The sequence below is a fragment of the Cyprinodon tularosa genome, unplaced genomic scaffold (genome assembly GCF_016077235.1).
Source record: "Cyprinodon tularosa strain WSP-4 unplaced genomic scaffold, ASM1607723v1 ctg21, whole genome shotgun sequence".
NCBI lineage: Eukaryota > Metazoa > Chordata > Actinopteri > Cyprinodontiformes > Cyprinodontidae > Cyprinodon > Cyprinodon tularosa.
Genome location: NW_024038778.1, coordinates 2521576 through 2593664, shown reverse-complemented (window position 1 = coordinate 2593664; position 72089 = coordinate 2521576). Strand labels below are relative to the sequence as shown.

General features: G+C 39.5%; 2 protein-coding genes and 1 long non-coding RNA gene across 5 annotated transcripts; 1 reads left to right on the top strand and 2 right to left on the bottom strand.

Annotated features, from left to right (window-relative positions):
* Positions 1–2304: 2304 nt before the first annotated feature.
* On the bottom strand, positions 2305–10577 carry LOC119783642. 2 transcript variants are annotated; one of them, XR_005280834.1, is made up of 3 exons: positions 10521–10577; positions 10252–10352; positions 2305–2514 (listed from the first exon to the last, which is right to left on the bottom strand). It is a non-coding gene; the product is annotated as an uncharacterized LOC119783642 (long non-coding RNA). The 2 variants fall into 2 exon arrangements; XR_005280833.1 differs by lacking the exon at positions 2305–2514 and adding an exon at positions 9286–9603.
* Positions 10578–23667: 13090 nt separating this feature from the next.
* On the top strand, positions 23668–36843 carry LOC119783681 (beta-1,3-N-acetylglucosaminyltransferase lunatic fringe-like). The gene is made up of 8 exons (XM_038285311.1): positions 23668–24189; positions 30487–30535; positions 31629–31731; positions 31817–31970; positions 33545–33630; positions 33718–33877; positions 33967–34052; positions 36148–36843. The coding sequence occupies exons 1-8, from the start codon at positions 23854–23856 to the stop codon at positions 36206–36208; spliced, it is 1035 nt and encodes a 344-aa protein (XP_038141239.1). The 5' UTR covers positions 23668–23853; the 3' UTR covers positions 36209–36843.
* Positions 36844–39413: 2570 nt separating this feature from the next.
* Positions 39414–71630, bottom strand: ttyh3b (tweety family member 3b). Of its 2 annotated transcripts, XM_038285310.1 has the most exons (16): positions 71178–71630; positions 68826–68936; positions 68523–68708; positions 58279–58475; positions 54523–54634; positions 54208–54428; positions 53620–53715; positions 53398–53470; positions 53207–53282; positions 52527–52582; positions 52316–52408; positions 52128–52220; positions 51909–52045; positions 47504–47674; positions 45759–45834; positions 39414–42643 (listed from the first exon to the last, which is right to left on the bottom strand). In XM_038285310.1, the coding sequence occupies exons 3-16, from the start codon at positions 68646–68648 to the stop codon at positions 42509–42511; spliced, it is 1662 nt and encodes a 553-aa protein (XP_038141238.1). In that variant the 5' UTR covers positions 68649–68708; positions 68826–68936; positions 71178–71630; the 3' UTR covers positions 39414–42508. The 2 variants fall into 2 exon arrangements, with proteins under 2 accessions (XP_038141238.1, XP_038141237.1); XM_038285309.1 differs by lacking the exon at positions 68826–68936.
* Between the last annotated feature and the right edge of the window lie 459 nt (positions 71631–72089).

Below are 72089 nucleotides of genomic sequence, written 5' to 3'. Positions count from 1 at the left end.
ACACACCTAAAATTAAGTGCAACTATCTGCATTCAAAATGTAGCTAATCTATTTTTATTGTACTTCTAAAAAGAGCATCTTATAAAGAAAACAACATTCAGGACATTGAAAACACCATCAAAGGAGTAAAGAACAGCTGAAACTCTACCAAGACTATTTAACTAAACACTAGGCCAGTCAATTGTTCAATTAGGGTTATAGAAGGCTCATTGTGGCTCTTGAGAAGCTGCAGAGAACCATAGCACAATTGAAAGAATCTTTCAACAGGATCACAATGTAATTTGCATTTCATGAATTTGATAATTATATAATAAAAATAGGAATGAACCTCAGAGAAAAAAAAACAGGTGAATTCTGCTTTGCAAGAGCAACATTCGTTTTACCCAAGAGCAAAAAGAATATTGACACTTACATGCAAAAACACTATGTACTTCTGTATCAATCTACACTTTTGCATAGATAAGGGCATTTCTTCTCTCAGCTAAGAATGTTTGCAAAAAATTTAAATTGATGTTCACAGAAACACATTCATTTTGTAAAGAAAACATCTCAGTTTCCAAAAGTGTAAAGCTGGTAAAAAACATATCCCTTAAGACTTGCAGTTAATTCTGGGCACCTTGCCTGTTCTACTTTTATAATCATGTATGCTAGTATTTATAACTCTGCTTTATCCATCCCATGCAACAAGATGGACATTAAGAGTTTGTTTTCAATATGAATGTGGGTAAAACAGAATTCTCTTTGCTAAAAACTAGTGAAAAACTGAAGCAGCTTTAGTTATGGGGTCAGTTCATCTGAGGAAAAGGGCCATTGCTGCACAAGTCTCATTTTCTAAATGCATTCTCTCTGATTCTTACTGTACATTCATCCAAAGAAATAAACCCACAAATTACTATTTAACAGATTTATATAAAATCTCTGGCATGTTTTTGGGAGGTTCTGCTTGAATATGTGTGTTCATGCACGGAATCTGTTTACATGTGAAAACCAGTGAGGAGCAATCAAAGCTGAAGTGAGAGTGGAAATCTTTCTGTGTGTCCCATGGGTTGCCTGCTTATCAGTGTCAGTGGAAAGTGTTGTACTGTGAGGGCAGCTGATTTCGTGCCACGTGAGTCTGCAAGTGTGTGTGAGAAATAGATTTCTTTCTCACGCTATGTGGGGACATATTGGTGATGACAAACAATCCCCACTTTTTTTTTTTCTTTTGCTTTTTTGGAGATGGCATACGGACAAACACACCTTCTTACAATCTTCAATGAGAAAAAGTCTAAAGCTACACTCAAAATATGCATTTCATCCTCAGACAATAATAGATTATTGTTGAAGATGTAACATCCCTTTAATTTATTTTTTATCAGCTCAGGCTGAAAAATGTATGAAAAGCTTAATTCAGTAAAAGTTAAAACACCAACCATCACTCATACCGATTTAAAAAGCTGCAGTGATTTACAGTGGTGCCAATGTTGCAGAAACTCTCCTGTTTTGCGGTGGTTGAAGACCAAAGCAATAACAGGACAGTGATTGGTGCCTTGCAGATCGATGAATTTTAATGACACTAGAGCACAAATGCATGTCAAACTTTCCCGATTTTGTTTTTTTTTATTATATTAAAAATCCCCAATGTACTACTTGATGTTCATCACAACAAAATTGTAATAAAAAGAAAAGTTTATAATAGTTTTTGCCTGTAACTTAAAAGTATGTGAAAGAGTTCAGTTGGAATGGTTGTTAAGCACTGCTTCCATATACATCATTTATTTATTCATTAAGAAAATGGTTAAAATGTGACTGGCTCTGGTGTCAGCCTGAGGAGGAACACCTAAATTGAAGGCTATCATGTCCCCCGGTGTGATGTGATAAGAACGCTGTCCTTATATTTAGTTTCAGAGGTGTCAGCAGCTAGCATCATGCCAGATTAATGCTCTGCCATTTTCAAAGGATTATCATCCATCCACACCTCTCACGCTCTATGCTCAAACATATTCTTATTTGGAAATGTGTCTCTATGTGGGAAAACAATGCATAAAGACACTGTGTTTAGAGTTAAGTGTGAATCTCCCTCGGATTCTCACTTGCCAAAACTTGTTAATGAAGGAATGATTTTGTGATTAGTTCTTACAGAGACAGATTTTTACATTACATTAATGTGTTGTTTTGTTTCAGAACAGATATAAAAAGCTTGTTTGGTTCACAGTGTTTGACAAGGGCAGAACTCTGTCAATATGATTGCAACCATTTATTTGGTTCCCTTTTCTTTATATCTTGAACATTTATAAAAAGCTGCTGGGACTTTGTAATGGTGTGTTGCAGAGCGGCTCTCCCCCACTTGAATTCTTTTCTCTGCTTTAGGTGCATACAGTCTGTGATCATCTTTTTTTTTTCACAATTTAAATTTTTCTTACAATTGACAAATCATATTCTTTAATAAGACACAGGAAGGGCGACCACCCATCTTTAAACTCTTCCAGTTGTCGTCTATGATGACTTTGGTTTTATTTCTGCCAGTGAGGTAATCTGTGGGGTAGGGAGCACGGTAGTTATCAGCACTTATACAATTAGTTTGAGAAATGTATATAAAGAACAAATTTGCATAACCTTAATATACCAGTTTTTAAATAGTGCAAATCCTTGTAAAGATGAATAATATGGCAACAACTGTTTTGGAAGCTTAACATGTTCCTTAAAAATGTCCAACTTTTTTTTATCATCAAAAATCTTTAGTATCATTCTACTTGGTACCACCTACATTGTACAATACTATACTAAGTCAATCCATGATTAAAACATTTTAAAAAATCTTATCCATCCAAACACCAATTTTAATGTCATTGGATTGGAACACTTAAAAATCTCCAGTTTTCCTTTTTACTGGAGGGCAGCAATTAGTCACTCTTAAAAACTTGGATATGATAAACGTCACTGAAGAATGACCTTTTCCTGTTTTAATTTTTTTAAAGTCAGTACCTTCGCAATGACTATGTTTTCCTCTAATATAAATACAGAATAATTCGCTGTTGAGAGATATTTGTCTCAAAACTCTTCATCATGGATTAAACAACAGAACACACCTTTCATGTGAGGCAAATGCATGTTGATCTTCAAAAGTCAGGAAATGGCTGCAATATTTTTATTCTTTACTGAATGATTTACAGGCTTTCAACAGATTTCCACAGGGTTTCCTAAAACTGTCAAATGGTAAAAGGCCTGTATGTATATAGAGCTTTTTCAAGTCAGGAGACTTGACCAAAATCTCCTTTACACTACATTCAGTTCCACACTGATGGCAGCAAACTACATTGTAGCCACAGCTGCCCTGGGGCTCACTGACAGAAGCAAGGCTGCCATACACTGGTGATTTACCGAAGGACACAACGAAACTGAAAGCCTGAGCCAGGGCTCGAAACATCAACACTTCGATTTCAGGGCAAACTCCTACATCCATTAACTGTCAAGAACACTTTATTCTAGAACAGAAAAACTTGTTTAAATCTTAAACTCTGCTTAAACTTTTCTTTGTCTTGTTTGAAACAGGATTTGAAAATCTATTGCATAGCTTTTATTTACATCACTGACCAGACTGTTTTTAGCTTGGTCAGAAATACTGATCTAAACAATGAAAGATTATTAAAGGGGAATTCTGTGCAGAAAAAGACAGATGCAGGATGACCCGACTCCATACCCGACTTGCATCCCAGCTGCCATAGGCTTGAATTACATTTGGTTTGCAGATCATTTTGTTTTATGTGATGCCTTTGTTTTTACACACTGACTTATGGTATTTCTGGCAGGCAGAGTTTAGAGGATTACATTTTTAACGCATGATGTGCTACAGATGAAGATCATTCAAATTTTCATGCAGCCATATCTACACACAATCAGAGGTGGATCAGCACGAGACTCCAGCATTGTAAAACAGAAACATTTTTTACTGCAGTTTAAAAAACTCTCTTTGCCGGCTCTCACTGAGTCTATTAAAAACAAATAATCCTTAAAGGTTTAAAAAACTGCTGCAGTGTTATGATAATGAAACAATTTAACCTCAGGGGAAAATTTTATTGCATTTAATTTAGTTATATGTGAGAACCGATTAATCTTAATTGCTATAAATTTAAAACTATTCGACAGGAAATGTGTGCAATGTTTATAGAGGAAGTGGTCCCACCAGGCCACAGCCATTAAAACAATATACACTTGTGGTCTCAGCACATGGACACAGTTAAAGCTGAGAAAATTATTTTACATGCAGAATTAGATACAATCTGTTTCAACTATGACTTTCAGTTTTACAGCTTTGCAGTTTTAGATACTAACATAGCTGGGGGGTGGAGCAGTAGGATGGGGCTCCCTCACATTAGCCATGGTTTAGTGCTGGTTTGAGAGTCTTAATGTGGGGCTAAGACTGTTGAATGAGTGTCTGTGTGGAGGTCAATGGGTGAGTGGAATGGGGTCAGGGGAGATGGTATGGATTTCAGAGGACAGGAAGGATGGGGCAGGGTGTGAATTACCAGGGGAGAGTGAACATAATCAGCTGGTAGACTCCAGAGGTCAGAAACACACCAGAGAGGGCACAGACTGCTTAAGGTTTGGAGAATTTTCAATAAACCAAATCAAAATAACCTTAATTTAGTTAGTTACACAAACCAAAAGGAAACTGATCAAGATGTTTTAGTTCCCTAAGGATGTCCCTGATATTAAGGAAAATTAATTTTAAGAAATGAATGCATATGATAGCTTTAGACAATATATTTAAATTAACTTGTGCCAGTTTCATGTTCAGGCTCGACAAAATTGTGAGTTAGTGTTTGATAACTACAAAGCTGCACATGTTTATTCATACCATTTAATTGTTTCTTACAGTAGATGTAGTTCCTTTATTATTTTAAATTAGATCAGTTTGTTATGAAAAATCGATGCAAAGCAATGCATAATTATGAAATGAGAGGTGATATTTTGATTGTAAACAAAAGTTTGAAAACGTGTTCAACTCCTTTTTATGAGATATCTCTAAATATCCAGGTCAACAAGCTGCTGTCAGATGTCAACAATTCATTAAATTGAGTCCTGTCATTTAATTAACTGCATTTAATCTTAAGCCATAAGAAGTCCTGTTTGGAGTTTAACACAATCCATTTGGGAGACAGCAAATATGTTGAAGTTGCTCTGGTCTGCAGAAAGAAAACTTTGCATATCAGCCGCAACAATAATCCTGAGCCACGCCCCAATGTCTATTGGTAATAATGTGTATATTGATAATAATTTAATGTAGCTCCATGAAGCAAACAATATTATTATTTTTTTACAGACTCAATAGTTCTGTTTATTAACAGTTTTGCTCATGTTGAATTGAGGCGACTGCAGCCTAGTTTTTAAAATCTAACTTACTTTACATTGTTTTGGTGGGTTTTGTCTTCTGTGTGTGCGTAGATATTTTTTATAATGTGTAAAGGTTATAAATGTTTTTAATCTACTCCAAGCGAAACACCCTTTCAATTTATCCATCTTCCCTGCATTATTTTTCTTTTTTATTTCTGTTTCTTAGCCTCAGTGTGATACTCAAACACCCACATTGTCAACTGAGTTCTGGCTTTGATCTGAGAGATAATGTAGAATTAATCCTGGGAAGATTTGGGACGCCTGTGGTGCAGACGTGGGAGAGGTGATGACTCTCTCTGTCATGTGTCTCTAAGAGTCATAAGTATCTCTTACTATTACTACACCATGAGTCAAAAAATAAGATGCTTGAGCTTATCTCTTCTACTAACTATGTCCTTCTGTTGTTAGATCTTTGCGAATTCCCAGTCTCTGAAAGCATGCTTTTACTAGTCCAGACATACAAAAAACTGAAAGATTTCCCCTACTTACTGTCTTTTTTTGATTAACACAGAATCGTTTGTGTCTTTGTCGGGACAGTGTGTATATCAGGAGATCATAGGAGCCATTTCTGTTTAAAAAAAAAAAAAAAAAAAATCTTTAAAGGGCAATGCTTAAAATTTAAAGCCTAATAACACAACAATTATAGATTCATAAAACCATAGTTTTAGTGGTTGCATGAAATGTCTACAGTTATACAAATGAGTGATCTTTTTTTTGTTTTACATAAACAAGAAGTACATCTTTTTTTCTAATATGATCTTATGTATTTTATTTTGAAAACCATAAAATAAGCATCATGGTGTTCTTTTTGACAATTGTTGCATTAAACACTTTTCTAATGTGATATTTTGCAATTGCTTCTTCCTCTGTTGGAAGACAGTTAGACGCCACAGAATTTCCTAATTGGAGCACAGTTTCAGCTTCTTAGCTTTTCCTTCACTCACCACAAAACTTTCCTTTCTATCGTCTCTGTTGTTCTGAGGTCATATGAACGCACAAATTCTTGCAAATTCAGAGGAATTGCTGTTAACTTAATTAGTTTACAGGTTTTTTTTTATCACTGCGAGTTCATCCCCTCAAACTAAACACCAAGGTTTGCTTTTCACTTCACTGAAAAAAAAAAACATTTGTTTGTTCATTTCTCTTAAAAGATGTGGCATTCAAGATCTACTTTTTTTTTCTTTTTGCCATGATCATAATTAACACCTGGACACCTGGTCATTTCTGTTTTTATGCTGACCCATTATGTGGTGCTCACTAACCCTTTTCTGACATATATCAGAGATATCATTCCTTATTGCTTTTTTCATGCACATGTACGCTGTGGAGGCCGTAGGTTCCCCTCTCCTGGTGCACATGATGCTTTCATTTATGTTGAATGCCATTGTAATAGACTAGTTTTCAAGTAGATCTTCTAGTTTCTTTTGCATTAATGTAAAAGTTAAAAAGACTTTAAACATGCAAGTTCCAAAGAGCATAAGAGGAGTGTTACATTGCTTAGATTAGCATGATTATAATGCAAATAAAGCAGACTTAAAGGGTTTATAACCTAGTTGGATTTATTTGGTGTAGTACGTTTTCACTTACATTTTATCTCACATATGACACCAACTTTAGCATTGAGCTTTTGTTACATTGCTTTCAAACCAAACTTTTGGAACGATGGTCCAGTTTCTCACGTGAATCCATCCCAGACAGCGAAACTGGGCAGAAAACCTTATCCTGGAATAGTTACAGAGGTTTCTCAGGAAGGTTTATCCAGACCCTGCATCAGCTTGTTTGCAGTATGAATATATGCCAGGCCAGTATACCAAAAGCAAAAAGTTGTTTATAGCATGTCTTTTAAAGCAGGTGGTGCAGAAAAGTGGGGTGCTCTATTTCTAGGTGATCAGTGTGATCCTGTCCTCTAAACAAGCTGTTAGTATTTTCTGCATGAAACAAACCTGGCACAATTAGCTGTAATTTTTTTTACTTCTATCGATTCCTGGAAAAGACCTGTATTACAAATGTGTCTTTTTATGATATTGTTGGCCACAGCTAAGCCATAGAGCCTGCACAGTACAGCTGTACTAAGACCAGAGCAGATCAGAACACATGCAAGTCTTTTTTTAATCAGATCTGCTTGTTTTTTTTTCTCCAAGCACATCCAACAAGAGATTTTCTATAAAACATGCAGAGTCATAAATTCCAGTTTAATTAAATCATAGAAACTGTCATGATGGGTTCAGAAAAGCCCAATATGCAGAACACAACGTAGACTGATGAAAAGTTTAACAAGGTTTATTTAAAGCACAAGCACATGGAATATAACACTGGAACTGGTTCAGGCCGGGGGGCAGGTTCACTGGAGTCTGTAAGGATGACAGTTCAGTTAGCTCTGGGACTGAAGAGTTTGAGTTTGAGAGTTTCTGAAGAATACCTTGATGGGTCCGGGTTTAACTTTGAGAGAGGAACTGTTGGGTTCCTCTCTCAACAGAGACTGTTTAGTTCAGCAGAGTCCAATAACCGCTTCAGCGTCTTACTTCTGACTTGAGGGCAGACCTTGGTTTGAGTTTCCAGCTCTTAGCCAAGAGCTGCAGGGGAATCCAGAGAAGAGTCTTCAGGTTTGGCTCAGAGGGCAGGCTCGGCAGGTTAAGCTCATCCAGAGCTTCCAAGGGAAACAGGATTCCTGAAAGCAGAGACAAGGAGGTGTTAGAATCTTATCTCAGCAGAGATCACTAAGATTCTCAGGTGATTGCTAGGCTCAGGTGCTAACCAAACTGGATCAACACTGCGGCGTTGAGGCAAGGTCTGAAGGCAGGTTATATACAGGAGGATCCTCTGATGACGAGATGCACCTCAGGTGTGTTGGAGGCTCAGCTCAGGAGGATCCACGGCACACTCTGCTGGAGACAGGTGGTACAGCTCCAGATCCCAACAGAAACCACCTTACACATATAAAAAAATAATTTACTTTAGCATAAAACCTTTATATATATTTCTTTGATTAAAAAGGGTTTCAGATTAAAATAATGGAACATCCACGGGCTAGAGTAAACTAAGGGATTGTGATTTGATAATCCCACACTCAGTCTTAAGTGGATTCTTTTCTAGGATGAATTGATACTGTTACTGACTGAAGTAGAATGAATTTTGGCTTATTTTTACCAATATACAAATGTGCACCTAAATGCATAGAAGTTATTGAATAGTTATTCAAATACCCTCCGGCCTATAATAATTTAACCTGTGAGCACTCGCCCAGATGGCTGTGTTAGGACAATAGATAATTGATTGATTTAAGTTTGATCATTTTTAAGCAGTAAAATCTGCACACTCATAACTTCCATTTTACTTATAATTCATAGATTAAGATTTACATTGGTGAACTCCTAACTAAATTAGCCTAAATGAACTGAACTAAATTGCTACTATATACACATAGAAAAAAAAGAGACAACTGGAAATGGTTGAAAACCATTACCAATATACTGAAGCAATGATGTCAGTTTATTATGGATGGTATGTTCTCTGTGAGTGTTGTTGGCCTTTATGGGGTCTTTATTTCCAGTCTTTCCTGAAAAATGTGCAGAAATGAACCATCTGTTGTTTCTTTGGGCAGAAATTGGACTGTACTTAGGTTTCAATCAAAGTTTGAAGAATGTCCTTCCCTGTCAGCAGTGTCTCCCCTGTTTTGTTATTGTTTTAAGTGGGCCACAGGGTGAAGACAAGTGTCTACCCTCTGCATCCCGGTGTGGGCCCCAGAATAAAGAGAATTTCCCTCTTGGAAGAGACGTTTTTAAACAAAAAGACTTCCAGGGGGGTCTCAGGATGTCCTAACAGGCTCCTCCTTGGAAATGTCCTGAAAGGGGAATCAGCTACAGCCTGAAAAACAAAGGTTTTACCAATCCAACACATTTGTGCAATCCAAATTCAAGTGGAATGTTTTCTATGATGATTGATATAGTTTAGGCATAGTCTTACTGTTTTCACTTTTACATTACCTCGCTGTATTAAATTTAACATAACAAGCAGAACATAATAAGCAGATTCAGTTCAATTCAGATTCAAAAATAAGACAAATGAAATCTTGCAGTAACTTATAGTTTGTTTGTTTTTTTTTCTCCATCGGGTTCTTATAAGGTGCTGATGTAGGCAGGAAGGATCTTTCATAGCTGTCTTTCCTCGGGTCTGGAGAAGCCTCTGACTGAAGGCACTTTCAGAGTCCTGGTGCTGTAGGCAGCATCAGCACTTAAACAAAAGAACAACATAAAACTCAAAAAGACTAGATTTATGTTTAAATCAAAAGCCAAAAAAGTTAGCTCCCTGAAGTATAATTTGGTCCCATTTCCAGTGCAGATCGGACAGAGACGAGTGATGAAACAGAAGGATTTTAAGGCATTTATTTTCTCAGGAAATACCTTATTAACCTTTAACACATATTTTTATACACTTACTATTTTGGTGGAGGGAAAAACGTCATTTAGGTCTTGTTAACAAAATAAAATCAAGTGTGACCCAGATGTATATCTAGATGCACATACGCAAATGAGTCGTGCTTACGGGACAGATAAGGTTGTGACAAGCGGCACCAGCTGACAAGAAGCTACAACTTCGCCTGCAAGTATATACCCTAAGAAAAGGAAAAAAGACATCATTAAACGAACAGCGAGAGCATTACAAGCATAACTTCTTCTGGGTTCTGATGGCTCCTAATGCATACAACATTTTCATTAGAAACTGTTTTTAGCTAAAACCAAAATAGCACCTAGGTAGGCAATAGATGTTGCTTCACCAAATCAGTTCAGAAAGTTCTGCCGAATGTCCCTCTTTTCCCCAAACTGAATAACTGTGTGTAGAACTAAACCAATAATTTTCAATTTTATCAATCTTGCTCACCAGGTTACAGACCAAGTTCTACTCCAGAAATGTATGTTCTAGGAACCCCAAAGGAGGTGGAAGTCTCCAGCTCCAGAGTGGTCCTCTCACACAATGTAGAGCTAGATAACACAGAAAAATGTACAATGGTCATCCAAAATCTGTCAGGAATTAATCCAGAAGGCAAAACAGAAGATAGAAAAGGCCCAACTCATAAAGGTCAAGGGGAACGCCTTTTTTTTTTTACATTGGGCCCTTAATTTTACGTTATTACATCATATTCTACTCACCCATATGAGTTTTGTGTCATTTGGAGCTGTTCTGAAGATATTCCGTTAGGTAATATCCAAGTAACGTCTTCCTATGGGCAACGACTTGAAGGCAAATATCACATATCAATGGTCATCAGTCATAGCATCTTGATTCATATGTCGTAGCTAATATATGCAATGGTTGAAATAAGAATAATTTACTTTACCATTGAGTTATGTCCCAGTGTTCACTGTGCGTTGAGCTTACAGAACTGGCAGCGTTGTGAGGCAAGAGCTCAAACATTTACGGCTATAAGCCTTCTACACCAAACAAAGGTTCTGCCTTCCTGGCGTCCTCTTCCACAACATCTTCATCCCCGCTTCCCTCTTCTAAATAAAAAATGTATGATGGAGGAGACTCAGCCACAAATATACACTCATGTTGGATACGTGTGATCTCTTTGATAGTACTCACATGGTCTGAGTTAATCAGCTTTTCATAAGCAGTCACCAGATCATTCCATAAAGTTTTGTTCCTCTTAAAAATCACTTTTCTTTTCAGTTAAGGATTTTTTTTTTTTGCCTGCAGCAGTGAGACATAGTTCAACCCCAAGCCAGAATTATCCTAGAATATTATGAAACCCAAAATACTCCAAACACCATCCTTTCACCAATTCTAAACTTTCTTCATACATTCTTCTATATATTAATTTTCTTGAACCCAACTTAAATATAAGTCAATTCATATGTTCATTAGTAATTTCTTTGTTTTTTTATTTTTATTCTGTTCAAAAGAATGAGGGAACCTTTAACCAACACAATTAATTAAAATTAAACTATCCAGTCAGGTAACCCTGATAGTGAATGAGTTATTGTTTGCTCCTGTGCAAATAGGACAAACAAATGGAAACATCAACAAAATAGACTGTACTGAACAAATTTCATCAAAAGAAATTAATCAGCCCGACCCATGCTTTTCATTTAAATACTAAACCTGAAAGATTGCCTCACCAATTCACTGGAAGAATTTATAACTAGTTAACATGAATAAAGAAGACTGTATTTACCCATGCTTAAAAGAGTCTAAATAATTTGAGAGGTGAACCCTTTGTGAAATGATATCTGAATCATATTCTTTTTCATCTAAGTTATACTGGTCATGGAAAAATCATACAGCAAAACAATTCATTCCTAATAAACGGTGGTGTTGTTTTTCAGTTGTTAGTGAACATAAATATGTTGCTGGTTAGTGTATTTTTGTGTATATCTAACCCTAGTCATTATTCACCTAATGGTAATTCTAATTAGATTAAGTGTTCACCCTGGGATTATTTATCTCTCTTCAAAGGGGACTTGGACTCCCATAGTTTGGCTGTGGATAAATGCATTCACCACATCAAGAACTTTAATCACTGACACACATCACTAGTTTTCTGAAGATATTAACTCCATGATGTCAGTCGGTTGGGCTGAAACTAGAGAAAATATTTTAACAAGAAGCACATGACTTTACAATCCTGGTTAAGAGGACAAGGCCTCTCATTTTAGCTGCATACGCTCGCTTCCACAGTAAGCAGAGTTTCCCCCCAGCACACTTCTCTGGAAGTTGTCAACAGCTTTTACACTGGAAGGAAATCTCTCTTGTCTGTGAGTGTATTTATGTAGCAAAGGGAAGACAAGGGCTAACTGTAAAAACTTCCATATTTTATGAGCCTTTAAAAGCAACAGAGGATGACAACAAGCAGAACACATGAAATACAAGCAGTGAACATGAAACTTCTGGCATGACAACCAAGTCATCTGGATTTGTTCTGCTGAGCACTTTGACACTAAAACAGCAGAGAATCAGTCATTTGATAAAGTGCAGGCACTACATGGGGTAATATGAATCTTAATGAATATAAATTGGATGGAAAGAGAAACTGATATATAAATAAGAGGGAAAAAGATCTGCAAGAAAATATGCAGAAACATTAGGTTGTAATCTATTTGGCACCAGTGCTTCATTTGGGGAAATGGATCATTTATAGCAAACTATAAAGAAAGATTAATGTTAAAAAGTGTTTCAACCTTTTATTAGATCGAGGGACCATGTTGGACACAACAGCTAGTGGTAGCCTGTATGCCATATTTAACTTAACAATTTTTCTCACCATCTGTAAATAAAGCAGGAAGCTATACAGTTTGAATAAAGTTTCCAGTACATCCATTTAGCTCAGCTCCCTCCTGTGTTTTTTTAATGCTCTAAACTATTGACATTGATTTTTCTAAAAGCAACACAATATAGGAGACAGCAAAACAGCTTTCAGAGGCATAATTAGGTTCTGCAGCATGAAGATGATCCAAAGAACAGCAGGCCCTCCTTTGAATCATTCATAAAAAAGGAAAATAATGGTTTCAGAGTGACCTAAAGCCTGGACATAAATCTGATGAAAAAGCCATGGCAAGAATCCCAAAGACTGTTTCTCCTCCAAAACTCAACAATGTGACTGATTTAACAATCTTGCAAACAAGAAGTGGCCAAACTTCCGTCACAGAGATGTTAAGGCTTATTGCTTCTTATCACAAATACTTAATGGTAGTTTTTCAAGTGGAAACAAAAAGCTATTGGACTTAGATGAAAAATATCCCATATGGCTAGGTTGATTTAAATAACTTTTCATTTCTCAAATGAATAAGTTTGATTCTAACACTTTGTATTTTAGCACTTCGGACTTCACAAAAGTTTGTTTATCATTTTCGTAAGCTGCACCGGATCCCAATCTGCAAAAGAGTCTCCCTGATTAACTAGCTTGAATATGACTTTGTAATCATTTAGTTTTTCCCTGGAATTTCAAAATATTCCTCACTAGATGTTTGACTCCTGACATTATTACAGAGCAGGTGCATTTATACAGAGACTTGATAACACACAGGTGGATTCTATTTATCATCATCAGTCATTTAGGTCAACATTGGATCGTTCAGAGATCCTCACCGATCTTCTGGAGAGAGATTGCAGCACTGAAAGAAAAGGCGGCGATTAATATTGCTAAACGTGTTAAACAATTTTAAAATATCCAATAAATTTAGTTCCTCTTAATTAATAAAACAAGTAAACAAGCCTGCTAGAGCTCCTGAACTAACATTTTGTTGAGAATAACTTTGAGGCAGTCACTAATCAGGTGTTCTCTGACAGGTTTGATTTTTCACTCATCATGAGAAAGGTACTTTAATTTATCTGGTAGAGTTTTTCTTTTTAGAATTATTTTTCATAACAAAAATTCTCAATTTTATTTTATTAAATTATTATTTATTTTTACTTCTTTCAGTTTTGTGTCATTTGAATTACTAGTGGAAATCCATCATTTTCTTTAATGAAATGGTATGAAAACTTTCAAGCACAACTGTATGTGTGTATATAAAATTATGTTTTATCAGTTATTTTTGGCAACCTGCTATAAAATGCAACAGCCATCAAGGCAAAGAAAGAGATATTATGAAGAGCTACAAGACACAGACGAGCAGATTATCTCCTATTCTTTCTGGTTTGTTTCATCTCTAAAGAATAAAAAGCTTCATCCTTATTACATTATGATCAGGAATACCCCAGAACCATGACTGACGCCATACCAGCCATAAAGCTTTGTCCCCAGACTGAGACCTCTGTGAGATCTCACTCCTCTTCTTGCTCCTAATCACTTACGTTTATCCTCTCCAGCCCCACTTCCTCACCACACTATCCCACTCTATATAAGATGTGGTTTGAGAGCAATCTCTTGCTTCAGCAAGAAGAAAGGAAGGACAAATCTGTTTTATGTTTTGTTCGCCTTGCCACTGACATTCACAACTACCCACACAGTCAGGGGGGGTTTTTCAGAAAATAACCACATTTAAACAGAGACCTGATTCAAACATGTCGATTAAACAGACTTTGAAAGCTAAAGAATGTATGTTTTTCTGTTCACATGCCTTGAATTTGCAGAAAGCAGGGAGGCGGTGTCCCGTCCAAAGGGTTGGAAAAAGATGACCCCGTTCTCAAGATTCTGTAACATACTGACAACAAGAGAGTAGAAAGGAAGAAGAAGAAACTTTGGGATTGGAGGGAAGATAGAGACATGAATAGTAGGAATCAAAGAGGGCAGGATTAAAAAAAACTGAAACTGAAAAAAAAGAACCAGCAGGACATTCCTACAGATGAAAGAGGTTTATGAGCCCCTGTAAATCATACGGAGCATGTCCAAAACTGCCATACGGGATAATTCCTGGACTATGAAAGCACAGATAAAAGGAAAAAATGAGCAGCGTGCCGTGCTTGCATAAACATGGATTATGTCATGAAAAGCATCTTTTTAATTTAGTTCATGCTCTTCATTATGAAGGCAAGCACACTGAAACAGTCTTAGCTACTTTGACATGATTTTAGTAGACATCAGAGACTCCATAAAAGGTGTGGCTAAGCTGCTGAATTCGGTTTGATCCCAGCTATGATGAAAGGGTAGTTGCTCTTGTTTTTAAAGGAAAGTATTAAAAAAGGATTTTAAGTGAAAGAGGGGATGATTTCAGATGTCTGTTTTCCTTTCACTTATGCAGTGGTCTCGATATCTTTTAAACTGAAACCACTAAACTGAAACTACTGACTTAAATATATTATTTATAAAGCTAATTCCTGAAAATAGAAAATAAGTACATTTTATATTTAGCTGGGCATTTGTATTTGTCCCTCTTCATTACAATAGTCCTTATTAGTAAATGAAGTGTGTAATTTAACCTTAGTCTGAATTAAAATGTTCTACGAAGGCTTGATGAAAAAACTGCATCATGAAGACCAATGAAGGTCAAAGAGAAAAGGGAGGTTGGGATAAAAGCAAGTTCAGATATTGTTAAAAAAAAAAAGACAATATCCCAAATAAACATTTTATTGAAGACTGTTCAATCCATTATCTGAAATAAGAATGAATATGGAAAAAGCTGACCAGGACGTGGTTGTCCATGGATCCTTTCATCTTGCATGCTAGACATGCAGAGAAATAAGCGGAGAAGGAGCCAAGAGGTCCATGTTAGCTCTGGATGTGCTGCAGAGCTCAGCGGGGACAATCTGCTGATAGAACAAATATGAATGATGCATATCATGAATCCGAACATAATAAAAATTTGGCAGTGTTAGGAATAACTTTTAGCATTCATACCAAGCTTTGTTATAACCCCAGAATACCCCATATTGAACTTCTGTAAGGTATAAATTATCTTTTATTCATTCCCCCTCAGAAGTCAAAAAAGTTATAACAGAGACCTCTATGCAGATATAATAGCCTTTATTGATATAATGATGCCGTTTCTGTGCTCAGGGGCCAGGTTTTAAAAAATGGGGCACATCTCTGTAATCATGGCAATTAAGAGACAGCAGGGAAGATTCAAGTCGCGACTGAAAGCCTAAGAATAGCCTCATTTAATCTACCCTGCCGAGATCAGGCCAAACACGGTCACAGAGATAAATGTTGAGTGTAAAAGGCAAGCACAAATGAACCAGACCGCGCCAGACACAACTTAACCATGCTAACATGGTACTAGTTCATCAGTAGGGCTCAGCGCGGTTCAATTCTGACATGGTTCTCAGATAACAAAGAGAGCATGAGCAGACCGCATCATCTCCTTACAGTCAGCCTCCGTGATCATGATATTTCAGACATTCATTAAAACACTAGCTTCCCTACCGTTCCACACAATTTCCAGTGATGATTCTGCTCTGCAGTGTGATGAACCTCAACGTCTGTAAAAAGTCAACTCTCTCAAGTCTGTCTTCGGCCCTAAATCTTCGCTAGAGTGACCAGATTTAGGTTTCTGAAAATGAGTACATTTTGTTGTTTTTTTAGGGTCGGGGGGGGGGGGGGGGCGGGGGGGGGGGGGGGGGGGGGCACACAGGGCCATGGCTACCGTCACCGGGTCGGGTCACTCCATCCCCGCTGGCTCCCTCCCCGTGTCTGTAGTCAACCAAAATCCCGGACAATTTTGAAATTCCCCCAAACATTTTTTTTTAGGTATGAAAAGTCAGACATTGTCTGAGAAAATGAGGACGTCTGGTCACCCTACTCTCCACAAACTTCCTGAATGTTACGGGCACCACCATGTTTATTTGCTTGTTTACCTCTGGAGAGCAGTAGTACCGTAGATCGCCACTAGGAGGCAAGGGACTGTGCTAGCTTGGTGTGTAAGTAGCCGTGAGGAGCAAAGCTTGGTCCAGTTAACTGATCTAAGCTCGGCATGGATCAGTTTTCAGAGGGCAGTGTAAATGGGGCTATTGACACAACCTATAGGACAGAAACCAACTTGGTGTGCCACATCAGGAGGTATAACTATCAACCAGAACTATTTTTCATGACTAATTTTTACACTCTTTTTATGCCAGTGGCCATGTCCAGACAATAATTCCAGCACTGTAATTCAATACAATTTCTCTGCTATCATAAGTTTAAAACTGTTAAAGTTGAAGTCTTGTTTAAGAGTTGTATGCAAGAAGTGTGTCTCAAACTATTATTTTAAGAGTAATTTCTCCAGGCAGAAGAACTGGGAATATGCTCTGAGGCATAAGTGCCTTTAGCAGTAACAAAACTCCTACAAACCATATCATACCACACCTTATGATAGGTTTTTATATTATATTTTAATGGGTTTTGTTTGTCACAAGCTTTATAGGGGACACAACAAACAAGACGATCTTGCCAGATTGGGCAGAACTGCACATTTTAAAGTTCCCAGAGCACATTGCAAGGACGTCACGGAGGCCAGATCTGGTCTAACATCTGACTCGACAAAGCAACTCGTGTTATTGGAGCTTACAGTCTCCTGGGAAGACAGGATGGAGGAGGCTCACGAAAGGAAGAAGCGAAATATCTTGAGCTGATTGAGGCATTCAGACGCCGTGGATGGACGGCCCGCTGTGAGCCAATAGAAGTGGGCTGCAGAGGCTTCCTCAGTCAGACTATGCATCGGGCATTCAGGCTCCTTGGCATCAGAGGGTTGCTTGAGAAAAGAGCCAGCAGAAACATCAGTGAGGCTGCTGAAAGAGCCTCAAGGTGGCTGTGGATCAAGAGGGGAGACGCATGATGTAGCGCGCTGCTTGAACACAAACTGGGGCCTGATCAACCCCAGTATGGTCGCCCAGACGAGTTGTCTGAAGATCAAAGACCCAAAACACACTATGACCCTGGGTCCTTCACTGATGATGTGTTCAAGCTGCACCAGCTACCTGTTTCAAAATCTATCTTGGTCCATGTGATGTCAGTGGTGAAAAAACTCAAACTACAAATCACCCTGAAAACACTATCCTGTGCGGTGAAACATGGTGGTGGCAGTAACATACTTTGTTAACTTTCCCTCCATAAGAGCTAACATTTGGCATGCCATTGTGAATTGGATACATACATATTTACCCAATAGACATGTCAAATCAAAATAAAAGTAATAAAGAGTAATAAAACACAACACTGTGTCACTAGCAAAACATATTCATCAGTGGAGATATTTTGTTCCCTCTGATCCACATGCTAAAGCGTTGACAGTAGAGCACAATATAATTTCGACAATATTTTCCGATTGTGAAAAGCATACATCTAGTAGCCAAAGCAAATTGCCACTTCCTCTGAGTGTGAGGATTGTGCTACTTGCCTATTATGAATCTTTAAGTTCTTTAATCATCATAATACAGGAGCTTTTCTCCACAGCAGTTTGAGACTCACTTGCTGTTTTGTGTATTTTCTGAAACGTAATATTACACCGACGAGCTTGTAGGATAAACTCAGATATGCATGAGGACAAACTGCCCATTATTATGGAGGAAACATTCTTGGGATTGTTGGTTGATCTGGAAACCTGTCTCCTTGGCATTTCTGGGTCTTCTGTGAGGGATATTTGGCAGAACTACACACAAGCCGATGTCACGCTCTTTTTCAACATCTGTCTATTTGGAGACTGGCACAGCAGGCTTCCAAACACAGGAACTCAAAGCATGTCGCACTAAAGAGAGGGGAAAAAAACACTATCTGAACTCGCTATGCTTGAGACATAAGAATATGTAATAGGGTGAACCTCTTTACAATAAATGGTTTCCTAAGTTATAAACTAATGCTGAACATAATCTAAAACTGATAAATTGTAGAAAGAGGAGGAAAAAAATTATTCTGTTTAATTTCAAAAACATATAGAACATTTTGAAAGATGGAAAACATCATTAAAGCACCGTAGGTGATACTTGAACAAAATGTCGCCCATCCTGTTAAGTCCAGGCTGACAGAAATGTGAACCAATGTATCTCTTGATAGCAGCATAAAGCTTGTGCAAACATTAACAACTTGAAAGTGTGCAATCTGTTCATTCTAATGGACAGAACCAAATCATTTGCCATTTAATATTTACGCAGCAATCTTTGTTGATCACCTGCAACATGCCCTCTTATTGCAAGAGCTTAAAAAAAATGCACATTCAAATTAGCTCCCCCTATTCTGAGCCTTTGAAGACCAGGCCCTTACACTTTAACACTGGCTGCTCCCTGAATCATGGATTCAGATATAAAAAATGTGACAGCATCAGCTATGTGTTCCACTTTAAACAATAATACTACAACTTAATTGGCCAACCCTTCTTGGGTCAGTCTCCAATGGTTTAATCTGGAGGGGTAAAATATGTTTGTTTTTGTGAATGCACAAATACTGTGAAAATTCAGCTTACAGGCAAGGAAAAAACTGCTTTTTACAGGAAAAATATTAGAAGAGACAACACAGTGTACTATGGAATACCCTCCCACTTAAAGTACTACCTTTATGACTTCCTCTGTCACCTCTTTATATTCCTGTATTTGTTAATTCCTATGCATGATTATACGGCATGATTCTGCCATCACCATGTTTTACTGCGGGGATAATCGTTTCACAGTCATTCATGTTGGTTTTTCTTTGCTGAGAATTTACAAAGGCCTATTAACACATAGTATTTTGCATGAGCAAAGTGTTATATTTTTGGTTCCATCTGGTCTCAACACCTAATGTCTACAGTGTCAGATACATGACCATTGGGGCAAAGGACGAACTGATTGCTTTTTTTCATCTAGCTACATTTCCATAAATGTATGAAGATGTCCTGTCATCAAATTGTCTAACCTGACAACCAGAGATCCACCAGAGCTATCGAATGTTTTTTGGCTTGATCTTTACCTAATATGAACGCTGTGTCCTGTGTGCCAATGCACCAAACTCTTTTTTTCATTTTGCGATGATGACTGAAGCAAAACACATGACGTTTGTAATGTTGTATACAAACAAACCCTGCATTAAAAATTCTTTACAACTTTCTTCCTGACCCTCATTGTGATTATGCTGCAGCAATGTATACACAGGAGGGTTCTTGGAAATAGTCAGAGGATTTGGGATGGCTTTCGATGGCACTGGGGTATCAGGGTGATATGAGGTAAGGTCTGAACACCATATAAAACCATACATCATTTCCGTCCACCTTGCTTACCCAATAACTTGTATTTGTCTTCCAAATGCAAACTCAACACTAATTGATATCATATTTCCAAAATATTTATTAGAGGCACCATTAATAAAAAGTCATAAAAATCTAGGCAATGGCGTAACGACACAATAATAGACCCGTAAGCAACATTATCAAGGTGGGCCCCATATGAAGTACAACACCCTCTGCGCCTATCATACTGGGAACTTTTTTCCATTATTCCAGCAACTCTTCTTTGCTTTTTCTTTTCAGGAATCCACTTAAGTACCTCCTTTTGGTATCCATTGTCGCAAACACATTGTACATAAAGGTTATGGCTTTAATCTACGCTCTGAATTACCCATCATTCCAAGTTGTAGTGTAAAAAATAAAATACATTGTTCATTTAAGAACTTTATTGCTGTTTGAAACATATTATATGAGTGTATTGCTTACCAACCATCTAATGAACTATACACAGTTATTAACATAGTAATTAAAGCTACAGTGTGTAATTTTCAGCGACATCTAGCGGTCAGACTGCAGACTGCAGCAACATGAACGTCTCCCCCCCACCGCTTCTCCCCCCCAACAGTACGGCGAGCGTTACGGGACAAAATGTCTTCCACGACGTCCGCATCACCTACCTTCTCAAGTGATGAGGTTTGTTTACATAGATAATTTTACAGATAGTATTTCATTAGTCTGTGTAGGGTATAGATTTCATGTAGACTTAAGATAATAAATATACCCGTTATTTTTTCTACGTCGTTGTGACGTTTTGGTGAGCTGCTTTGCATGGTGATATAAACAGACGAAGTAATTGTAGTCATTAGTTTAACAGCGAGATTGTGTTCGCTGGAAGAATATATATTCCCCGTTTACAGAGTCTAAGTCATTTTGGTGGCACGGGGGTTACAACGCGAGGAAGAGGGAGAGGACGAGGGCAAGGGCAGGGAGGCCGTGCAGCTAGGGCCAGGCGAGAGAGGGGAGCCAGCGGGGTGAGAGCAGAGGAGGAAAGGCTTGAAGATCTCCAAAGGAGCCGGAGAGAAGTAACCGAGGTATATATCCAGAAAATTATTTTACAGAAAATTACTGAATCATTACCTGTGAAACGTCAGGGACGTTGCTGAATAAGTATACTGGAGAGTAACAGCATCATCACGCAGCATGTTATTGTTTTAGACAGGTCTGAGCATCCTGTACTCCAAAAACTGCAGTGATATTAGACAATTGTGTGTATAGGATTAATTACCTGTCCAAGAGAAAACTGGCAACTTGAGCGTCACTTTGAAAACCTTTTTCCTCCATCAGTGACTTCCATCGTGTAAATGCCGTGCCAATGTTGATCCGTGTTTTTTGTCGTTTCTTGTCACTCTTGCGTTTATTCTCGTCGTGTTTCCGCTTCTTAGATGACGGGGGTTCGGTGTCCGCCGCTTTTCGTTGTGATACAGAGTAGGCATGATCCTCCATTCGTCTGATGTTTGGCCACACAGCTCCAAAAGCTGCGTGAAGCTGACACCCCACCCACGTCAAAAAACTCTGCAAATAGACTGAATGGTTAGTGCAACGTTAGTGCAGATTTGTGCAGAAAAAAATATCGTTTGTGCTACTTTTGTTTAAGAGATATTAAAGATTATTTTTTAGGTCATCCAGAGGTCACCATCCCCCCATTAAACTCCAATTTGAACCAAAGTGGTCTCGTTTTTTAGTGCTTCGTTTGTGCTGATTTGTGCAGTTAAAACGGTCATTTGTGCTATTTTACTTTTAAAGATATAATCATTTTAATTTTTGGCTGATGACGTCACCATCCCCCCATCAAGCTCCGATTTGATCCAAAGTGGTCTCATTTTTTAGTGCTTCGTTTGTGCTGATTTGTGCAGTTAAAACAAACATTTGTGCTGCTTTACTTTTTAAGATATAATCATTTTAATTTTTTGGCTGATGACGTCACCATCCCCCCATCAAGCTCCGATTTGATCCAAAGTGGTCTCATTTTTTAGTGCTTCGTTTGTGCTGATTTGTGCAGTTAAAACGGTCATTTGTGCTGCTTTACTTTTTAAGATATAATTATTTTAATTTTTTTGGCTGATGACATCACCATCCCCCCATCAAGCTCCGATTTGATCCAAAGTGGTCTCATTTTTTAGTGCTTCGTTTGTGCTGATTTGTGCAGTTAAAACGGTCATTTGTGCTGCTTTACTTTTTAAGATATAATTATTTTAATTTTTTTGGCTGATGACATCACCATCCCCCCATCAAGCTCCGATTTGATCCAAAGTGGTCTCATTTTTTAGTGCTTCGTTTGTGCTGATTTGTGCAGTTAAAACCGACATTTGTGCTGCTTTACTTTTTAAGATATAATCATTTTAATTTTTTTGGCTGACATCACCATCCCCCCATCAAGCTCCGATTTGATCCAAAGTGGTCTCATTTTTTAGTGCTTCGTTTGTGCTGATTTGTGCAGTTAAAACCGACATTTGTGCTGCTTTACTTTTTAAGATATAATCATTTTAATTTTTTTGGCTGATGACATCACCATCCCCCCATCAAGCTCCGATTTGATCCAAAGTGGTCTCATTTTTTAGTGCTTCATTTGTGCTGATTTGTGCAGTTAAAACCGACATTTGTGCTGCTTGCATGTCCGATTCAAACTATATTCTCTATACTTGCAGGTGATGATCACAACCGACTACATTTATTACACATCTACAACTGCTGTTTTTGTTTCAGGCCGCTTTTTATCCTGTAAATTCTTGTCAGTAATTTAGTCTGGGACAAAAGTAAATTATATCTCACTGCCAACACTGGAAAGAAGGGAAGTCTTTTTAAAATGTTTCTACTGATAAATCAGTGTCTTTATTATGAAGATTACCGAGCCTGTTTGTCCCCTTCTTAGTCACTCACGCCTGCCGCCTTGTTTACCTTTCTTGTTACCGAGGCGCAGTATACCTGCTTCTTCTTCTTCTTTGGTTTCAGGCAGACTAAACGCTTCTCAGGCATAATACTGCCATCTACTGTTCAGTACCGTCTCAGTTCATCTCTCTCAACTTGCCGTAGTTATTTTCGAGCGTCATGGGAGATCTCGCAATCGCTAGTTTGTTGCCTCTGCGCTGCCGTAGCGCAAAGATGTCAGCCTCCATGGCTGCGAGACCCGCTCCTATGTAATTATAAATAACGAATTCTAAGGCAACGCAAATGTTATGGTTAAAAAGCTGAGCTCATAGGTGATGATAAATAACATAGTTATGTATAATATATTAAATTTCTGAATTTATATGCCTGTAATTATTACACACTGTAGCTTTAAAAGTACCACTGTCTGCTTTGCTATTGGTGTCGTGTTTAAACGGCTCACCATCATGTTGAAATGCCATGTGTTGGGGTTTAAATAAGGTCCGGTCAGTCAATCTTATATCAGGTCGGTTCAAGAGGAATTTTTCACACCATTACATCTGCAAAGAGGCGTCCAAGTCCACAATTGCTGGGGGCCAACCAGCAGTCAGTGATGGGGCTCCTAAGCAGCAGTCATTGCTTACTGATATTTACGCCCCTGAATCTACATGTAGGCTATGAATTCTATGTAATTTAGTCAAGATTAAAGCTGTATTGTAGCAGTTGGCAAATGTCTAATATTTTGCACCTTAAAGGCTGTGTCAAAAATTTCCCCACCATGACTAGGTCCAAATCCTCCACGCTCACGCCTCTTGATCCGCCCACTGGTGGAGCATCAAAATCGTCCACAGAGCGCAGCTCTAGAGCGCGCGGCGCACCATGACAGAGACTCATTGAGCAAATCTAACAAGTCCAGCCATGGTGTTCCCGAATCATTAAGATAAAACCCGATACGGCTTTGATTATTCCTGTCAATGCATAAAGCTGTGACTTTTCCTGCGAGGACAGCATGTGGAAACCCACGGGGGGGCTCGCCTTCAGCTCAGCGGGACTTCGCGGGGCTGCCGCTGGGGTCACCTGCATGCTGACCGGGATCCTGCTGCTACTGAGCGGCACCGGACACCCGGAGGAGCCACCGGCTGCGGGGACGGGTTTCTCCGCTTATATCAGGACTCTGACCCGAGAGAGGAGAGCGGTAAGAAGCCCGCGGAGCAGCGCGCTCCACGGAGCTGTGGAGCATCTGTCCCAGGATGACCTGTTCATAGCGGTGAAAAGCACCAGAAGGTACCACCGAGACCGGCTGGAGCTGCTGCTGGACACCTGGATCTCCAGAAACCTCCCACAGGTCAGCCTCTATTAGCGCGACTGGATTTACAGGCAATAAGAATAAAAAACATATTTGGCTGAAGATTGTAGATTTTATTCATGCATACAGACTTTAAGTCATTTTATGAGGATTTTATCTAATAAAGTCCAGAATTACATAATGCTAGTTTACTTAAAGCACCCTTTCAAGTCAGGGGACTCCAAAGTGCTTTGCTCTACATTCGGTCATGAACTAATTCACACACTGATGGGGTCAGGCCACAGCAGTCCTGACTTATATAAGATTGTTGGTTTATAAAACAATGCCACCTGTTTATCATCCTACAATAGAACGACTCATCTGCAGATCTATGGAAGCACATCGTTACCATATTTCAAATGAAAAAGCATTTTCAGAAATACATTTTCATTTTAAGAATGTGGCTGCATTGTTTGACTCATAAATTAAATTAGTATTCAATAATATGGTTTGAATTTTCATTTTCTTCTTTAACACTGCTCATCCTTTATTTAATGAAAATGAAAAGACATTTGAGATTTATTTTTCAAAATGTACCCCAGCAAATACAGACCAAAATTCAGTTTGAAATGTCAAATTTGAAAATGAAAAAGCATATCCAGAAATGCTTTTTCATTTTAAGAATGTGGCTGCATTATTTTACTCATAAATTAAATTAGTAATAAATCATCCTTTTTGCATTTGCATTTTATGGGCGACAGTGGCGTTGGATGGAGGAGTTTGCCCTGTAATCGAAGGGTTGACGGTTCAAGCCCCGACTCCGACTTTCATTGTCGTTGTGTCCTTGGGCAAGACACTTCACCTGCATTGTCTACTGATAGTGGTCAGAGGGCCCGGTGGCGCCAGTGTACGGCAGCCTCGCTTCTGTCAGTGAGCCCCAGGGCAGCTGTGGCTACAATGTAGCTTGCCACCATCAGTGTGTGAGTGTGTGTGAATGGGTGAATGAATGTAGTGTAAAGCGCTTTGGTCAAGTCTCCTAACTCGAATAAAGGCGCTATATAAGTACATGCCATTTACCATTTACCATTTTCATCTTTAAGACTGCACATTTTATGCCATAATCAAAGAGAAAACACAGCTGACATTGCTTTTTTGTTTTCATGGTCTGCCAGCACAGTACCGTCCATAACTCGAAAACGGAAAAGCATTCTGAGCGGCGGGTGACGTCAGCAGATTCTCTTCCTCAGGTCCTTGCTGACCGGGCTACCCATCTTGTTCGGTAGGGGGCGCTGTTCACGTCTGCGTTGCATTACATTCATTACAGTCTTTAGCATCACAGGTCATGGCACTCCCTCAAATTGTATAAACACTTTTAGAATTAGCTGAGCAGGTAGAATCCAAAAGTATATCCGGGTCTGATGCCCGTGACCTAGTAGAACAAATCAAGCAGCAGCGGCCTTCCTTAGTAGCTCTGCCACTGTTTTGGTCATTGTGGTCATTCTTTATGTCTCGATAGTCAATTCAGGGAGTTTCCCGCCGGCACGTTTACAATGTAATGCAAGATGTGTAGCCCGGACAGCAAGGACCTGAGAAGGAGCGGCTGCCGACGTCACCCTGCTGCGCCGGCCGCTCAGAATGCTTTTTCGTTTTCGAGTTATGGACAGTACTTTGCTGGCAGACCGAAAAACGAAACGAAAAAGCAATGCCTGCTGTGTTTTCTCTTTGATTATGGCATAAAATGAGCAGTCTTAAAGAAGAAAATGCAAATGCAAGTATGATGATTGATTACTAAATTCATTTATGAGTCAAACAATGCAGCCACATTGTTAAAATGAAAAAGCATTTCTGAAAATGCTTTTTCATTTGAAATATGGTAACCATTTGCTTCCATACAGATCTACCGTCCACCTGAAGTGGTTGGTATAAAGAGCATCACTTATTGTTTGGAAACAAAGTAACTCTGGAGCAACTCCAGAGATCCATAACTCAGGTGGGAGCACTATGGAAACAACTGTGTATCTTGCATTCCAGGAATTATGGCATGTTGAATGACTCAGTGAAAAATAAAACCTGAAACTGTTTCAGGATTTGTGAAAGAAAAGTTAAAAAATAAATTTAAGGAAAATAAATTAGGTTTAAACTCATTATAGGTGTTTCTTCTACATATGGTATGAGATTCCTCTGACTGAAGACGCTGAAGATGATGCTCAGAGTTGTCCATACTTTAATTTTTGTTAAATCCTCTGATTTGATGCTAATTGCAGCTTCTTCTTTTTTTAACAAAATGGGCAAAACTTTACTCTCTAGATTTGCTTTGTCGCTCAGAAATACGTCAAACCATTAAAAAGAAAAAGTGGGTTCTATGACATTCTGACTTGGGTGGTTTAAACATAAATGCATCCCCCACTTCTCATATTTTATTTAAAACCAGATTTTGAGCTAATACATGTTTTTATCACTTTTTTTATCACATACAACTGTGTTTGTCTATAACTTAAAACTCCTCTGCTTAATGTAGGTAATTTGTGAAACAAAATACAATAATTATTTAATTTTTTTCTTATTAAACTGACACACTCAGTTGAATATTTTCTCCCAGGTGTTTTAAAACAAAGCAAATCAGAACAATTTAAATCTTTCCCAGCATCTTACCACCTCTGTTCTTAGGTAAAATGATATTCATCAGTTTAGAGACTTTGATTAAGTCTCAGAACATATCAGTGGATTAATTATAAGATTTGATCTGATTAATGCTCAGAGAAAGGCTTTTTCAGGACAAGTTAAAGTGCCTCACATATGGATATTTTAGATCAAATGCAGCCTTTTGGTCTGAACCACAAGGCTGAGTGAGTCAAAGATGCATCTGTTGCTATAAAACACATGGTACGGTGGTGAACTGCACCCAGCCACTTAAAAGCTTGTAATCAAACGCAGACGTGACTGTGGATTGCCCAGCTAGCTTTCAGATTTCTCTGTAAACCTCAGTGTCTCAGGAGGAAAAGACTGTTGACATGTAAACACGGTCTCTGTTGAGGGAGGGTAGGGAAGGATCAGCTGTATGGGAGCTCCCACGGTTCAGGTGTTTGTAACTCCACCTGTTTCCCAGACACACCGTTTCACTGTGACACTGCTGAGTAATGGAAACGCATCAACAACACACACAAAGGTATACTTAGTGTTACCTTCATGCACGCCTCCTGGAAACGTACCAGATTTCTCATGGGAAGTTAAACAAGTGTCTGATCACAAATACTTATCACTTTCTCCAGCCTTCGAGGTTTGCAGCGCTGCTGTTTCCTGTGCTGTACAGCTCTGCTCCTGAAGAAAAAACCCCTCCCTCCACTACCAAGTCCTCAAAGCAACACTTTCTCCTCGCCCCATCCCTTCCCTCCCCCGCTGCCTCAATCCGGCCTGCAGTTGTGAGACACACATGAAGCAGTTGATTCAAAGAGGGGAGTTAAAAAAAAAGAGTGATGGAAACTCACAGCTGGCTGGACTTGGTCTTGTTTTCCTCCCTCTTGCAGCCACAGGCGATGATGGGATAGCACAGTGTGTGAATAAAAGGGTTATTACATATGTATGTGTGAATGTTCATCTGGAGAGCCATGCCTTTTTAGTGTGGATCTATGGTGACTTTCATAACCTTGAACCATTTCACTTTTAAGTAGAATTAAAAAAAATATTCAAGGCAGTTTCAAAGGGATTTGATGCAAAACCAAATCAAATAGCATGAGAGTTAGAGTTAAAATTGCACATTGTTTTAATAAAAAAAAAAATGAAATGGTGATGTACATTTTAATTTATCCTCCTTTAATCAGCTACCCAGAAGTAAAATACAAATCTATTTAGAAGTCACACAGTTTGTAGAGTCTACCTTGGCGTAGCAAAAAACAACACAAAGATCAATTAAGGATTAAGCTGTGGAGAAGTTTATAAAGTAAGGTTTGGTTTTAAATCAAATTCCCTAGCTTTGAAAACCATTGAATCAATCCTCTTGACAATTTTCTAAATATTTGAAAGAAGCCCAGGCTAAATGAGGTAAAAATGTGCTCTATTGGCGAGAATTTCTTTGTCTACAATCACGGTTATTGAGGGGAAGACTGAGGCAAAACTTAAAATACTGAGGAAAAAACAGAATAAGCAAACCAATGCATCTCAGCTTGTCATTGAATGACCTTTATCTCTTTATTAGAAGCCTAAATGTAGAGCTTTTGTAGTGGCACTTCACCATCCCGTACCCTTCAATCAGGAGCCCTCTCCTTTCCTAACTGAGCCATCTGACTGGCTAATTTATTGTGCATATAATAAAGCAGTCCAGGACATTGCTACACATATTATTTATTACTGAAAATTTCAAATCCAAATTAGACTTCATCTGCCACCTTCCTCGGGAACATCAATGCTGTTTCCAATCCATGTTACCAATATCAGTGTCATGCAATTAGCTAAACTTAATATCTGATGAAAGTGTTGCTGCCATCAGAGCACATTTTGTTTTGTTTTTTTAGATTAAAATGCATCTTCAACATGTCAATGCAGTGTAAATGTGGATATGTCTTATATTTACAAATATTATCTGACTTACTTGCAAAAAATAAACAAATAATTTTTCCATCCACTGAAACATCACAAGTAAATAAGTTTTACATTAGATTGCTATATTATATCAGATTAAACTTTATTTTAGTTTCTGCCTGTTTTGGACCTTACAAATTAATTTAACTTAAAGTGTAGACCAGCTTTAAACTGTTTAGCTTCGTCCTAAATAGGTTTAAATCTCAACTATATATAAACCTAGTCTTGACTAATGTCTAAATTAGTTTCATGTTCCCTTTACATTGAAATTAGGTTGATTGCTTAATGAGCAACAATGGAAAGGTTTAAATGAAAGATAACACGTGTGTTAGAATGGTCCAGTTCTGGTTTAATAAGCTGTTCTCAGACACTCCATGTAACCCGAATGAGCTTGAGAGGTTTTCGCAATGAAGACAGAGAAAAAAACAGTAAATGATGCAAAGCTATTAGAGATATTTTCCAGAAAAAGATTGCAGCACTAATTAAGAGGGGTGAAAATGAATACAAAACTTTTCAAATTTTTACAAATGAAAATTTTTTTGTAAAACTTAAAAGTACTCCGCAGACTTTGCGTCGTAAAGAGTTGACGCATATCAGTTATTTTAAATGATTCCTCAGGCCAATATACAGCACTTGACACTATCAGTGCTATAAGTGCTGCTCCTCTCTTGAAATACAGAAAGATGTGGGAGAAGACGCACCATCGTTGCTTGGGCATGTGACCTGGAAGAATGTATCGCTTTACGGCCACAGGCTCTTATATAGTCATGGATCTAAGGCTTTTACTCTATTATTTTTCTGCCTGCTTGACTACTGATCATGGCTGAGGCAAGAAAAAATTTAAAACCTTCTGAGGGGACTAAAGAGAGAAAACATGAAAGGGATCGTGCACTAGGAAAAACAAGAGTTTGTTCATTGGCGAAGGCTGAAAGAAGAAGGCAGATGTAAACCCGATTCTCTTTTCTCAACTTTATTATTAGACTGGTAAGTTAACACCTTGCTCCTAGTATACAGCCATATATCTTAGTTATTATTTTCGATGTTTAGTAGAAGCAATTACAGTTACAGGTCTAGCTCCCCTAGTGGCCAAAAGTTACACTGTGAGCTTTATACACATTAAATCTTAAACAGTCATACCCACATAAAAACGCTATATATTACCCAATGTTAGAGTTGTAGTTGTAACCATGATGAAATGTAAAAACGTTCAGGGGGTTATCAATGGGCTTGCCGACTCAATAAAACAATTTTTTATAGCAGCACAAGGGAAACTAGTGTTTCAGCTCTTCACCCTTTTTGGTTGTAAACAGGCTTATATTAAACCCCAGGAGATAAATATTAATTTGTTATTCTAATAAAAATCTGTTGTCCTTAAATACATAATCAGACAAAAGACTATTTACAGACTGCAGTGTGTGTTTGCTCAGTGTGTGTTTTCATTTCCTGTGGAAAATGAAGGGATCTCTGCTGCTTCCTGAATACTAAGTGACCCTCCTCCTCATCACTCATCACAAAAACACTCACAGAACCCCTAACAGCAACACGTCCCAGAGCAGCTGCTGCGCCGCTGATGGACAGGAGGCTTACTTTTGGCTTGGCCTCCGTCCAGAATATGCACTGCATGCTGGGGGTTTACGGAAACGCTGGAGAGGGGTTTCACCTGAAATCACAAACTGTGAACTGAAAAACAAAGCAAAGCCAGCAGCTGGATGAGGGCGTTTTGTTGTGTCTGCGGTCATTAATCGAGATACGTTCATGTGTTTGTTTTTTTTTACTTCACAGACGTATGTCTTTACTGATGGAGAGGATGAAAGGCTGGAGAAAAAGATGGGTGAGCAGCATGCGTACTCACAAGTTTTACTGACTCTGTCCAAGGTTATCTGCCGCAGGGGAAGGCAGGATCCAACCTGCTGACTGAGCAGTAATGTTTCCTTGAAGTACAGGAAGTCTGTTTAGTTTAATCCACAGGCCCTCCTATTTCCTGCTCATTGAACTGTAACATTCAATAGCTACACATACAAAGCAGAAATTGACACTCTCCTCATTTTTGCTTGTACATTTCCGGGACAATTTAAAATTTTTAACTCATTGGACAATGACAAATCGAGAAAACCAGATATAAAGAATGAAAACGGGAAATTAAGGCATTGCTGTATGCAAACTGAGATTTAAAAAAAACAACAAAACAGGATGATCAAGCTTACATTTTACTCGCCATTATACATTTGAACACTTTAAACTTTCTCTAAATGGTGAAAGAAAAAAAAGAAATAGACTTAGACTTAGACTTCTTTATTTGTCATTTTGTATGCACAGAGTGCATACAGAACGAAATTGCGTTACATACAGGTTATGAACATTGCATTGATATTTCAAATGGCACGAGTTATACAAAAAGTGCAGCAGTGGTCAAAGTGTAAACAGTGCAGAGGATAAAGACAGTGTGCAAATTGCAATGGTTCAGTGCAGATAGGCATTTGTGCAAAAAATGCGTTATTGAGAATAGAAATGAGATGAACTTAAAGTGCTAAAAGTTAAACGTTCAGCAGCTTTGATGCCCGATAATGTGCAAATAGAAAGTCATATTCAATTTGATGTTGTGAAATTTTTAAAGTAAAACACATTTAGGGTGATGTTTTTGGGCTTTTATGTCCATAAAAATATAAAAACACAGGAAAAGTGAGACAGAAAAAAATATAGTTTTCTTAAATGTAAACCTTAAAGGAGCGCTGGTGGCAAATGTTCACAGCTGCACAGCAGAATGATAGGTTTTAGGTTTTCCAACACTAAACTCTTACAACATGGATCATGGAGTTGATTTAAATCAAGAAATTACGTCTGTGTTATAAAAACACCAATTTTCTTACCATGTTTATTGTCTTTGGAAGACTGATGACTGATTTCTGCTTTAAAATGATCCTCAGGAGCTCATCTGATCAACAGCAACTGCTCAGCTGCCCATACTCGTCAGGCCCTCTCCTGTAAAATGGCTCTGGAGTACGACATGTTTCTAAACTCTGGGAAAAAGTGAGTCAGAGATCTAACCTAACAAATCTGCTGCTTATGAATACAGACAAGGCTGCACACTGACTGTGAGCATGTTGTGTTTTAGGTGGTTCTGTCATGTTGATGATGATAACTACCTGAACGTTGGCTCCCTCCTAAAGCTGCTGTCGCAGTACAGCCACACACAGGACGTTTACATCGGTAGGCCCAGCCTGGAAAGGCCAATTGAGGCAACAGAGACTTTAAGCATGACTGAGATGGTAAGAGCTTTTCTCTTGTTTGATAGCAACCTCAAAATCATTCCTGAGACCCAATAATCTTACAGTGGCTCATCAAAATACTTCCAGGGACTTGTTTGTAAGCATTTTACAGGTCCTCTCTCCCACATCCCCCAGCCAGTCTTTGATTCAATAGATAAGATTTAATTACGCTGTTTTCAGTTGTGGAAAGAAAATAATCGACTTGAATGGCTATTGAAAACAAATTTCTGACATTGATAGCTGAAGACAGGGCTGAGAAAATGACCAGTGACTGATATTAGAGGACACTGAGGTCAACTGGCCTTGACTAGTGAAAGCCTAGTCCAAAACCCTAATCTGCATTTAAAAAGCAAAACAAAGAAACATATGTGTTAGGTGTTTAGAATTAAGGGGGAAAAGGGTAAAAAAAAAAAGGAACTTGTTCTCTAAGGCTTGTTGAGACATCTGTACTGTTTATTTTGGGTGCAAGAGAGCAAGACTTAAAGGAGATAACAGGAAGGTTCGACTATAAATTGGACGTTTGGTCTGTAATGGAACATGCTAATCCTGAAAATCTCAAGGTTACAGGAAGTATCCACATGCCTCCAAATATAAACAAAAAAAATCCCAGCCATGAATTTTTAAACCAGTGCTAATGGCATTTGTTGTATGCCAAAGCTACTCAAAGGCCTTCAGCTACCTGACCATTTTATTTTGGTTAATCTATTAGCATAACCAATTTTTTTTCCTGCAAATTTCGCTCCCAGAGATGTGGTCTATGGTCACCACTGTTCGTAATAAAAAAAATTTGCTGACAACTCATAGCTGAATAGAGAGAAAATATATATTTTTTAATAATTGCTATTTAGTGTTGATAATCTGCTTCTTAATGGAAAAATGGAGTGTTTAATATCTTATTTACCAAATGGAAGCTTTATAATGTCCCACAATGGGGAAATTTACCTCTGCATTTAACCCATCCTGGGGAGCAGTGGGCTGCCATTGTGTGGTGCCTGGGGAGCAGTGTGGGGTTAAGGGTTTTACTCATGAACCCAGAGTGGAGGCTGTGGGGATCAAACCGGATACTTGCAACGTTCTCAGAGCACAGGAACACTGCTCCAAACTACTAGGCCAACACTCATCAACATAGAACAGATAATAAGAACAGATGAATGGGATTAAAATGCAAAACTTTAAGCTGTTCTCCAATATGGCTGCCACATGGATAAATAGTGGCAGAAATATTTCACTAAGTCAAGTCAAATGACATAATATGTAATATTAAATATTACTGTTAAATATGAAGTCTCACACATAGTATTGTACAGAACCTTAAGGATTCTAAGGTGTTCAATTGTTTTAATGCATAGAGATTTATTAGTTTAACTCGTTAACAGTATTTTAATGTAAACTGGGTGTGACATCATTCCAAGATCCAAGTCCGAACTTCTGCCGCAAATAAAATGCAGGATTACTTTATGATGTTTCCTAACGTGAATTTTAAAAGCTAAGCTTGTTGTGGGTGAATTACAGTATGCAGATTATATTCATTATGGGATATTTGTCTCACCCTGTTTGTCTCTGTGCGTATGAAGAAACAAGTCCGTTTCTGGTTCGCCACAGGAGGAGCGGGCTTCTGTCTGAGCCATGGGCTTGCTCTAAAGATGAAACCCTGGGCCAGGTAAATCTCCCCCTAAAGAACAGTCTAGAAGAGAGTCTGTTTTAACTACAGCATTATAAACCCCCATCTTTCTGTGCTGTGCATCAGTGGAGGAACGTTCATGGCCACAGCTGACCACATTCGCCTGCCTGATGACTGCACTGTTGGCTACATAGTGGAAGCGTTGTTGGGGGGCTGCCTAACCCGCTCAGCATTGTTTCACTCCCACCTTGAGAACCTGGGAGTGGTTACAGACATACACAACCAGGTACACTCACCACAACCCATGTGATTAGTACTATTGATTAAAAGAGATTTGATCGCACATTTTAATTTTGTTTCTGTTCCTCTAATCAGGTTACTCTGAGCTACGGCACTGTGGAAAACCGCAGGAACACTGTTAATGTGAAAGGACCATTTTCCACTAAGGAGGATCCCACCAGGTGAAAACACTTTCCAATTAGGGAACCACACTCACTTCTTTTCATCTTGTTGAACCTTGTAACAGAGATCTAAGGCTACGTTCACACTGCAGCCTTAAGCGACCCAAATCCGATTTTTTGGCCCCTATGCGACCTGGATCTGATCTTTTCATGGCAGTCTGAACAACACAGATCAGATTTTTTCCAGTGCGACCCAGGCCACTTGGCTATGTGGTCCTGAATCTGATACGAATCTGATGTTTTCAAATGCGACCTGTGTCTGAATGGCCAGGTTGGATTCATCCGACCTAAACGCCAATTATACCCGACAAAGGTCTCTATTCTGGGTCTTGCTATGAAGAAGCGGCAAGAAAAACAACAACAATGGCGGACGATGACGCGGAGAGCAGTATTTATGTTTAACCATCTTGAAAAGATTGTGTTTTTATGGTTGGGAAAGGTTGTTAGATGTGCTCCAGCACTACCATCCATGTTTACTTCTGTAACACAGAGCACGCTGGCCTCTGACGTCATCGCACCTCTACTGTGCATGCGGGACACTTGCTTTGTATGACTAAATTTCACACAGGAGATCACATACCAGTCGCATATATTTGGAAATGTGAACGGCAACGCAAAAAAATTTCACAAAAATCGGAATTGAGCATCAAGGCCTGCAGTGTGAACGTAGCCTAACAGGTAGATCATCTAAACTGAAAAGACAATTGGATAAAATCAAGATCTCAGTCATTTTTGATTGACTTTGTTGTTATAATCTTTTGTTGTTAAAGCAGTTTTACTTTTACTTACACTGATGGTGAATAAAATTAGCCTGCTGCCATGCATCCATAAAAAGCTACCGGTATTAGATTTTCTATGTCATGTAGATACATAAACCTTATTTTATTCTAATCCCCCTAAATAATTTTCCTAATGCCGTCCAAAGTCGCATAATTACTAAAATCAGCATGTGTGTAATGTTAGCTTCACAATATATACTCTGCAGGCTTCAGAATGTTGTTTAAGAACATTAGTGAGCAAAAGGCTTTGAGCAACCAATGGGAGCACAGAAGCTTTAAACCCCCCCCATACAGTAGGTTAGGTGGAAGTGTATATCGTGACTCAAGCTGGGGATATAAAAACACATGGAAGGAAGGCCTTTAAGCCAACTATTTTAGCGTATATAAAAGACTTTAATACCCCTTTCTCACTGGCCAAAAAACCTGTTTAAACCCGGGAACAATTGGCTTTTAGTGGCAGTGGGAACAGTCAAAAGACTCAACAAGCGACCCGGGTTAAAACGCCTCGGCTCTGATCAGCATGCTGTGGGAGCATCAGACCTGGGTTGATGTACATGATACCACTGAGCGCAACGTACGGACGTCAACATACTGATCTAACAAGCTAAAACGGCTCTGTTTACATTCGATAAACACAGAGCAGCATTGGTGAGAGGGATTCGGACAGACAAAAGAGTGAAATACTAAGGCACACTTACTACGTCCTCGCTCCATTCGCACTGGTGACATCAACAACGCTTACATAGGGGGGACAGAGGCCATGCAGCTTGTCTGCGGGGGGGGGCGTCAGACCCAGCTTTTTTCCAATGCCGATTGTTAGAGAGTTGACCCATGTTTGAAAAACCGGGGTTAACGCGCTATTTTCATTGGAAAAGAGGCTTCATTGTAACGGAGAACCAATCCTACACCCACATCACCCACCATGTGAAACATGACGATGGCAGAATCATACTGTGGGGATATAGTACAGGAGACACAAAGATAGATGGAGATAAATAACTGTCAGTGTTTAAAGGCTTTCAAATGGCTTAAAAGTTGATCTTAGGAGCAGAAATGGGGAAACAAATTCCACTGAAGTTCATTTTGTTGTATTAGTTAGCCACATCCAAAGAGAACAGCGTTGCAAGTGTGCTGTAAGAAAAGCTTTTGTTTTTAAAAATATACTAAAGTTACTCTTATTGTAGGAGTTCTAATACTATGAGCTTCCTGGCTTTGTTCATTATGTGTCTGAAGCTGATTGTTTTCATGGCTTTATTTTAAAAACAGCAGTTGGGGGTTTCCAGGCATTGTGACTCATGTTTCCCTCTTTCTCTCAGATTCAGATCTGTCCATTGTCTGTTGTACCCAGACACTTCTTGGTGCCCCAGCCTCTTGTGACTATAACCTCCATCTAAAGACAAAGGAGAAAGCGACGAACCAATGGAACTGGAGCAGATTGGTGCTAACCTGCACTGACAGGCAGAAACAGGAAATGTTTTCCTTACATTTTGCAACGACCCTTTTTATCAAGAGCCTGCATTCGTTCTAACCCTGCATGCATATCACTCTTTGGGTCAAAGGGCCAGAAATCAAGCCAATAATCACAAATCCCTTGTTCCTGAGTGAAGTAACAGAGAAAAGTCCTTTACTCTTATGCTAGAACAGAAATGAGGTTGTTTGGCCACAGGGTTTCAGTGCTGTTAAGCTGGGAATAAACAGCCAGAAATAGTATCTATTTAGTTTTTATTAGCCAAACCAGTATGTGACTTTATAAATGGATTTCATAACTTTAAATTTGAATGAACCCAAATTGAAATGCATTTTATGCTGAGGATCCATGCCTTCATCTGTTTTTGATGTACAGCTAAGGCCAAAATGTATTTATATGTTCAGCAGATTAAGGTTGAATGACTGATTTTTTTTTTTTTAACAAACATGTTTTTTTGGAGTATGGAATATGTTTTAGAGTGACCTGGAACCTATGAAGGAAGCCATAGATTAGGGTGATGGCAATGATGCCTTCCAACCTCAGACTGTAATGCTGCGTTCACACCGGGCGCAGCTGGCGCGACAGAAGCAGCGAGTTTACATGCAAAGTCAATGGTTGACGCGCGTCAAGGCGCAGCAAAATGTCCCGCGGCGCGTTTTGAGCATCAGGCGCAGCGCGTCTGAGCAGCTGAAGCAGCGCGTCGGGCGCGTTTAAGCATCTGACGCGCGTGACGCGCCGCAAACGCGTTGCTGCTCGAGATGGAAAAATTGAATTTTTGCTGCTCGACGCACCGCGTCAACCAATCAGAGAAGCTGATCTGGGAGCTGGCTGGGAGAGAGACACAGCGCTGATGACACAGACCGCTCTGATTATTCCTCTTAAACAGTTTATTAACGCATAATTAACTTAAAATATATACATCTGCCGGCAGAATATGTTCGCTTTTATTATTCTGGTGCCTGCAGATCGGATTATTTAGATGAAAAACACCTACCAGCCGCCGCGGTAAACCGCGAGGAGGCGACCCGCCAGAGGCTGCTGTTGAAGGGATTCCTTCTGTCGGCGCACCGCCGGTATGTGGGGGTCTGAGCGGCTCCGACAGAAATAATATTGGGAGGCAGGATTATAATCTGGATGAACTGACTGCACTGATGAAGTTTTCAGGTGTATTTTCTCACTTAAAAACATATTAAAACTAATTTATTCCCACTGATCACAGCAAATATAGCTGCAAGGCAGAGAAAGGATAGTGAAGCTCCGCCCAACGCACGTCAGAGCCACTTTTGCACCCCGCAGCCAGAGTAGCAAAGCTGCTTCAGCCGCGCGTCAGAACTAACTGGTACAAGCAGCAAAAATGAAGGAGCAGACGCGATTTTGCTGCTTTTGCAGCGTCCGGTCTGAACGTAGCATAAAGGCATAATTTAGATCAGGGGTCACCAATGTAGTGCCTTCTGAAAACAGAATAACTAAGTTTGAGATTTCATTGTATTCTGATGCACTTCTTTTTTAATAATTTAATCATATAGAGAATTTAGACATTTATAGAGATTTCAAAATGACATCTAAATTAATAAAAAATTGAAAATTAAAGGAAAAAATATAAATATGTTTATTATGTGTAAGGTTTAGGTGAACACTGACCCCTCCAGTTCATAGGTCAGTATTGGTAGCCCTTCCTATGGCTCTGTACCCATGCAGTAGATCTCAGCCTTAATAAAGTTGCTGACCTCTTGTTTAAATGCCAGTGGAAACAATTACAGAAGGAATCAAAAATTCAACAGAATTTAAAATCTTCCAGGGGAGTGAATAGTTACCAGTCTTTGGCGGTGTAACAGCACCACATTCAGGCCCAAGTGAGGCCATAGATACTTCAGCACTTTGGAGGATTTCTGCGTTCTTGTGTGATTGAGTGTAAAAGATGTAGGAAAACTATAAATAGAAAGATTATCTCAGCCTTCTTGCTGACAAGGATTTATCATGTTTTTGGGAGCAACGTTATATCATTTCTTTGGCAAACTGCTTGGCTTTTAAACTCTTTAATTACGACAACATATCAAGTCTTAACTTGTGCCTGTCTTTCTTATCCAAATGAATTACTTCATATTTTTTTAGTATGCTCTAATCATTGTACAAACTGAACCTTTTAAGGATGACATAAATGAGCTTTCTCTGCCTCCTCTCTATCAGATTGCTCTGTGAAGGACTGTGGATAAAATGAAGTAATCTAGGAAGAAAGACTGCCATTTTAACTCCATGTTGAAAAGTATTAACCTGTATTTGATGTATATATGTGAGAACTTTCTTGTTTTCTCTTTTTACACTGGCTCTTTGTTAATAGAAGCACCTGGATACCATAGGGGAACATTTTGGCAGATAAATTTGTGAGACATTTCAAAACGAATACTTTCAAAGTTTCTCTGCTGCGTTATCCTTGAAGGTCATAGCTTGCAACATTTTCCCTTTAGCTAAATTTCTATTTTGAACAATTCATGAAGTCTAAGTGGACTTTTCTTGCTCTATTCAAGAGAAATGGATGAACTGTGATTAGCATGAAGTTCAGACTGCTCTTACAATGTTGCAGCAGTCCAGCTCTAAGGTAACTCACGTTGAGTTGTATCTCATCTTTCTGTGCATTTATATGCAGCTTTTGTCCCTGTGCTCCATGTTCTATCCAGTATCTGGATTGTATGTAGACGTTACGGTAAATAAAACTGTAATGAGTCAACTTCCTTGTTGTTTTGCGTTTCTGTTAAACCCCTAACCTTGTGTACTTCTTGATGTTACACCAGCAGGAGTATTCCTGGAAATATCTCTGAGCCGGTTACAGTTTGTTCCACTGGTTCTGATCTGGGTGGGTCACCTGTGTGACCTCTATAAGATCCCAGGCAAAATTAGCATAGCCACACCAACGCTGACACTGTTATGGCTCACTCAGAAAATACTTCTCATAGATACATCTGTCAACATTGACACCTAGTGGCAACTGAGGGTTTATAGAGAAACTGGTAGTAGAACTCACAAAAAAATGAAGCGTTAATGGTGATAATCCAGCAAATGTTAAGAGCCTGATTGCAATGAGATAACATTAAATATTGAAATGACCAGAGCCTCGAATCGTATGTTAAAAGTGTTTAATTTCATGTTTTGAACATTTATTCCAGGCTGAAATATCATTACCACAGTTCTGACATGTATATCGTTAATATCAGTTAAAACCATCGGAAAAATAAAAACATCGATAGAAAACATTGTCCGTCTGTCACATCTGTACACATGTTGTATATGAAGTTCTGTAGGCATCACACACACACACACACACTCACACACCAATCACTGTTTTTTAATCACAGGCGTGGCTCCAGATCCTCCCCTAAACCAAGCACTGAGCGCTGCACAGAACTTCAGATACAGCTCATGATTCAGGTGAGCAGAAAACACTGGAATAATTAAAACGTTGCAATACAGAGAATCATTCACAATTAATGCGAAAGGAAAAGCAATGTTCGTTATCCCCCTAAAAAAAAACAGCTAGTGATTATTCCATCTCTAAAGTCTTCTTTTTACAAGACAGAAGAAATAATAAAAATAAAAAAAACATATTAAGTGTTTAAAGAGCATTTAAACATGAGAGGCCACTCATCAGTGACCCAAAGATCATAACATCGTTTCCATTACTGGTGCAAGAAAACACAGTAAAGTCTTAGACCATAGGTAGCATTATCTCGACATGGATATTTCCTTCTAGTAGAACCACAAATGTTAGATTGTCTCGCTGATCCGAGAATTTGTCATTGATTAATTCAAGCAGACAAGATTAGAATCCTTTATAAGAACGGTGGGGGTGAAAACACCTACGAATGTCAGGCTGCTCATCGTGAAACTCCATCTATACCTAATATGCCACCTATGATGCAAATCAGTGCGATGAGATCGTGCAGTTACCACAGCTCCTGATGGAAACAGGAAAAAATTATGGAAAGAGAGATTTTAATGTAAGTGTACCTATGAAGCATGTATGAGAACATCTACGGCAATGTGTGTGGGCTGCTGTGATGTAGACGTGACTCAGGCTATTTAGGCTGGCTAAAACACTGATGGACTGTACTCGCACAGAGTAACACTGAGATAAGAGCGTTAGCCAATCACGCTGCAGAGATGTAAAACACACAGATTCACAACTACAGCTTTTTTCTTTTTGTTGTTTTTTTTTCTGTTTCTGTCTTTACACTGTACAGTTTTAGAGCAGGAGGAAAAGCCACATGGCAGTGTCCCAGGCAGTGAGTTTTAAATTCTCCATCTTGTAAAGTCGACTCCCGGAGAATTTGTGCTTGACTGATAAAGAAAAAAAAAAATTCACTGTGGTGCAAGGCAAAAAAAAAAAATGTATATACTGTATCAAACTGAAAAAGGAAGGATACAAGAACATAAAGAAAATATTAACTACAGCTGGTCACAGTATTTTGCATAAAAAAAACAAATCCTCCTGATTTACTTTAGATCTTCATGTTATAGCAGATATAAAGGAAAAGTGTTTGATCCAGTCAAACATGCTTGCTGAAGTGCCTCATATTGCAGACCCCTTGGATTTTTTTTCCACATTTGATCAATTTGCCACAAACTTCAATGTATTTCACTGGAAATTCATGACAAACCAAAACAAAGTAAGACGTGATTGTGAATTAATATAAAAGTAATACTGGATTTTATATTTTCTGGTCATATAATCTCATAAATAATGATTTCCTGGGAAGTCCACTGAAGTTTATTAGAGAAAATTAGTGAACCAACAGCTTTAGGAAGATAAATTGTGTAGGGATCAATGCCAAATTATGGTAGAAGGTGCCTCTTGTTAGATAAGACTTAAATTTAACATCGGGACAGAACAGGTACATGTCACCTGGAATGTTCCCATTGGTTAAATGTAAGGCAGAGGCAGCTGCTTAACCCCGGAAAATCCAGCAGGTGCTGTTTAGTTGCTGTGAAACTTAAAAATGTCTGTTCACTATTCATTCTGATTGAGCTTGGGATATTTTGCATTTGCAAAAAGACACAGTTTGATGTTTAATTTCCTGTTGGTCTGTCGAATAAAATCCATTCAAATACACTGACGTCTGTGGTTATAAAGGGGAAAAGCTTGAAGAGCTAGGAACACCTTTACGAGGCACTATATGTCCCATCATTACAACCCAAAATGAAAATATAAATTTTGTCCTTCTCTACTTGACCTTTTGAGACTTTGACAGCTTTAAATAGCACCTTACAAGTTTTAAAATCGCCAACATGTCTGTCCATTCACCTTCCAAGTATCCGCTCCCACATCACTGACAGCTGCACGACTCACGCCCCTTCCATGTTTTCCCTTTATGCGTCATCCGAAGGCAGTGGGACGAGAACAGAATCAGGCATCTTCTATTTTTATTTGTCAGTTTATTTGGCACTAGTTGAGCCTATCTGCATCCGTGCTCTTCAGCGTCCGCTTCCGAGATGATTTGTTTTGCACAACGGCTCCAGGTTCAATGACTTCAAAATGCATTAATCAATGCGTGTGCAGACGGGGCACGTAAACAAGATGTAGACGCACCGACTCAAGTCCTAAACGGCGAGTCAAAGAGGGAATGTGTGTGGCGGCACAGCTAGGTTTCTATCTATTATCATGGCTTTCTGAGTCACTGGCTTATTTATACACATGAGCTTCAGTTAGTTTATCCGCCAGTTTGTGTGTGTTTGTGTAAGAGATACAGCAAAGAGTTTCCATGATGAACACAAAGCACACCACATAACCAGGAAGGATTAAACAGTCTAACTCTTAATGAAATCAGAATAAAGCGCATGTTGCACTATTTACAGCTTTGTATGTACACTGTGTGTGTGTTATTTAAATGTAAAGGTGTCCAGGAGTTGAGGGGGGGGTAAACTGACTGGCAAGGCAGCGAACAGATCCCATCGGAAAGGGAGATATCAGAGGGAAGAAGGTGCAGAGGGGAACGGGAGCGACTCATCATAGAGGTGGTGGAGACGTAAAAACAGTTACCCTTTAGAGCAGGAGGTGTTGCTTCTGGTACCGTTTTAGGGAGATTCTGAGGACTTTGCGATGAGGGGTCCTGCCGGAGCTTAAAAGCACTTAGCCGTGCTCCGGCCTGAGCGCTGTGTTGGGTCTTGCTGTTGGCTGTGAGAACACAAATTGAGGCAGTGCTGCGTTGAATTTGTCTCTAGTGGACGGAGGACTGAGGTCGGGCTGCAGGGTTAGGCCGACTCGCTGGATCCAGTTGGTCGTTGGGAACCGAGCGGCGGTTCTGCTCCGGTCGGTTGGTGGCCAGGTACTTTGCTCTCATACTGGAGGTGTACTGGATGGAGAGAGGGAAGAGAAGAAGAAAAGGAAGGAACAGGAAAAAGGAACCATGATGGACAAAGTTAAACCTTCATACAAGAGATGCACCAGCAGGACGACAGCTGAACCCAGATATTTACACACACCGTTAAAAAAGAAAAGCTTTTATTCTTACTGGCATAAAATCAGATTGAATGCTTCCTGTTTTTACTACATTAAGATTATTTTATTTTATTGATAAAAAAAATAAAAAATACAGAGACGTTACAAACCTCTTAAAAGTTGTTATTTTGCCTTCAAACAATTTAGTAAAGCTTAGACGATGATGTCATAGCTTCGTAAGCTTCTAATAGCTTAATAAAAAAAAAAAAAGTTCAATGGAGACAAAACTGTTTTTACATGGATTCTCCTTGGGTTTAATTTTCTGATAGGTGTTTTATTCGAACATTTGAAGGCCCATCTGAGATTTCATTGTAGGAAGAAATCAGTTTTATTAATTTTTTTGATAAACATGTTTTTCTTTAGAATGAAAGACAAAGACGTGTGAAGATGCTGTCTGAGGCGGATACAACACAGCCTTTATCACTACCTGCTTTTAATGAGTTTTTATCTGAACTGGATTTCATACTGCTTTTATTTTGTATCTCTCTTACTGTTTTGTACTAAATTGTGCTTTATAAACAAACTTGCCTTGCCTGTTAAGAGTGAAATAAGTCCAGTATGAGCTGAAAGGCGACTCAGAGAATAAAATAAGGAACAGACATGCTAACTGCTGTGACAATCCAGTTTCCCTCTTAGGAGATGAATGAGGTCTCTTCTTGTCTTTTGGAGACATGCCCTGGTGTCATGCCCTTTTATGACTCCATCCTAAACGGGAAACATGGGGGTGACAGCATCATGCTGTGTGATTGTTTTGCTGTATGAATTAGCGCAGATGGATGACATCGTCGCATAAATAGCATCAGTCACAAAGCTATAGAGTGTTTCCTTTCTTTGATAAAATGGCATCAGGACAGAGGGTCAGTGTTTTGGACCGTCCATCATCAACCAGTGCAAAGAGCAAAGAGTTCAAAATCCTGCAGGAAAACACTGTTGTTCTTTAAACAGAATTCCACCTCAGTAAACTTCAACATTCTAGGTATTTAAACAGAAATCATTTTTTTTTGTTCTTTCCTGAACTAAAACAGATAGATTTGATCTCCTCTTTCTTTATACAGTTTATGTAAATATCTGGTGTCAATTACAGGAAGATGGAAGGGTAAACACACACATACAGGTCATGTGATCAGTCATTTGGACAGCCAGGATCTGATAACAACAGTCATTTATTATTTAGCTGCTGATTAGAGCTACGTGATGTTATCACAGATCAGGAGATGGGATTCAATTAGTTCTCTACTTCTGATGTAGTAGGTTAGCCTGGTAAAGTTAGTGGGTTTTCGTGTGATAGTTACAGAAGAAGGCTCTTTGGTTTCCACATCCCTGAAGAGGGCAGATGATCAGCTGTTTCTGTGAAAAAGACGAGCTGCGGCCATTTGTGGACGTTGGTGACAGTGGATGTGGAGAGGAAAGTGGCGGTGTGGCTGTTCGACGGTGAAAGGTGACGGGTGAGGGGGTGCACAGAAACAGCAGACACATACACCTCGACTAGAAGATGTGCACACACAGACACAGTGTGGAACAGGAGGGAGGGGAAAGCAGGACCTTCATAGGTTTTTTTCAGGGGTGTTGAATTTCTGTCCAAAAAAAAATGACTGCGAGCAAACGCAGCGTTCAGACTGCAGGCACAGAACGCATCTATAGGGATCAATTACCACAGTCCACAGCATCAAAGCAAAATGATGCCAGATTTGTTTTACCTCAACAAACACAAGCCCAGCAGTAGCCTAAGCCCAAATCACCAGTAGACAATGATCTCATTGAGGAAGACCATCATTGAAACCTTTACTTCATTTAGGACTCGTTTAGTTACCAAACGCATTCATATATGTCAAGTATTTCTTTTAGAATATTAAACCCAAAATTCAGATTACCACAAAATAAAAATGAAATTACATAAGACCAAATATGAGGCATTTTTAATCCCTATTCAAAGGTCATAGCATTGCTCCACGACAGGAAGAGGTCCAGTCCAGTGCAAACGTCTACCAGAAAACTTAAAGCATTTTATACTCCTGTTTGCTGACATGCTTTATGGACTAATTTGATTTTCCAGCAGCTCCTGCCCACATTGCCAGAAGGACCCACACCTGCAGAACTAACCAGAACAAAGTAGCGCTTTAACTGGCTGCCAAGAAAACGGATCTAAACCATGTCAAGAATTAAGGAAGAACTACTAAGAAGTATTAACTCCACTGATGCATTAATTCATGCAAATGTGGCTCTGATTAAACAATGAATACATGAACCGTGCAGCACATGGATATCATTTAAGTAGGCTGGTGTTTCTGTCTTAAAATTAGTTTTTGGTCTTATGTAATATTGAAACTATGTCTAAACTTGTTTTGGGGTTTTAATAACCATTCATGAGATAAATCGACATAAATTCTTTCAATATCTTAGTTTGTTTGGTGTAGTATGGAAGTGACAATCTGAACTGCAGTTACTAGAAAAGTGCCCTCTGTTAACATACCAATTAACTGAGATGCACCTAAAATTCATATCAGCTAGTATATTTATGTATAAATCAGTTTTGCTTAACAATAAAAATGAATACATGTAGACTGCAAAACGTTCATAACACCTAGGTGAATTTTCACCCACTGTACATCAGAAATAGAGGCCAACAGCTGATATTCTCTTTCAGTTCACACACAAACTGCTTCTTTTCAAGCTCCAGTTATCCCAGGCTGCCAAAATGACGCTTTGAAAGTGAACCATGATCACGCTCTAGTTTGAGCAAAGATGACACTTGCTGTGGGGAAACACTTGATGTAGGGAAAAAGGACTGCCTTCCAATATCCACACACAGAATGCTGTTAGACCATAAAGATGGCCAATGATGCACACCTTCCTCTCTATTTGTGGAACAAATAAATCAAATCTCTGGGAGTCTTAAATGTTCTCCAGCTCTGCTGTGGCTATTGGAAGACAGCAGAAGGGAGAGTGTGATCTAAAAAGTGTGCACTTACAGAGGGTGGAGGGGACTCCCTGCCAATCAAGGGGGTGTTCTCACACCGGGGGTTCTGAAAGTTTGCGTTCTGGCTCCTGCATTGTAAAATACAAGGTTACTGCATGTGGTCACTCTGCCGCCGAGCTCCTGATTTGTTCCTGAGCTCTAAGCTTCTCATTACAACTCGAGTTATTGCCCCTGGATAAATGATCTTAACTATAGATGCACCTTCAGCATGGCAATATATACCAAAAATAAACATGAGGAGCCACAGGAAAATAAACATTAATACATTAATCTAATAGTATCAGGGATACTTTTGATCAATATGTTGAAAGATTTTGCAAAAATAAGGCAATAGTTCCTAAAAGAATTTATCTCATTAGAAGGACAAACCTCAAAGTGTGTTAGAACGATTTTGAGTGATTGGCCGATACTAAGTTCCATTAATTTGGAAAATAGACCTCTGATCCTGTCATCTGCTGACACTCCTTTATAAGAGAGTGAAGGAAAGAAGGCATTGTTGATAGAAAATAATGATAAATCTGGTTTCCATTTTGCTATATAGGAGAAATGGCAAAGTAAACAATTAGATTAACTTTGTATATTTTAACCTAAAGGGAAAACCCTATGTTAGCAGAAAGCTAACCCTGAAAACTATCCTGACTTTAAAACACAGGCTAAAAAACAAAAACAAAACATAAGCTACATTACATGGACGTAGGTGATTGGAATGTAAGATCTTTAGTTTAATCGGCCATTTATTCAGATTACTCATGTCCATATAAACGATACAATCTGATCATATTTGTTTTTTTGAAGCACAAACGTATTTAAATCTGACCATGAATTTGTGACTATAAACATTGCTACAGATTGTAGTTTCATGTTAGAGGATTATTTTTTTTTCCAGGAGAAGTAACTCTGATTTAATGGAGAGCTGAAGCAGCTTAATACAGTACAATACTGAAACAAAACCTGTACAAGTTGCAGAAAACCTGGATTTATCTTCTAGCTGAACAATAGCCATAAACCTACTATCCCTACAATTAAATATTTTTAATCAGAGGATATTGATTAATTAAATGAACCTGGATAAAGTTTAGACCAAACATTTAAAATCGCCTCATAGATGCTCGATCCATCCTTAAGTGGGAGCATTTTAATGTAGGCAAAACGCTTTAAAATTCAAAATCTGTATTATTTCTATCTAACTTCACAATTCAGCTCTGGTCTGTGTTTTTATCACTTAAAATCTAATTAAGAAGTTAATTTAAGCCTGTGGTTGTAACGTGGGAAAAAGTGAAAATAAAAAGAGTTGTTCAAGGCTTTGTAAACAGGTAAGCCAAGACAAATATTCCAACACTGGGCTCCTACTTGTTTAAGACAGATCAACATTTTTCTTGTTTGGTTTAAAAAGCATCAAGCATATTAGTTAATATGATTTTTTACTGTTGTTCTGGGCATAAAGGTTTGTCCAGTGGCATCAACACGCAGCATGCAAGGTGACATCATTAGCTTATTTTATAGGAGCGCTAACATAGATTCACTGCATTTATTTGGTTTTTGAAAATACTGTGGAGATTCTGACTAAAAGAGGAATCAGGCTTTTATTCTCGAACAGGAGATCTAGATCTATTAACAATTTTCTATGATGAATATCTAACTACAGCAGCCTAAGCTGGGAAGACTTCACATCAGCAGCCTATGGCACGCAGTGTATTGGTCCTGCTAGCCTCTAGCTGGCGGTGGGTGCTAACTCACATGTATTCAGTGACGGGGGCATTGCTGACAGTGTGCGCTGTGGCGGGCAGGCTAGCTTCGCTACCGTAGCTGGAGCCACAGCTGTAGAGACTGGGCATGTGAACGCGGTACAGGTTATCGTGCACGCCGCGTGAGGCGCCCGACTCATCTTCTCCGTCCTCGTCATCCGTCCTTCAAATGGTCAGGTTAAGAGCAGGGCACGAGAGGGCATGAAGGAAAAAAGGTAGAGGGAAGGGAGATCCAAGAGAGACAACAGAGTATAAACAAGTGGTTGAAGAGGAGGTTAGGGTGAGGGGAGGGTGTACTTAAAGAGAGAGCTCCAAACATAAAACAAAAACCCAGCTGAGGCCATGCCTCAGGTTGCTGAACCAGAAGAAACGAATCATTGGCAGCATTCATCTAAAAACAACAACAACAAAAAAAAACATCTACTGCAAAAACAAAGAAGCCAAGAAACAGGAAGCTGCATTTCTGCTTCTTAAAGAAACTCATTTATTTAAACGGTATAAACAAAATATGCTTAAAAATATCCATGCAGTCATTGTTTTCATGCAGTCTATTTTTGAGACAGAGGATTCACTGCTGTAATTAAAGGCTGGTGTGTCCAAAAAGGATCTTATTCCTAGTAGGGCTGGGTGATAAGCCAAATATATTCCAGACAGCACGCTGAATTTCCGTCTACTTAAGACCTCCAAAATTAAAATCCTGTAATTATCGAACAGAGACCTCCTTAGCAAACTACATTTAAAGGGAGTTTAATATTTCACAATTCTCCTAACTGCATCCGTCTCATCCTTTCTCTCCAGGAGCTTCATGGCGACAACATACCTACGTAGAACCTATTTATGAATGAAAACCACTCAGGACCAATGGACTGATTAAAAGCAGGAGTGCATTTAGCTGCACCAAAGAGAAGTCCCCTGATGAGGCTACAGTCCAGCTGACAGTCTAACAAATTTTGAATCAATAGATAGAAAACTCTGCAGGTTGTAGGCTGCTGTGCAGATGAGTTAGACTCCAGGAAACATCAAGGAACCACACAGAGAAGCTGCTGCTGGGACAAAACAAGGGGCAGAGCTGGTATTCTCATCTAAGAAGAAGAAATCACACTAGAGTCAGATGATGACCATTGTCTTTACTAATGTCCGCTTAGGATGACTTAGTTGATCAGTGGCTAAAACAGCTTTTATTCAGCTCTTTATGCAGCTGTTTTCAGCCTGTGTCACAGTTGTTAACAAATGCTAATGTTTAATAATGTTTTCTGTGTCATCATATAGATTTTAAACCAAACATACCATATTGTTAACTGATCACTGGTCTGATGACTGTCAGGTCACCTCTCCCAATACGGTCAGTTTATTATCGTGGGATTTTTCTTTTCTTTAACTCATCAAGCAATGATTGTTGCAAATGCATTTAGCTGTCAATTCTATTACAACTGCAAGTGGAAAAAATTATGTGGAATAAAAAGGCTGTCACAAGATTTTGTATTATCTTATGTTTTAAGTGTTTGACATTATTAAAGTGCCTCTTGATGATATTTAGGATCAATATTGAGCTGATATTGTCCCATAAAGTGTTATTGTTCTGCTATCTGGGCCAATTTATATTAGTTTAAATCTGTAATACAAAAAGTCACAAACCAATTTTCTTTCCTAGAAATGCTCTTTTTATATCTATTTATATAAATAAAAGAAAAAGCTAAAATCTTCTGGAAGAAAATACATTTTTAATTACTTAAATCCAATTTTTCAAAATGATCCCAGGGGTGCAAATGAACCTTGCATTTTACACGTACCATCAAAATCCCCTAATGTATAGTTGTAATATTTAGGTAATATCGCCCAGCCCTAATTCTTTATTAAAGTCGTGCATTTTGAATGTGCTTCATAGAAAGTAAGGCAAAGAAAGGTTTTAGGAAAAAAAGGAGATAATGTGGCTGAACTGATAAAACCATTTTCAGACATAAAAATGGTTAAAAAATGTAAAAACGGCCAGCAACGTAACGAAATGAGGCATAAAAAAAGAAATCAAATAAAGATGTATGCTGATTTGGAAGTTGGATCTCTGGCTACAGTGCTGGAGACAACATGTAGGCAAAAAGGTACACGCTCACATCAAAATCTCATTCTTTAGCCTTAGAGGATCTTCTATATCTCTGCATAAACATTGTTATCACATGTTTTAAAGAGATAAAAATGAAAGAAGCTCTTTAGTTTACACAAAAAAGTACAATGACACATCTCACCACCAGATGGCGGTATTCTGCCGGTTAAATAACATGGACAGTGCTGCACAGTCCCTGCATTACTGAACCCACTGAGGGGTCATTAATTTCAGATACAGACATATTTATCCTGCTGGGCCAAACACCTGTATTGCTTTTGATCCAAACCCAACAGAGAAACACAAAAACACCACTATCTACGCACAGCTTTGTTACAATAGGACTGAAATCCATCACTGCGCATGAAGCTTACGTCTGTTGAGCCAATTGAGATGCTGAATTATCTGATCATAGAGGTTTTCAGTTCCCTCAATATGTACCATCATTCGCTGAAGCCCGAAGCATTTCCAAATCAGGACAGGAGGCAGAGAAGAAGGGGAAGGAACAGAAGGAGAGAAGTGGGACACAGGGCAAAAAAAAACAAAAAAAAACAAGAAGAAGTGTGGTGCGGTGGCATACTGGACCACTGAGCAATATGGATGCTCCGAGTCCGAAGAAAACAGGAGTTGTAGAAACATACAAAAAAAATGATCAGAGGAACTGGTGGTGATGAGGGCAGACGATAAAATAAGAAATGGATGCAGAGACAGGCAGCAAGAGGAATGAAGATATAACAGTTTACACCCAAAGCAATGACATGCATGGGGGCCCTAAGGAGATTCTGGTTGAGGCATTTTGCATTGTTTTCTGTTAGGCAGCAGAGCAGTTCACTGTTATCTACATGTGAGTCATTAGTGAGCAGGTTAACTTAGGGGTGAAGAAAGAGCTGTTTGGTCTGTATGCAGGTTTTCCATTGTATCGTTAGCCATGACTCAACTATACCCTCCCTCCACTGGAGACAGGATCTCCTAAATGTTGCTACTTTTTTCCCAATACTTTCTAAGGTCAATATAAGGTCAGAAAAAATCAAACACAAAGAAATATTACATTTGTTTGTGTTTTTAAATCTTAATTTACTCAGACTGTTATACAAGCTGCAGAACCTTTTAGCAGAATGAGCAGAGCTACCCCGACCAATGGAAATATCTCATACAAGCATGAAAGGAGCTGTGCAGGAGTGTGTGTGGGTTAGGGCTGGGTACCGAACTTCGGTTCTTTTATGGTACCGACCGAAATGCTTCGGTTCTACAAAGTATCGAAACATGCCTCGTCTTTCGGTACCAAGTTTCGGTGATTGGCTGTAACACTTAACGTGATTGCGTCATCCAGGAAAAATACACAGGTGGTCACGCCTACAGCCAGGGTTCATGTGAACTGGTTGTGAGCGTCGCGGAACCCCTTTAAAATGCCCCCCAGGTCAAAAGTGCGGCTTCACTTTATTAAGACTGATGCTAATAGTGCGCAATGCAATACATCGTGCACGGAAATAATTTAAGAGCAGAAAGTCGCTCGGTGTTTGACTGCAAGAAGAGCGGACCGCAGCCAGCGCGACTATCCTCCTCTCAGCAGCCCGTGGGCAGAGCAAAGCCAGAGCGGAGTGAATAATGCGAGACACTCATGGAGAATGCAGCTTTCAAACTGGACACAGCAGGAGCTGCAAAATCACGTCTGCTGCTTCTTTTTTGCTGCTTGTACCAGCTTCTATCGCGCGGCTGAAGCAGCTTTGCTGCTCTGGCTGCGCAGTGCAAAAGTGGCTCTGATGCGCGTTGGGCGGAGCTACACTATCCTTTATTTGCCTGGCAGTTATATTTGCTGCGATCAGTGGGAATAAAGTAGTTTTATTATGTTGGGAAAATCCACCTGAAAACTTAATCACTGCAGTCAGTTCATCCATATCAGCCTTCCAATATTATTTCTGTCGGAGCCGCTCAGTCCCCCACATACCAGCGGTGCGCTGTCAGTAGGATCCCATTCAACGGGCTTGTTTGTCAGACATGGTAATTTTTCTAAAGGAAAACTGCTAAGTAAAAAGGTCCTCACAATTTAACAGTGAATATTAGACACTGAATTTTTTTTTTATGTAAGAGGAAAAATGTAAATGGAAAAACAGAGCTTAAAATAAAACTCAAGATTTGTACTTTTTTATGTTGTGTGATTTTCTTTTTTTTTTCTCGAATTGATATTATAAAACTGGTATCGAAAAAAGTATCGTTCAGGAACCGGTATCGAAGTGAAGGTATCGGTATTGGTACCGGAACCGAAAATTTTTGAACAATACCCAGCCCTAGTGTGGGTTACCTCTTCCTTGGCCAGGTGTGTGGCACACTGCACACAATAGAAGAGAACATGAGGGCAGTGACGAAGGAGAACAGAACCAGGTAGATAAGACCTTCGACCCCATCGTAACACAGCCCCGTCAAAGCCTGGACGTAGTCCTTTATGAGAGAAGAAAAGAGACGAGTCAGCTGGGGAGCAGGGCTCGGATTTCTATCCTCCACCAAGGAAATCATGACTCACCATATGTAGGCTGCGGCAGTCAACCAGGGCGGTCAGCTGGTGGAGGCCGACCTCGGTAGAATTCAGCACCAACTGGATTTGCTCAAGATTCTCCTGCAAATCCGACATGAAAGGTTGTTGGTATCAGTTCAAGGGATGGGAATATATCTCTAATGCGATATATGTGGCTGAGCTTTAAGCAAACGGACCTTGGCGGTAGCATAATCACGTGTTGCTGATCTCAGTAGTTCTGCCACGTCATCCTGCATCTCCACCAAAGCTTTGTGACTTCCTGACAGCCTCTACAGAACAAACAAGATACCAGAGAATGAGCTTTTTGATCAAAAACAAATCTGAGAAAATTAGAAATGAGGGAAAAGACTATTTTAAAGTAAGTGCAACACTGAGAGACATTTTTACCTGCTGGAAAGGGTTCACTTTCCCAGAGCTGCACCTCAGGTAATACTGCAGGATTTCTGGGAAGGAATCGACAGATTGGTATCAGTGTAATAATACTACAGATGAGGTTTCATTAAAAAACATGTAAACTGGCATTCACTGTGATTTTATATGGTTTTATCTTCATGCTAAGGCAACATTTTTGTTCTACCAAACAGTTGGGGAATGTCTATGTTCTATAGCCAGAAAATGAAAGGAAACTAGTCATTAGCTGTGTGGGAGGCGGGTTAATAAACCAAGCAGAGGAGGGAATATGAAAGAAAAGATGAAAAATGGAGAGTAAATAGAGCGAATAGGCTCAAATTGTAAATGAAAATGCAAAGGATTCTTTCTGTAACGCCCTTGAGACCAGCAGGAAGGAGACATGGTTTCTGATGTACAGCTGCCCGCAGAGGGAGAGACAGTAAGAGCTGTTAGAAACCAGGGTGTCAATCAAACGCAATCCCACTGGATGCGCTCAGTTGCACACAAACAAAAAAAACCAGCTGGTTAAAAATAGAAGCAACGGCGTCTGCGGCTTAGGCTGTCAAAAGTCGAGTCGACACGTCTTTGCTTCTCCGTCAACCCAAATGGACAACAAGTTCATCATTTATGAACCACCTCTGAGATCCAGCACGGCTGTATTGTTTCTGCCTGCGTACCTTGATCAATGACTGCGTTTTCTTTGGTCACGCTGGTGATGTAGGCATCTGGAGAGACGCAGAAGTCACTGGCTGACTGTAAGAGGTTAAAACACATATAAGAGAACAAGCGCACACTGGCCTCAGCAGTAGGTAGGGATTACATCACTGCAGAACCGGAGAGCTCGGCTGTGTTGCCATGGTTAACTTACAGCAGCGGCAGCCAGCTCGAGGCCCAGAGAACCCCAGCTGATTATCAGAGTCAGAACCCCAAGGAAGCAAAATCTGGATAGGAAAAAGGAAAAAGCTGATATTAAACTCACTGACAAAACACAAAAAGTTAGAGTTCTTGGAGATACATGCTCACAGAACAGACAATGTTTTATTCGGTCCAATCAAAGGCAGTTTGGTGGGGATGATGCAACAGCTCTTACCCAATCAGAGTGCCCCGAGAGTTGCGAATGAGACCAAAGAGGACCAGCAGACAGATGAGGACGTCAAACAGTAGCAGAGCAAGATAACCCAACCACCTACAGATCACAAACAGGGAAATGTTATACCACAGGAGAGGATTTCAAGACCTACACAAGGCAAAATTAACATGAGGAAGGAATGCTTTTAAATGTATGATCAGATAGGTGATGGAAATAACCCTGATGATCTCATTATCAAGTCCTCTATTAGATGGGCTATAGCAGGCAGAGGGTGGACCTTTAGTCCTCAGTTTGTTTTAGAAGCAGAAAAATGTGCAATGCCAGGGAGCACACTGGGATGGTTTCAGGAATGCAGCCATTTCCAAAACCCTTATAGGCTGTTCCTGGACAGCCTGGGCTGCCCGCACTGTGAAGGCCGGGCTGATGATTTAGTGTAATATGTGGAAGAAGTATGTGCAGGTTCTTATAGACAGGCTTTCATCTGATTAAATTCAGTGATTAATCATCAATGCTAACATTTATGCTTAATAACAACATGGATAATAATCTATTGAGGTCAAATATGATGGATTTCAAAAGTTTATTGACCTGTAAAAGTCAAAGGCCTCTGTTTTTTGGGCTAAGTCCTCCAGGGAGATGTCAGTGTTGGACCAGAAGGGGACATCCACCATCAGCCTAACCAGCTCATCTAGCTGCCCTTGCAGCTTCTGGACGATGGCCACATAGTCCGTCTGCTCCTGAAAGGTTGTCTCTAACTGGGCCAGGTTCTCATCCACTGTCTGGTTTAAGGCTAGGGCATTGTCTGTCACCTAAACAAAATGAGATAACGTTGATAAAGTCAACCCAGTAAATGTACATGGATATTTCAGAGTAAAATATCCAGAACTCTTGGATTTAGCTCACCAGTTTCTCCACTCCAGATACGGTGCGGTTGGCGTGACGAAGGGAGTATGCCAGGCGACTCGCTCCATCACTCGACTCCCCGTTTCCATAAAATCCAACAGCAATTCCAGCACTACACCAAAACAGGAAACAATCAATTAACAATTCATGATTCTAAACAAAAGCATCCATGCAGAGAAGCAAATAAAACAAACATCTTATCATAAGCAATATACCATAGAACATTAGGACATGCTTTAAAGGGACATAACGCTGAGGAGCTGGGTCCAGTTCATCTGTTAGCCACCAGGAGGCAGCACTGACAGAGCACCATCAGACATGATTCACACCATACATGACAATAATTGGGTCACCAGACCACAAATAATGCATCCCTCAGCAGGGCTCTGCCAACATGTATGCAGCACCGAAACAAACTTTTCTCTAAAACATCACCAACAATGCAATTTTTTTTTTTTTTGTTGCATCTAATCCATTCCTCCCCCACTCGCCCTCCTTTAACCCCACTATGCTTATAGATCTCATCCCCCCACAGCCCCAGAAAGCTTGTGCTCCCCCCTACTCTGCCTTTCTTTTGTGTGCTTTATGTACACAGCTCTACTGTAATCTGCTGCTGTCTGAATGCATGCAAGCACTAGACGGGTTTGAAGAGGTGAATTTATGGGCATTGTTAAGACAATTCATTCAGGCTCATTAGATATGTAATAGCTCCATTATACATCTGTCTTTACGACGTACATATATCCTCCGGGGGTCTGTTTGCAGGAGCTTTTTGTTCTCTGCATGTTGATGAACACATAAGCTATTAACCTCAGCCATCCTTCTAACTCTAGTCTCTAATTCACTCTTTTCTCCCTTTTTTCTTTCTCTCAACTGATATTTGTTCGACCTGCTAATCATATCCAGTCATTTTCTTCAGCCAGTCCCTTTAAATATTTTAGAAACATTAATTAAATAAAAAGAATGTTTTAGATTAATGGGAAATATAATTTAGAACCAGAAAACAATGATTCTTCTCAGCATTAGCCCATTAAATCTGAAGTGTCCTGACATCATGAGCAGGAAGCGTGCTGCTGCACGTAAATTAGCACCTCAAAGCGCACGTATAACAAGCTCAGTGGAAAAGCTGTGAATGCAGGAAAAAAAAGTGTTTATGATGAATGTTAAGTTAAAACTCAGTCACCAAAGTCTCGCTAAAAAAAAAGTAGAATTAGTCAAAAACACAGAAACTGAGATTCATTAAGAGGAAGAGCTGTTAAAAATAGGTTGAATGGGTTTCAGTAACAAATGTGCAACCTGTACTATTATGGGGTAGAATCCAAACAAAAATAAGCAAAAACATTATCAGATACATAAAAATTCCTTTTTTTGATTTGTATCAAACTCCAAAAAGGGAAAAAATCCATATTGACATTTCTAAAAAAGATATTAAATATTTATAATATATCAAAAACATTTCATTTCGTCCAGGACATTTTTATTTCCCTCTGTTTTATTCTGTAAAATAAATCATTAATGATCAGATATGCCGGCTGTGATTTAATGGATCCTGCTCCCCTCAGCCTACTGGCCTGTTTCTTTCCGGGAACAAAACCACACTGGAACACAAACGGAGGAAGTCCACATGTAACTGGCACAGAGCCAAAAATACGCGATGATGTCATATCAAATGGTGGACAAAAAATCATGGGCAATAGTTGTGCACACAAAAAAACGAACATGTCAAAAACATAAATGTTCTAAAGCAAATCAAATCCTGGGTAACAATATTATAACAAATCATAAAGTATTAAAAATCTACAGAAACCCTCTCTCCCCTCAGTCACACAGATAGCTTCCCATGACTGTATAATTCATTTCTGTCTCTGCATCAGATGTGCTGCTGTCTCCATGGCAACCATTCTAGGGCAGGCAGAGAGTTGGATTGGAGAGAAATAATAAATAAAGGCTGAAAGAGATGGAGAGGAGGAAGTGGGAGGAAAAGTCTCAGCTGAGTATAAGATGCTCCTAGTCTGTCTTGGTCTGCAGCGCCGACCATAGAGATCAGCATTTGACCTGCAGAGGGGTCGCCTAGGTAAAATATCCCCACGTTTGTACGCAGCGAGCATCACATAGACAAAGGTTAGCAGCTTTTAAACCAGAATTTAGATTTCAGAAAGAGCCTTCAAATAAAATGTTAAAAACTGTTTAATTAGAGCATATTTAATAAAATATGGGGGGAAATACTGCAATCCATTCAAACCATTTGCGACTGAAACACTCTTGTTTTCAATTGATCCGATTCAAGAAATCTTAAACTCATGAGTCGGCATAAATTCTCAGTCGTTTGGGTCATGAAACTCAACATAAAACTCAGGACTTTCTGTTCAACTGGTGCATAAATATATAGAGGCCATGAGGCTTTAATAAACAAACAGAAAACTATAGCATTCCCAACTCTAGGCAGAATAATGATCAAACAATTTCCCCAAATAAACCAAAATGTTTTTTAAGAAAAACATATGATCCATTTTCCAAAGCCATGTTAATGCTCATAACTAAATCCTGCAGACAATCTGAGCTAGAATTAACAAAGTTCCTATTAGTGGTTACTGGGCTAAAACAATATAATCGAATATAATCGAAATGAAGGGTGATTATTCAATTATTGAAACAATCATGAACCAAGTTAATAATCAGTTAATCGTTAACTGGAGTGTAGAGACTTTAAATCAACCAATTTCTCCCCTTTAATTAAATATTGGGCTATTTTGAAGATTATGCTGCTGCTTCTAAATAAACCCAATAATCTGAATCCTCAATCATCTTTTACATGTTTGCCAATTAGGGATTAAACAGATAGATTAATCGTAATAAATTAATCAAAGAAAGAACTGCTAAAACATAAACCCAGTCAAAGCAGCAACTAAATCAAAACCACCAAATATGTATACATTTAGGATTAAAAAAAACATCTTTGTCTATAAATATGGTCTATCCAGAGCTGCTTTAGTGGCATAACATTGCCTGGTTTAAAAAGTCTACAGATTATACCATAGAGTCTTTGACATCCTTGCATTCATCTGGAAAAACTCATCCACTTACTAAATAAAGATGAACACATGCCAACACTGTTTCTGCTTTGTAAACTCCTCAAATCTGAACCTTTCAATTAGTTATACTGTTTTTGCATTCCTGTTGATAAACAAGGTCATATTCCATATGTGCAATAAGTCCGTCCAGAGGAGAGACATCTTCCTTCCTTCCCTTTTTTCTCCTGTTTATTTATGGTTGGAAATATCTGCTTCTTCAATTACACCTCGTTTAAGCAAGCTCTGCTGTATTTCAACAAAATTACTGTCAAATAATAGACATGGGCCTGACAGACAAATAGTTTAAAGCCAACTGTCAGTAATTAGAGGCTCCTTCTGTGTCAGTAGAAGCCCCACAGAAACAGAGCTGGTTTGTTAGCAGAGCAAAGCCAAGAAAGGAGCCCTGGTCAGACGATTGCAGATCTGAAAGCACACACCGCTCAGCCTAAATTAGCCCACAAAGTAAGTTGTGCTGATTAATCGCTGTGGGGAGATTTAACAGAGCGTTAGGGGAAAGTTAAGAGTTTCCGGCAGCTGGGTAAGGGTCAATTCCTTAATTAGGGTTAAGACAAACTGGACTCTAAGGACTCGCTACAGCCAGAGCCCTAGCAACAGAGCGGAGGTTAAACCTGCCAAATAGGTGGTTTTTGAGTAAAAACCAAGCTTTAATCATTTAGCCTCTCACCTGCAGACTAGCGTGGCGATGATGACGCACCACGCGGTGCAGCAGCAGTCGGCAGTGGGCTGATGGGAGTGCGAATGGGAATGTGACGGGTCTTCCTTCTTGCATCTTCGGCAGCAAAGCCAAAAGGAGTAGATGAGCAGGAAGATCAGGTCCAGGCCCAAACACAGCAAAGCCACGGCACCAATGAGCAAAATCGACTAGATACATGAAAGAGGGAGAAAGAAGATGATAGAATTTGTATTTAGTCATAGACATCGTTGTCATAGTTTCTTTTAAATGTGGTTATTACAGTCAGCATGCAAAAAAAAAGAAAGAAAAAAACGAGTCAGACTTGTCTTTATAACTGGGAAGGAGACCATTTAGGAAGTGGATACAGAAGACAGGAAGCCTGTGAGCTGATAGGAGCAGTAAGCAGATCGCCTGCATGATTTAGCAGTAAGGGTGTAACAACGCATCCAGCTCACGAGACCAGAGCAGATTTCAGCTTTATTTTGGGGATAATTGAAAATCCCACAGTTTTTATTTTTACAGAGTAAATGTGTCACATACAATTTAAAGCATCTGTCATCAGTGTTAAACACAAGCATCCAATATACACTTGTGGTCCATATGACTGACCAATTCTAACCTAACAATATTAAAGTTGCTTCTTCCTGTGTGGCGCAGCAAATGGGATAAAACTTTCAGACTAAATGGATCAACACCTACATATATCAGGTTATCATCAGTGTTGCAGAATCTTCACAATGGACCTTACACAGGTCGGGTTGAGCTCCTCTAGGACATATTCAACCCTAACGTCCAAATAGTATGCAAAATGTACTTTTATCTGAAATTAGGACTTCAAACCACTGAGCATCACTACATTTTTATCTCCCTAGCTCTTAAAAAAGAAATGCACTAATGGGCTATATGCTCAACTCCACTACTTCCTGAACTTCACTGAAAATCACTATGGCTACATTCACACTGCAAGCCTTGATGCTCAATTCTGATTTTTTTGCGAAATCCGATTTTTTGACTTGTATGTGATCTCCTGTGTGAACTGCAATCTTACAACTCAAGTGTCCCGCATGCGCAGTAGAGGACGCAATGACGTCACAGGCCAGCGTGCTCTTTATTCCGGAAGTAAACATGGATGGTAGTGCCGGCGCGCATCTAGCGTTTTTTTCCAACCATAAAAATACAATCTTTTCAATATGGTTACACATAAATACTGCTCTCCGTGTCATCGTCCGCTATGGTTTTTCTAGCCGCTTCTGCGTAGCAAGACGATTAATAGTGACCTTTGTCAGGCATTAATGACGTTCAGGTCGGATTAATCTGACCTGGCTGTTCAGACACAGGTCGCATTTGAAAAGATCAGATTCGTATCGGTTTCAGGACCACATAGCCAAGTGGCCGGGATCGCATCGGAAAAAATCGGATCTGTGTTGTTCAGACTGTCATGAAAAGATCAGATACAGGTCGCATATGGGCAAAAAAATTGGATTTGGGTCACTTCAGGCTGCAGTGTGAACGTAGCCTATGATGACAAAGGAGCTGGCTTAAGTTCAGGAAGTAGGGGAGGTTGGAATACAACCAATGTCCTGGATCCATCGCTGTGTAGTGACTCCTGCAGCTCTCACTCCAGCTGCTGTCAATATGTTTTATTTCATCCCAATGCAGCAGCTATTCCTACAAATTATGCCAATTTTCCTCTGTTTTCCTTCCACTTAACTTTTAATTACAAGGTTTGGAAAATGCTCTGTGTGAACAGATAGAGGCTTTTTTTAAAGACACCCTGTGGGGTATTTTGTGCTGCTAGACAATCTGGTCTGATTGTTTGTTAAATAAAAATGGTTATCTGAACATTGCTCTGTTGTGATGTAAAGATCCTATTCCTTTTTTGAAGAAACAGCATCAACAATGTAGCTTTAATGACATCTTTTTTTCAAAACGCTCCCATATGTCACCCCTGTATGGTTGCAGAATCTGAACTCTGAAATCACATTCTGACCTCCATCTAATCTAAATGCGTCGACCTGTCTGAAGGGAATAACAAAAGATCAGTCAAGCAGGGGTTCATTGCTGCTTGTTTATCCCAAAAACTAAAATCTGAATAGAAAAACAGCCGGTTGTTGAGCTGAAAGCACATGTGATCATATGCATCTTACAATTTCTTCTCAAGATGGAGTCACAAGCTAAAAGAAACTGGACAGATACCACTATCTGTTCTAGATCATGGCATTAGTCTACTTGTATCTGGTTAATATATAATAGAATTTGTATTTTATGTTTTTTCATCAAATCTTGGCCTGATACAGTCAGTCCACAGAAGACTCCAGCTCTGGATCATCCTTTATCGTTGGGAAGAGAATCATTTAGGATGTGGATAAAGAACACAGGAAGCCCATTAGTGGATATGAGCAAAATGCAGACAGGCAACATGACCGAGCAGACAATCACACATATTAGCAGTGTTCCTCTTGTTTCTTGCTGTTTCTTGTCTAATATATAGTGGTTTTCAGTGAGTACACCAAGAACAAGCAGCAGCGGTGCATTGTGCTGCATTTGTACCGCATCAAACGGCAGCACCTCCACGGAGGGAGAGGAAGTGCTGCTTTTCAGGAACCATGTGTGATAAAGACCAATCACACAGATCACTCAAGCTCCAAAAGCTTTGAAGTGTCAAACGAGGCTGAGGATGGGAGGGGGGGGCAGAAGGGAAAAGGGGGAAGTGAATTTGGAAAACAAAGAACATGAAGAGGAAGATGTAAAAGAACATGACTAAAGTCTAGACTAGAAGAGAGAAGTGGATAAAGACAGGCTGTTTCAGCAGGCCAACTAGGTGTCTTTTTTTAATACATATAAATTCACCAAAGTGTTTACTTTTCTTTTCCACCTGGAGTTGAAACTCCACAGCAATGCCATTTTCAATGACTACTAACAGCAGACAAACACCTCCTGCAGCCGTTTAGAAACAGCGGCGTTGCATTTCTAGGGGACTCCGGAGAGTAACGCAATCCGAGCCCTTCCAGGAGCTTCCTGACGCTGCATCGTCTAAGAGGCTTTTTGTATCAGTTATTTAATTTCCCCCGTCCAAAAGACGTGATTTGTCCAAGCTGGGTTTAGTGGGATGTGAGACTAAGTCACGCTTACAAGAACGATGATAACTATTGTGTAGGTTTTAGCAGGTGTGACCACGACACTGTCTCATCATCTCAACTTTGTTAGTTTTTATTAACTAAGGGCAATAATGTCCATCTTGTTTTAGAGAGCAAACTGCTGACATTTTTTGTGGTACCTTATATTTCCAATATTAAATCTTGATTCTGGATGTCCCTTCTTAAATATTAAGGAACTCTACCTCTCAGGATTTCCTCCTGACAAGCACTTTAACAGATGTGTAATCCACATGTGGAGAGCTGCTTTTTAAATCGCAGTCAGATTGGTTGTTCTGAGGGTTTAAAAGTTGCTAAAGATTCAACTTCATGGAACTGATTGGCTATATAAAAGGGCCTCTATGATGAAAGAGTCATGTTTTTTTCATCGTAGCTCTCAGGACTGCAGGGTTGGAGGTTTGGCACCACTGGGCTGCACCATTTTCATTGCCTCATGTTTTGAATGGTAAACATCCTCCCTAAGCTAAAGTTTTCAGCTGTCTATGTTCTCTATATAATGCAATGTACCGCCATCAGGACTGGAGTCTTTTTACCATTCTTCCTACTAACAATCATCATGATGCAGTTGCCCTATTTCATGGCAGGGCTACTGAGCTTGTGGTGATAAGATTTTAGTTTCCCGCAGCAAAGATAAGGCCAGAACACTGCATGATTCTCCCATCTGACCAGAGCAAGTTCAAGTTCCTGTCCCCTTTCATAACCAAGGTTAACCATTAAAGACCGTTAACTGCTTTTTGCCCAGCCTGCCACTGTGGGTCAGAGGTGACAAACTCTTGTTCTTTAGGATGTCCTTCATGCTACTGTCCGAGGTTTCCCTGGTCCAACACATCCGAGGTAGACGGCTGAATTGAATCCTCAACATGAAGTCTGGCTTCACAGAGCACTGCTAGCGATCTAACTATCTGAAAGTGGATATATGTCAGGGCTACAGTGTATCTTTTAGGGGGGAAAAAAGAGTGTGCATGCAGGTACAGATTTCACCCTTTTCATTTGTATTTTGCTCCTAAAATAAGTCAGGCTTAAGAATATATCAGTTTGGCTATCTAATTGATTTCAGTCTCTTCACGTTAATGAAGAATCTTCCTCATGCTCAAAGGTTACCTGTGGAGTACCACAGGGATCACTGCTAGGACCAATTCTCTTTACTGTTTATATGCTCCCAATCGTTAGAATTATTGGACAGCATGGGATTAATTTCCACTGTTATGCTAATGATACTCAGCTATATCTGTCCATAAATCCAGATGAAGCTAACCCATTAGATAAATTGCAGGCATGTCTTGAAGACATGAACATTAAAAAGAGAGATCATATCTCTCCTATCCTGGCTTCTCTTCATTGGCTTCCTGTTAAATCCACAATAGAATTTAAAATCCTCCTTCTCACATATAAAGCCTTAAATGGCCAAGCTATATCTTATATCAGAGAAATGATTGTTCCTTATGTTCCTAACAGAGCACTTCACTCTCAATCTGCAGGTTTACTAGTGGTTCCTAGAATTTCTAAAAATAGAATGGGAGGCAGATCTTTTAGTTATCAGGCTCCTCTCCTGTGGAACCGACTACCAGTTTTAGTCCGTGAGGCAGACACCCTGTCTACTTTTAAGGCTCAGGTGATCCTGACTTATCTCTATAGTTATGCAGCTATAGGCTTAGACTTCTGGAGGATATAGGGACCCATTTTTCATCTTTCTGCTCAAGAAAACATGTTTATGGTTGTTAGAAACGAAATGTGAGAAAGTTTACTGGATATGACTACTTTCTGTCCCAGGTTAAAGAGGATGATCAGAGTGGATCAGGGGAGGATCCTGATGGGATACAAGAGGAACATAAGCCCTGCCGATTCTCAGTCTGCTACTTTCCTGTGTTATTATCTATAGGATTAGCTGTGGAGAACTTGTGTGCTGGCAAAGCCATACTAAGAACCACCTACGCATTGTTACGCCTCTTGTGTCGTTGAAATCAACTATGTTAAAACAAGGTAAAAGAATAAAGATTTAAAAGAACTGAAAATAAATGTCACACTTTTAATTTGTTTTAATTAGATCTTTGTTCACCAAATTGTGCAAGAAAAAAAATTAATTCCATACCTGCCTACACAAAAACATAAATAAATAAATACACGAACCATAATATTTCTATTAAAACCTCAGAAGGGGTCAGCTTTCCATCAGTTTCACCCTCCTCTCACTCACTCTGATGGCATCTAGATTAACTGCCGGGCTGACAAATCGTCAGAGCAGATTAGGAGAGGCTCAATTAGCTGCTAATAAGAATGGTGAGCTTGGCTATAAATGAGTGAGCCCACTTTAATGTCACTGTGTGCGAGTGAGCATCAACCGTACTGGAGCTCAGCTGGCAGGCTAGAGGAGGGGCTAAAACCTTAAACACCAAGGCACAGTGATCCACTTTCAATCTGTCCTTAAAGCATGGATGTTTGTGTGTTTGGCCTGACAGGACCAATCACTTCCACCTCTGTGAGCCGTCCTCGCTCTCATCTCTAGTCTCAATTCCTGTCGGCCTGCACTCAACTTTTTTTCCCCCCTGAGGCAGTGACTGACCTCAAGCGCGTTCTGCTTGTATTTATCTCCTCCATCAGTTCAAAGCAGCCAAAATTCAGCTTTTAAACAAAACAAACCAAAAAAGAAAAAAAAAGAAAAGTATTTTCTCTGTCCTCTTCAAGGAGCAATTAGATCATTTCTCCAAGCCTACCATCTAAAATGATAATTACTGACTTAGCTCTCCACAGCTGGGGGAATATGTGTTATTTTGGGTCACATGATTCCACTGTAATGCTCTGCAGCTGTTTAACTGTAGCTGACTCTGCGATTCAAACAGATGAACAGGCATTCAGGAGCATAGTCGCAGGGCACGCTTACTGTATTCTAATGCATTGCACAGCCTCAGGGCGAGAGCTCCTATTTCAGCACTCCAAGAAAAAAAAGAAAGCAGTAAAGACTTTTCTTCAAAGAAAAACACAGTCAGCAAACCAGATGATGTTAAAGTCCTCAGATGGAAAATGTTATCATATGTGAACGTTCATTCAATATGTAGTCTTAAGGATACACAATAATTGCAAAAGTCTTCCCATCTCTTTAAGCATGCAGAGTCGTCTTGTGAGACTTTTTCTCTAACAGGGACAGAGAAGCCTGCCGAAGAGGGAAGGAGCTAGAAACAGGGCAAGACTGGAAGACATCCTGTTACAGGCTGCAAAACACTGAGGTGCGTCAGGTGAATTCTCATTCAATGAGTCACATGGTGCGCTGTAGTGCTGTCTTGAGCTGTGATCGTGGAAACCATGCGATATAAAATCTTTAAAAATCCCAGAAAATATAAATAAATAAAAAATCCTAATGGCCTAGTCAAAGTCCACACATAAATCTAGCTGAAAATCTGTGACCATAGTTTAAACCTGCTGTTTACAGGCTTACCACCTGATATGATTGGCTTTGAAATATTTTGCGCACAGAATGGGAAAATAAACACACATTATGGAAGTGAAGATTTGTGTGAGAAACACTAGAGATGCACATCAGATCGGCTATAAGCTCCGATTTAGATCTGATATCAGAGATCCAGTGCACTTTACATGGAGCTGTTGTATCCTTCTTTTTGCTGCTCATTTGTTAATAAATGATATATAATATATTTATATCTGCGTTAGTTGTGTTATCTTTTTTTAACAAAATTCAAGTCAAGGCTAAAACCACTCATATTGCAAGATATAAACTTGGTATCCTATATAGGCGGATAGGTATCGGTTACGGATTAGGAAAAAACGCATCGGTGCATCTTTAAGAAACACCCAGAATGACCTGTAGCATGATATTAAACAATATTGAGTTTTTCTTTCCAGTTTACAATAATGCACCACTTTGCGTTGATCGGGTCAAAAAAAAAAAAAAGAAACGAAAAGGTTAGGTTCCGTATAGAAAGTTAGCACCGCAAGTCAGAACGTGAAACAAAAGTAGGAAAGAAATGAAACCGAGGGAGAAGTACACTACTAACTACACTGCGGATCTTCTCCATTGTCTTAGAGCATGTGTAATGTTGAATATGTCGAAAGATGCAGCGGATAGAGCGGCCCTTGTCTGCCAGCTAAGTGGACGCATGAAAGCCTTTGAGACACACAGACTACACCTCTCTAAAGACCAGCCTCACTGAAAGACTGAAAGAAAGACAGTATTCTTTCAGCATCAACCGCCCCGACACCAACCTTCCATCACCCACTCCAATTCCCCCCTAGTGTAAGTCTTCTCACCCTCTTTCCCCTCCCCCAGTCCACCCAGAATGAATGATTTCACCCTATAAAAAGAAACAAACTCAGTCCCACACACCCCAAGGGGGGATCAGAGGGTGCTGAGTGGCCCTGCTTCTGTAAACGACACAAAGGGACATATACCCTCTGACACAGAAGACCGCCTTACTGTAAGTAAACATATACCGTAGCATAATGCTTTTCACATATAATGCACAAGCACACAATCAGGGCGCTCACTGACATGGAAACAGCCTCATCTTCTGAAATATGTCACTCTGTAATTAGTCTGAAAAGGGGGATCCTTAAAATTCCAGTGGGCGCACACTGAGACACAAACATGCACAAAGGCGCTCAGTGAAACGCTGAATAGCTCACAGGAAGCGGCTATTTGGCAATTTAGCAGCACCTCCAGCGGCTCATGGAGCCTCTTCGCTCTCTCTTATGTCTAGCTAGTCTCTTTTTTTTTATCCCTCCAGTTCTCATCAACCCCCACCCCCCCGAACCCTTTTTTCGTGACTCTGGGTGCCTTCTCACGCTCAGTTCTTGAACTTCCATGCACCCCGCACCCCTCCTCCTCTTTTCAGTGCATGTCAGCAAACTGTGCAGATGGGGAGGTGCAGCACATGAAATGCGGGATTCTAAATGATGCGTCTCAGCTTTGTGGGAGCGGCCCTGGCTGAACTCCCCGGTGCAGAGACTTGCAAGTCACCTTCATCAGGAATTTAGCAGAACCAAACCTGAGCTTCACGGCAGTCATGAAACTGCCCTCTAAAGCAACTTCTTCAATTAATAATTTAAAAAATGACTAATTAATGTTAGTTTTATGAAGGAGCTCCTATTATTAATGCCCATACTTTAAATACAAAGGAATGTTAACATTGTGTGGACAGTTTTCTCCTATAGCTTCTGGTTCATATAAATAAATTATTTTGAAAACAGTTTATTGGTTAAAATGTTATAAGAGGAACTAAGATAGTTTCCCTGTTAAATTTTCAACAAGGTCTCAGCACAGAAAGTGAAGTTTGTCCAACTGACACTGTATCCTTTGTTTGGCAAAAGTTGCATACCATTATCTAACACTTTAAAAGAAAACCTGCTAAATGAAAAAAAAATAAGCAGAAGTAGGAATCAGGAATGTAATTGTAAGATTCAGGCCTTAAATTTCCACAGTACTCAGGTTATTTTCTGTTCATTCTAGACACAGAAAATAGAAATTCGAGTTCAAATTTAGTAGTTAAAGAATTTCTGTGAAGGCAACAGAAGCTGTGTGAAGGAAGGAAGGAAGGAAGGAAGGAAGGAAGGAAGGAAGGAAGGAAGGAAGGAAGGAAGGAAGGAAGGAAGGAAGGAAGGAAGGAAGGAAGGAAGGAAGGAAGGAAGGAAGGAAGGAAGGAAGGAAGGAAGGAAGGAAGGAAATAACATAGAAGAGTTTTGTTTTCTTAAACTAAAAGATGTCTCTGTCTCACGCACATCAATCTCCTCAAATAATAAATAAATGGTCAAATTGCTCAGTCAGCCATATTTATACACCAAACACTGTCATCAGACGTACCACCACTCAACCTCTGGATATCTATGGACTGCTCTTTCAAAAATGCTTCAAGTTCCAGACAGAAAACAGAAAATGTGTCATTTTAATAAGTCAGGCTTGTTTCTCTTGTCTGATCTGCAGCTTTTAACCCACACGTAGACATCCACAGATGTCTTTATGTAGAGTTCCGTTCTGTTGCAAAGAGGTCTGCATTTGAACATTAAAAGGGTTGCTGTTATTCTATCTTCATCCTCTCTGCCTATTAACCTTGAATCCTCTCAGAGCAGAGAGCATCCTCCTCTTCAGCCCGCAGCTTGCAGGAAACTAGCAAATTCTATAATATAATATAATATTCCTTACTCTAAAACATCTGTTGTCAAGTTGCTTTAAACTCCATGCAAAGATTAATTTGAAATGTTTTTTTAAATGTTTTCCTCAGATGCAGGAGCTCTGATTAGTTGGAGACACTTTTTTCCCCCAAATGTTATAGTCTCAAAACAAAAGAGAATTATCCAATCTCAATCGAAACATGTTGCATTACCTGATGTTATTTTAGACAAGGATTGTGCAAGAAAGAGTTTGCTTTATTTTTTTTTTAACCTAAACTCTGCCAGCGTTCCACATTCCTGCTGGTCTGTGCTTTAGAACATAAATTCTGCAAAATTTTTAACTAAATGCTTTAAGCACTTAAATGATTTCTCTGATGGGATGAGTCACTCCCTTTCTTCCTCGCAGACGGCTGAACGACAGCAGATTCTATTTCAAATCTATTACAGTTTAAGTTAACAGAAAATATGAGCTGCAGAGGAGTTTAAATATTCCTCCAATCTGGAAAGGCTTCCTCCACAAAGCTCCAGCCTGGAGGTTCGGGGTTATATCAGAAGAACCACCTGTCAATCAGGAATGTGTTGCGCTGTAAATGCTGTGGCTTTATCTGTTTCTACCCTGATAGGGAGAAGAACAGAGAACATCCAGAGCAGAGTTAGGGGGATGGAAGCGTCCAATCAGCAAAGTAATTGTTTTTTTTCACTTATTTCTTCACCCGAATGGTTTGATGGTAACAGCTTTATTCTTTAAGGACATTTCATGCCTTTCACACAACACCTATCAATGCAGAGGGTGCCTACGATCCTATAGCTTAGAAGAGCCTCAAAAACCACTTAACCAGTCAGTCTGCAGCAAAATTACAGCGTGAGCACGACAAGAGGCAGGATGACGAGGTGATGCTGCACGATGAATAGAGTGACACGTTTAGAGTGGGAGGGAATCGTTCTCTCATATTTTATTCTTACCTTCTGATACTCTGAGTCTTCCGGTCTGAAGTCGCTGCTCACCGTTTGGAATTCTAAGTTGAAATGAGGCAACCGATGGAGCAGATTCACCCACCAGGGCGGCGAGTAGTTCACCACAGCCGCCATCCTGACGCTGCTTCCTGCAGACGGTGACTTCTCTCGGTAGGCTGATCCTTCACGGAGACGCTGGAGATAAATTCACAGTCAGCACAGATGCTTAATGTCACTTCTTCTAAAACTGTATCCTGCAGAAGCCTATATGGCACAATCAGGCAATAAGAACGTCATTGCTCCATTAGACACCTGGAAATGTGCTGTGCTATCTGGCAGAAGGTCTTTTAGGTTCTGTAGGTTTGTCCAGCATGTCCCATAGATCTCAGCTTGGACTAAGATTTGGAGAAAACACCTGAAACACTGGAAAAAAAAATCAAAATCTAGATAAATATTTTTTTCTTAAAATAAGTGCATTTGTTCTTGGATTGAGGAGGTAAAAGAGACATTTTGCCAAAGGAACAAGACAATTTACACTTAAAATGAGAAAACACGATTGCATTTTCTTATTTCAAGTGCATATTATCTAATTATCTTATTTTAAGAGTAAAAATACTCATTTACCTACTCAAATTAAGAGTAAATACACTTAATTTAAGACATTTTTACTCATTTCTAGATCGTTTTTCCAGTGAAACTGTTGTGTTTCCTCCGAGTTAACTTTTTTCACTTTAAAGCAGGAACAACTTTGCATCTGCAACACGCCACAGCCATTAAGAAGTGAAGTTTCACAGACAGGGCTACATGGTAAGCGACAACCCTTAGATTGAGTGTACATTTCAAACATCCTCATTCAGACGTGTCAGCCTTGTATTTCAGAGGCTGCTACGCTCCAGTGTGCCGTTTTCTTCAGACGCTTCATCCCTCAGGATTCTGCCTAAAAGTTAGGATTCTCCCCTATTTTGCATACCCAAATGGAAAAGCAAATAACTTTGGAACTGTAAGCCCAAATGACATGTGTGATACATTATTTGAAAGCCAAAACTTTCTAGTTTCTGAATATATTCATGAAAATTGGGTAAAACACCCAAGCTGCATCAGTTCAAACAAGACTGAAAGTTGTTTTTTTTATTCTCGAAGAAAATAGGTTTATCTTCTTTGAACAGCAGTTATAAAGACATGCCTGTTTGCTGTGGCTGCCTTGTCATGGTACATTTTGACATGCTGCTATATCTGTGTTAATTGGTGCTCGTTATGTCCTTAAAATGAACTAGGTGGTTGAATTGTGGAACATTTTAACAGTGTAATTTTCATGCATTCTTAGTTATTATTTCTAAATGCTTTAAAACTGAAGGGTTTTGAGAGGTTTAAGTGCTTACTCAATTCTGCAGAAACATCTGCCAAGTAAAGGGCATTTAGAAAATTCAAATTCCAAAATTTAAAGCTAATGAATTACACATCATACATCCCAAAAGACTACTCAGAACTACTTATTACAGGTAAGTCATTTCTCTATTATCACGTTGCCTTTGGGAGCTTTGTCTTCCTTTTCTGCAAGTAAGGGATGCACATGCAAGCAGCTGGCGAGAACATAAAGGAAAACGTGACTTGTCAGAAAAGGCCACCTTGTTTTATCGCTGCATGGTCCAATTCAAATGCCGGCGTGCTCATTACTGGGTGGTGGGCAGGGATTGGCATGAGCACCATTACTGGTGTGCAGCTGTGCAGAACCATCAGAAAATCAGAAAGAAAACCTGTGATGCATAACTATCACTAAAACCTTTTCACATAAAAAAAATTATATTAACTTTTCCTGCTATTTGATCTATGATGCCTAATTTTTTCTATAGCCTATGTTTGGACTGATGCTCACCACTGCAGAACAGGAACACCCCAACATAAATGCATGCTTTGTACCCCTAATTTATCATGATTTAATCATAATGCTCATTTTGATCCAAATAATGAAAAATAAAACAGAACATCAAATGTTAGGACAAAATGTTCAACAGCAGTCTGTTATTTATTTTACACCTTATGCCCCATCAGTGTGTGATGACCTCATCATACAGAAGATATGGAAAATCATACTCTAGATTTCATATTTCTAATATTTGACGCCGATATAAAAGTGAGGATTTGCAGATATAAGAAGCTGCGTAGTTAAAACGACATTTTTATTCGAAATGATGACATTTATAAACATTGATGAGTGATGTCTGGTGGGTTTTAGTCAAGATACATAATGTAGTGTAACCAGAGTCATTATAGAGGACATCTTTCTATGGATATTAACTATTAGAGCAGGAAATGAAGTGAAATGATTAATGGATGGGGGAGAAAATGATCACATCTATGCGGATGTGGCAAAAGCTCGGTTGGCATCGGATTTAAATGGGGGGAAATTGTCGTTAAAGGGCAGAAAATGGAAAATGTAGCACATGTAGGTCAGCCCAGTCCGGTCTATCCTCTCAGGGACACGATGAGAGCTTATTTATTACCAGTCGATAAGACAAAAAAAACGCTGGAAACCCCGGATTAGCTCCAGCTCCAGCCTGCTTAGCGACCATTAGAACTACCGCAGTGTCGCCAAGGCAACAAGGAGAGGAATAATGTCGCAAATTGCTGCTTTGTGTTGAGGAATAAAGCTGTAATATCACCTACCTAGAGAGGGGAAAAAAGGCTAATGCAGGCTGTCGTTCAGCGGCGTCCTTCGTCTGTGTGGGAGTCCGGAGCGCCGTGGACTTCACCTCTAGTCTGCTGTGGTCCCGCGGTGCTGGATGTGAAGACTAGAAGCCGCTGCGGCATCAGCGCGGCCGGACCGGGCTGGATGCGACGAGCCAGTCGGCTGGAGACCCGACCGCATTGAAAGGATCACTAAAACCTGCTCGCATTTCCTCTGCAGCCTTACCGCTTTGTCTGTCCTCCGCCTGTGGGGGATTAGGGGTTAAAATTCTTGACCCGCAGCCCAGTTATCTACTTATTTATTTATTTTAAAGCTTGTCGATGGTTCGGTTCAGCTGGTGTTGTTGGAGCATGAAGCAAACAGCGTTTGTGAAAAAAGAGCCCCGGAGGATGGATAGGGCTTTGCGGCAGCTTTGCCTCTCAGACCGTGCGTGTATGTGCAGAGCAAATGCGCAAAAGGGCTCCCCCTGATGGTAATATGGTGGTATTACAATTAAGAAATTCTATTCATTTTGTAAGAAATTAATAAAATAGAATAGAATAGGCAACAAAGTCATACAGGCACAAACAAGACTTTAAGATTTAAAAATAAAAAAAGTTAAATAAGTTTAAAATGGATTGTTTGGGAACGTAAAAAAAATAGTGTCTGACCACAAAAATTACATGGCATTACCCAAGGGTGAAATTTAGGGCCCCTTTTATTCAATTTCTACGTTCTCCTCCTAGCTCAGTGCCCAATAAACCAAGGACTTCAATGTTTTCCAGGCCAAGGACCCCCAAACTGATGGTGAGATGGACCGGGGACCCCCTAATTACATATATTGTATGAAATTGTGTTATATCAAACTGGTCCTATAATCACTCTATTACATATGGAGTAATGTAATGACA

What these genes read in the sequence shown, in the direction of transcription:
- LOC119783681 (XM_038285311.1), top strand. Translation starts at nt 23,854, where the DNA reads ATGTGGAAACCCACGGGGGGGCTCGCCTTCAGCTCAGCGGGACTTCGC. An exon ending in CTTTAAGCATGACTGAGATG is followed by an intron (nt 31,971 to 33,544) that starts GTAAGAGCTTTT and finishes GTGCGTATGAAG; the next exon opens with AAACAAGTCCGTTTCTGGTT. An exon ending in AAGATGAAACCCTGGGCCAG is followed by an intron (nt 33,631 to 33,717) that starts GTAAATCTCCCC and finishes GCTGTGCATCAG; the next exon opens with TGGAGGAACGTTCATGGCCA.
- ttyh3b (XM_038285310.1), bottom strand. Translation starts at nt 68,648, where the DNA reads ATGGCGGCTGTGGTGAACTACTCGCCGCCCTGGTGGGTGAATCTGCTC. An exon ending in GTGATTATGCTACCGCCAAG is followed by an intron (nt 52,221 to 52,315) that starts GTCCGTTTGCTT and finishes TCGGATTTGCAG; the next exon opens with GAGAATCTTGAGCAAATCCA. An exon ending in CACACCTGGCCAAGGAAGAG is followed by an intron (nt 47,675 to 51,908) that starts GTAACCCACACT and finishes GACCATTTGAAG; the next exon opens with GACGGATGACGAGGACGGAG.